Source organism: Sturnira hondurensis, unplaced genomic scaffold (genome assembly GCF_014824575.4).
Source record: "Sturnira hondurensis isolate 20B ecotype Veracruz unplaced genomic scaffold, ASM1482457v3 Scaffold0007487, whole genome shotgun sequence".
NCBI classification, from domain to species: Eukaryota; Metazoa; Chordata; class Mammalia; order Chiroptera; family Phyllostomidae; genus Sturnira; species Sturnira hondurensis.
Window position 1 is genome coordinate 1,841,652 of NW_028080118.1, and position 72,089 is coordinate 1,913,740.

Below are 72,089 nucleotides of genomic sequence, written 5' to 3' on the forward strand. Positions count from 1 at the left end.
CTAAAGATAAATAAATAAAATATTTTTAAAAAAACCAATCAAAATAATTTTTAAAAAAAGTTTTAAAATAGTTATGTCTAATAATATCTCTCCTAAAACTCTCCTTAAAAATACCAAGGGTGCAGATCCAAGACTTGTATATAAGGCTGCTTCATACAGTCTCATATTTCTAATAGTAACAAAGGAGGGCTTACTATGTCTGACAGGAGAGAAGTAATTTTGACATGCAATAGTAAATGTTATAATTGAATAATTATTAACAATCAGTATTAAAAGCACTTATTCACTAATAAAGTTGCAACTGACATTTTTGTTACCTTCCACTACTAATTAGATAGAATGGCAGAAAGGTAAATAGTTGAAAGAGTAAAGGCTTTGAAATCAAACAAATGGGAATAATCATAAAAATATTACATGCTTACTACAGAAATTCAGAGAAATAATGCATTTGAAGTGTATTTACAGGGACCAAAACAACACAGCACTCAAATGAAAGGCACTTTGTCATCATTATTAATCACTATGGTTACCAACAAAGCATACTATAAAAATATACTAAATGTATTTATTTTTATTGTGGAAAATTTAAAAAGCACGCTACAAATACAAAAATAGAAGTAATAAGAAAATGAACTATTATGCACACAATTCTGAATGTTAATATTTTCAACAAATGGACATTCTTATTCCATTTCTGTGCCCAACCCACTGGATTGTTCTGAAATAAATTCTATATAGCATTTTATTTATAAATGTCTCAGGGTGCATCTCTAAAATATGAACATTCTTTTATTTTTAACATGGCCATATCATTACATCTAAAACAATTATTTAAAGTCATTGCATGTTCAGTGTTCAAATTCCCTATTGGCTTATGTTTTGAGTTGTTTGTTTGAATCAGACTCCAAGGATGGTCCATAACATTGAAATTTTACCTCTTGTTTCATTTTATATACATATAAATGAAACAATATTTATATTCCCACTCACTTCCTTTATGTCTTTGACATTTATTTGCAGAAGAAAATGGATATTTGTTCAAAAGAGTTTTCTAGTCATTTTTTTTCTTACTGTAGCTACGTAGTGTCCAAAATATTGCTCAGTCTCCTTATTTCCTGTAATTTGGTAGTCAGATTTGTATTCAACTTTTTTATTCTTTGGCAATAGTAGTTCATAGATGGTGTGGGTTCTTCCACCAGCAGATATAATGTCTGACTTTACCTTATTTTATAAGTAGTCACTAATTGTTGCTTAAATCCATTCTTCCGTTTGAATGGCTATATATAAAGATAAATAAAAAATTTTTTTTAAAATTAAAAAAATTAATTTTCATTTTTCTTTACTTATTAGCTAAAATAATATTAAAAAGAAACAAACATCCCCATTTGCTTGTCCTTTGTTAGAATTCATATAGAAGAAGCAGGAGGAATGCTAGATTTTTTTTACATACATTCTAGTTTTATTTTTCATTAATCATTTTTTATTATTGTTCGAATACTGTTGTCTCCATTTTCCCACTGCCACTTTCCCTTGCCCCACCCTCAGTCCTTTCCTGCTTTGGATTTGTCCGTGGGTCCTTAATACATGTTCCTTGCTGACCCTTTCCCTTCTTTTCCTATTATTTCCCTCCCCCTTCCCTTCTGGTTACTGCTGGTTTTTTTAAAAAATATTTTATTGTTGTTCAAGTACAGTTGTCTGCATTTACTCCTCACCACTCCCTCCCCACCCCAGCCACCCCCACCTCCCTCCCCTGCTTCCACCCCCACTTGGTTTTGTCCATGTGTCCTTTATAGTTGTTCCTGAAAACCCTTCCCCCCTTTCCCCTTTTCCCACCCATTATCCCCTCCCACTTCCCCTCTGGTTACTGTCAGATTGTTCTTAATCTCAATGTTTCCATTTTTCTTGCTTGTTTGTTTTGTTGATTAGTTTTCACTTAAATGTGAGATCATATGACTCTTAAAAGCTAATCAGATTTTGCTTGTTCTTACAAGTCTTCAAAGGCTTTGCATTATCTACTACCTCTCCATTTTCATTTCTTGCCCTTATCCCTACATGTTCCCCAGAAGCCATAATCCTTCACAATTTATGTCTAGCCCAGTAAAACTTTCTCATTGCCTACCCTGCGCCATGTCAAGATCCCCTTCAGATTTTGATACATGAGCTTCTGTTTGCCTGAACTCCCCACTGAACCCAACACGTTCATGTCTTCTCACATGCACATACAGTCACGTAACTCCAGTGATCCTCCAGAAGTCATCCATGAATTCATTAGGTCCTCCTCATAGGGGTTTGCATAATCCCCTGCACTTTCACCTCAAAACACTTGCCAATACTTTATTGTTATGACAGTTTAGACATCTGTTTCCCCAAGTGGATTTTGAGAATCCTGAGAATAGGAACTCTGACAAGCATATCCTCAGGGCTTACCACAGTGTCTGGCAATGGTAACCAGTGTGTTAGTGTTTGTGAAGTTTCTAAGAATTGACTATATATTAAGTGATCAATCTTAACAAATAACCCTAAGAGGTATTATTATCCTCCAATTTACAGATGAATAGAGCAAGGCACAGCAATTAAGCAAATTGCCCAGGGTCACAAAGCAATAATTGCCTGAGTCAGAATTTGAACCTGGCCTGACTGCCCAGCTACAGGGCTTTTGCTTCAAACTTTCCTGTTAGATTGCCTCTGGAGCATGGTAAATACTAAGAGTGCAATACATTATTGACAAATGAATGCACAAAAGATAGGGAACTCATAGGGTCAACAGATGGCACTTACTGAAAACCACTTGTCCAGAAGAAAGAGTAGTAGGCAATGACTCCACATTCACTGAAAACAGCCTGCTGCACAAGAGTGACCCCAGTACCAGATTTTTGTCCATAATTGTCATGATAGCTGAGTATTTTTATGTTCTTCTTTCCTAGAACTGCTCACCACTGCTGGTGGAGTATTCTTAAGGAAACTTTCCTGTTACTCTTACAGAAGCCATATCTGAATGCAACAAGACCATTATTGTAAATAAGAAAAAAAGAGAAGTGTTCATGAACCTTAGAAATCATGAATGGATAAAAAAGGATTAGAAATTAAAAGTGTGTTTTTCTTTTCTGCAAAAGTAAAAATAAAACAATTACACTACTCTTAGCTGAATAAACAGTATGTAGATGGTGACATGAGTAGGCTGCTTACTAATTCTTAATACCTTATCAATCTCATCCTATTCATTGCATGTTTATACAGCTCATTTACTGAAAAGAACCTTGTCCAAATGAAGTAGAAAGTATTCTTGAAATATGTGGCAGACCACAAGTGCATACTGTTTGAAAGAAAATGTCATATTATGCCTACATGGGTATATTTTACATACCTTTGTCCCTTCTGAGCTGAGTGGTGTGGACTCACCCTGTCTTCAGTCACTGCTTGAAGAGACTGAAAGGGCTTTAGACACTACTAGATCTCTGTGCCATCAGACAACCTAGGGAATTGCCTGAGAAAGGCAAGCCTGAATATGTGCTGAAAGGTATTCACCAGAGAATAGATGGGAGCTTCAGAAAACACACTGATCTCGACAGCCATCCTTTCTCCTACAGAAATTATCCATTATGCATTACTTAAGGAAAGACAATACATTTGTATATAAGGAGGAATTTTATTTTAGGTCTTAGAGTAACTCGATGGGAGGCAGAACTCTCAAACCCTATGAATTCACTCATAGAAAGTGCTAATTTTCCATACAAGCAATTGATTTAGTGATGCAGCGGATGCCAGGATAGCCATACGGCTTAGCCGAAGGTCCCCCAAATGAAGCGAGCGCTGTTTTCACAGACAAGCATGCAGTTACTTTTCTGACTCAGGTTGTCCCAGTAGTTTTCTTTTCTTCTCTTTTATTTATTTTAATTTAATTTCTTTTCATGCCATTGAGAAAATTAATATAATTCATAAGGGCTTGATATTTTATTTGGAGTGGAGCTATGGAATAGTGGATTGCTTTGTTGACTCCATTAGGCAGGAATTAATGACTTACTGCGTTGTTGTTTTTTTTTAATTTGGGAGAAGTCATAGTTGGTATACATGTACACGACACATTTCTATGAAAATATCTTCTCAGTGCTGTAGTAATGTAGGGGTCAAACTGTGGTCCTGAACACAGGCTGACTGAAAATTGACTGTTTCCTGGACTGTGGTGGTCATTGTCTTGGTCTCCCCACATCCCCTTTCTGTCACACTCAATCCAGCCCCTGGAAAAGTGAAGTGATCAACCTATAACACATCTGATTGTCACACTCCATTGCTAAATCTCTTTCATGGATTCAATGTTATTCATTGATAGGTAAATCCAAATGCTTTATTATGGCATGAAATAACCATAATTATTGGCACCTGTCATAGCTTCCTCTACCTACAATGAAAACATAAACCACACTGGACTATTCCCAGAAAATAGCATACACTCTTTTTAATTTAGTGCCTTTGAACATTCTGCTATTAATGCCTGGGGTGCCCATGCCACATAATCCATGAAGTCTTGACACTAGTTTTAACTGGGGGCACCTGTGAGTCTCCTGTGAGTGACAGACAACCAAAATAGACAACTAGACTTTGACTGCAGCATAATGGTAGATAAAGAGGTTTCAAAATATTCTTGTAATGAATACCTACCTAGTAATACTGAGTTGGATTTAAAAAAATCTTTTGTGCATTTAGTTGAGATCATAGCTTCTGGTGTTAGAAATTGTGAAAACTAAGAGCCAGAGCAGGAAATACATGAATTAATGCTGTAACTATATCAGGGATAGAGATGGTAGGGGGTTGTGCATATCAGAACTCTAAGAGTTGAGTATTTTTATGTTCTTGTTTTCTAGAACTGCTCACCACTGCTGGTGGAGTATTCTTAAGGAAACCTTCCTGTTCCTCTTACAGAAGCCATATCTGAATGCAACAAGACCATTATTGTAAATAAGAAAAAAATAAAGGTTTAATTAAATGTTTTTAATTAAATGTTTTTTAATGTTAAAAAACATTTAATTAAAAATTAAATGTTTTTAACATCCGCCTGAAGGTAGGAGATCAGGACTTGGAATCAAACAAGGCAAACAATTTCAAGTAAGATATAGGGTTAAAGCTGGAACTGCCAAAGAGCTAAATAACAAATGATAGGAAAAGAAACAAATTAGTATGGTCAACAGTCTAGTAATATGACAAGATAATTTTTTTTGCTATATATAAATTCAAAACCCTAGGTCTGCACCACATGTGAATTTGGGTTAAAAGCTACGTGTCATTTGCCTGATTCAAGAAACTCTATGCTAAAAAATTAGCATGGGGCTCAGGGTGAGTGGCTGCTATCCCTGAACACTGGCAATTACAAACTCATCCTGAAGGGATGTGCCTCCGGTCCAGGTGATCCACAATTTCTTCATACAAAATGCAACAGATAAAGATTTACAATTCAAAATTTAAAAATACAAGAAGAAACAATCCATTATGAGCGAGAACCAGCACACACAGCAATAATGGAGGCTTCACTTCCTTCCCTCATTCCTCTATCCACTCAGGAGATTTTAAACTAATCTGAGAAACTATAAAATAAATTTTATGATGATTTAATATTTAATTAGAATTAAAGCCATAAGAAATAGCAAGACAATATGAAATAGAAAGGGAACAAGTACCGTATTTTTTGGACTATAAGATGCACCTTCCTCCCCTCCCAAAATTTGGGAGGAATAATGGTTGTTAATGCTGCTGTTGAGTTCTGTTTACATTTACATTGGTGAAATGTTATTGATGTTGTTAAATATTTTACCACATTTTTTGCTTTAAAAATTTTTTCTATTTTCCTCCTCTAAAACCTAGGTGCATCTTATGATTCAAAAAAGATGGTATATCTGAAAAAGAACCAAATAGCACTTCCATAAATAACTGACAGCTTTTAAGGTTAAAATCACAACATATTAGGCACAGCTGTGTATAATGTTTAGAACTTTTGAACTAGAAGACAGTATACTTAAAGATTATCCAGAGTTTATTTCAGAGATACAAAGAAATAGAAAATGTGAAAGGTATATCAGGAGACATGAAGGATAAAAGAAGACATTTCAATACACATGTAGTAGAAATTCCAGAAAGAGAAAATACAACAGAGATCAGGCAATAGTCAAGTATTTTTCTAATTTATTTATATGAATGCTAGGACTTTGGGAGGATAATAAGTCACAAGAGACTTGTTAAATAGATAGAACTGAGACTACTTGTGGACATACAACAATGAAACTGCAAATGAAAAAGGGAAAAATATTAAGAGCAGGCAGAGGAAGGAAGATTACCAGCAAAACAATGACAGACCATTAGACAGGAATACTCTTCTCAAAAGCAGTAAGACAAGCAAGGAGACAATGAAATCATTGCTTCAGATAATGAAAGAAAGTGATTGTTAATCTAGAAGTCTAACCAATTTGTAATGTAAAAATGAACAGACTTTTATTATTTTTATTGTTGTTCAAGTTCAGTTGTCTCCATTTTTATGACACCATGCCCCCTGCCCCACCCATCCCCGCCTCCTACCCTGGAACCTACCCCCATTTGGCTTTATCTGTGTGTCCTTTATACATGTTCTTTGACAGGCCTTCCCCTGTTATTCCTCTCCCTCCTCCTCTCTGGTAACTGTCCGTTTGTTCTGTATTTCAATGTCTATGGTTGTATTTTACTTGTTTTTTTTTTCATTATTATATGAAACTTTATTTTTTTTCCAATTTTTTATTTAATTATTTTTCAAGTACAGTTTTCTGTCTATTACTCCCATCCCTTCCCACCCCCCTTTACTTGTTTGTTTTGTTGATTAGGTTCCACTTATAGGTCAGATCATATGATATTTGTCTTTCACCACCTGGCTTGTTTCATTTATCATAATGCTCTCCAGTTCCATCCATGCTGTTGCAAAGGGTAGTAGCTCCTTTTTTCTTTCTGCTGCATAGAATTCCATTGTGTAAATGCACCATAGTTTTTTGATCCATTCATTTACTGATGAGTACTTAGATTGCTTCCAGCACTTGGCTATTGTAAATTATGCTTCTGTGAACATTGTGGGGCATAGATTCCTTTGAAAGTAGAATGAAAACTGTCATTCTACTCTCTGCTTCTATGAGTTTGGCTATTTTATATTCCATATACAAGTGAGATCATGCAGTATTTGTCTTTCTGTTTCTGGATTATTTCACTTAGCATAATGTCCTCCAACTTCATCCACATTAAAAAAAGTGGAAAGGGATAACTATTTGAGGTGGTGGATATGTTTATTGGCTTGATTGTTGTTCTTATTTCACAATGTATGCATATATTAAAACATCAATTAAATATACAGGGTTTGGCAGAAACAACACCCCTTTTATTACAAATTTTTTTATTAAAAGATCGTAAGTATGTAGCCCTGCCTGGTGTAGCTCAGTGGATTGAGCGCGGGCCTGTGAACCACAAGATCGTAAGCATGTAATTCTGTAACAACAATATCACACTCAAGCACACCATATGACATTTTAGGTGAAATGTTCAAATTAAAACTACAAATTATTACACTCATATTATTACCCTACTAACTACACTCAAGCAGGTGTTACTTCTACCAGACCCTGTATCTACTTTTTATTTCCAACATACCTCAGTAAATATGGAAAAATGGTATTATGTAAAAATAAATAAATGAGGTTCTTTCAAGAAAATGATATTGCCCATGTTTTAGCCCAGAAAGAAAATGTTAACGAATAGTAATTTCATATAGACAAGATAGTATTTGTTTTGTTTAACATGAAAGGAAAGAACAAAAATAGACAACTAAAAGATAATTCAATATATCCAGAAATATTAAATATATTTCTAAAAAATCATGGAACCATGACAAAGCTATAATAGAAATCAAATCACATTTAAAAATGAATGAAAATGAAAATACCTCATATCAAACATTGTGAGATGTAGCCAAAGCTATAATTAGAGTGAAGTTTGTAGACTCAAATGCATCTCAGAAAAGAGGAAAGTCTTAAAATTAATGAACAGAATGCAACACAAGAAATTAGAAAATAAACATGAGAATCAAATAAAAGGATGTAAAAATAACATAAATATCAAACAGAAACAAAAGGAAACAATGAAAAACAAAAGAAAAACAAAAAGCTGTTTTTTTAAAGAATTCTGATACAATGGGTAAAACTCTGGAGATAATGGATCCAAAAGAAAGACAAAGACAAAAGGGACAAATAAACAATATTAAGAGTGAAAATGTGAACATGAATGCAGATAGAGCAGACAAAAAAGGCATAAGGGAACACTAATGAACAACTTTATGCCAGTATGCATTTAAATATGTATGAAATGAATAATTTCCTAGAAAAACAACCTGAGTAAACCTGTAACCATGAAAGAAATTGAATCAGTAGATAAAACTAAAGTGCAATAGATAAAAATCTCCCTGTGAAAACTATACTAACACACACATATAAAGCCATATGCACACGTTCCAGGCAGTTTGGACATTAAGTTCTGTCAAACCTTTAAGGAAGAGATGATCTCTATATTATACAAACTGTTTTTGAGGGTCAGCCTCAGTGAGGCTGAAAGCATCTTAGCAGGTAACAATGCTTCCTTTTGCAGCTGAGGGAAGTGGGACTTCTCTAGGTATAGTGACTTGTTCAATTCACAGAGCTAGTTATATTTCCTGAATTCAGGTTGGTGTTTTTATTGGCACAGATTTGATGGACTCTCTCTTGGATATTTTTCTGTTTGGAACTGCAAATCCTACATTTTTCATCCTTTTTCTCCTTTGCAAATGGTTATTAGTAGGATAAAGTTGCAGTTTTGATGGGCCCATAATAGGAAACAATATGTGATTATTAAATGATATTTCATTTTGGAGCAGATTTGGAATTGAACTAGAATTTCTCAGAAGTGAAGGGAGCAGACAATAAACTCCTTACCTGAAAGACCTCAGCATCAGGTTTGCACAACATAGAAAAATGAGAGATGTACTTTCTGCTCAATTTTTCTGTCAACCTAAAACTGCCCTAGAATGCAATGTCTATTAATTTACAAAAGTGATGGGCAGTATCCTCTTTCCTCTTAGGTGGTTTACACAAGGGACCATGATTATCAAAGCCTAGACTGTTCTTGGCATTCAGTTCTCCACTCTTGCTCAATATTAGAAGATCATATAGAGGCTGGGTATCTAGCTTATGCTAACTGGTTCGGAGAGTCTTTAATCAGATGCAAATATTTTAATAAATATATCAGCCACAATTAAAAGCATAATGAACAGAAGTCAAAGTGAATTAGTAAGGACTATGATTCACTTTTGGAAAAGTTGATTTAGTTCCAGCTCAACTGAGTAATTCAAATCATATTCCTGGTGGGTAATAAGCATGCCATTTATACCATGAATACATCTGGAGTAGCTACAAATTGTAATGAACACAGAGAGTTGTAATTTCTGACTGAAGAGGACCTCCATTATGACAAAATTCAGATGAGAGGCCAACATCCCAAAATGATATTTAAAAACTTATATCAGGCCCCAAAGCACCAAACATTTCTGTGTCAAGAATGATCTACCCAAGAATCTATCATAATATGTTCATATAAAACACTTTATTTAACCCACATTCTGATAGTAATAATAACAATAAGTATCCATTGAATGACTTATCTATGTAGTACTTTAATGTATATTATCTTATTTAATATAATACATTTTCAAGTTTGGCAATATTATCTACATCTTTCCAAAGTGGAAGCTATAGTAAAGAGGTCAGGTGATGTGCCATTTTACTATGGCACATATGTCCATCTTCTCCTGGTCCCACGCCAAATCTGGTAGTGGAGAGTCACCTGAAGGGCTGTTTGCATGCTCAGTGTAAGAATCACCCTCTGTCGCTATCTTGGCCAATGGGTGGAGACTCCCGAGGCTCCAACCTATCATCCAGTGGTCACATTCATACTAGCTGTTAGCATCAATGTGGAGCAGCTGGAGCTCTCATAGACTACTGAAAACAATCTCGCTTTGGAGAACAGTTTGCAATAGCTTTAAAAAGTTGCAATACCTTTAAAAATATCTTATACAATATAACATTTTCCATTCCAATGTATTTATCCAAGAAATGAAAACACATTTATATAAGTATTTGTACACTAATATTCAGGACAGCTTTGTATGGATAACCCTAATAACATCAATAATAATATTAAATGTAAATGTTTCAAATGTTCCAATGAACGCAGAGGTTGTGAGACTCCATAAAAAAGCAAAGCCCAACCATATGCTGCTAAGAATCACGCTTTAATACAAAAACACAAAAGGGTTAAATGTAAAAGGATTACACATAAGTGTAATACACTAAACCTAGTCAAAAACGTTGAAGTGGCATTATTAATACAAGACAAAATACATTTCAGAGCAAACCATATTGTTAATATAAGCATGATTAAGAGAGTCATTCCAGAATTATAAAGGATCAATTCATCAATAAGACAAAAATCCTAAAGGTTTATGCACCATATAACAGGGCTTCAAAATAGATGAAGAAAATAACAAAATTGAAAGGATAAAAGAGACCAATTCACACATGGGCAAAGATTTCAATGCCCATTCCTCAATAATTGATTGGATGAACAGACAGAAAGGCATTAGAGTATAGAAGACTCATGACACTTCAGTCATGGCAACTTAGCTGACATCTATAGAACACTTGGTCTAACAACACAAGAATACACATTCTTACCACAGGTTTACAGAGACTATACCCTGGACCTTTTAATGTGTATGCTCTTTAAAGGTGGAGGAGCCGTCCTTCTACTCCTAATTTCCTGAGAATTTTGTCATGAGTGGACATTGTATTTTGTCAGATGTCTTTTCTGATTCTATTGTGATGATCATTTGATGTTTTTTAAAATCTGTTAATTTGATTAATTTCATTGATTGATCTAGAATATTAAACCAATCTTGAATTTTTGTAATAAATCACATTTGAATATGAAAAAAAAGAGGTCAGGTGATTTACCTAAAGTCACATGGCATAACCAGCTCTCTAACTTAAATTTATTATTGTTCCCAGTGTTCTTATCACTACACTACACTGTTGCTACCCTTTTACAGTTCATGAAGGTTGTAGCCAAGATATCTTTCACTCTAAGTTTGTACCTTCTCCTGGGCATTTCTCTTCCTACTGTTCTGATTATATCCCATGTCAAGAGGAAGATGCTATACTCACTTTCCTTCCAACCAAAAAATAAACAATTTTTAGAAACTGTCTTCCTTTTCTCCAAGGTATGACCAACTGGGATTTTCAAAATAAATAGTTTTTCTAATGCTAGAGAGAAATAAAAATGGAAACAAAGTAGAAGAAAGTGTAAAAAATATTCATATCTGAAGTACAGTTTTCTGACCTGAATAGATTAGGATATGGTAAGAAGGTCCACATGTCAAATAAGAATCTTGCCAATAAAAGTCCACATTTCCTTCTCAATGTCCTTTCACATAGATGTAGAGAAGACTGGAAGTGGTGTGATCCCAATGTCGATGGCCTAGACTCAAGTGCATAAGGCAACTGTCTACATTTATGGGTATATAGCAGAAATTATTGAAGCAATAAGCCATCCTCCAATCACCTTGACTTGCTCCTGAGGTTATTTCTTCACAAGTGCCTACAAATCTTTACTCTGATAGTCACTTTCTCCCTCTAGTTTTGTTAAAGGGACAATTCTACAAATTCTAGCCTTTGGACTTAGTAGTCAGCAAGGATCCTTCCAGATCTGAAATAATAGGCATCCAGTGTTTGTCTTTGTCTTATTTCACTGAACATAATGTCCTCCAGTTTCATCCATATTGTTGCAAATGGAAGGATTTCCTTCTTTTTCATGGCTGAGTAATATTCCACTACCTCTCTCTCTATCTCTATCATCTGTATTTCTCTATATAGATATAGATATCTTCTTTGTTCATTAATCCATGGATAAGAATTTAGGTTGTATATCACTTATAGTATGTGGAATGTAAATAAACCAAACTGATAAAAATAGGGAGTAGAATGATGGCTACTGGAAGCTGAGGGTTGTGGTAGGAGGAGAGATGTTGTTTAACTCTACAAATTTGCAACCAATAGACTAGTCCCGAAGAATCAATGCACCTTACAGTGAATAGAGATACAATATTATATTATAATCATCAAACTTGCTAAGGGACTAGATCTTAATTATTCCTACCACAAAAAAGAAGTTATTACATGATGTAAGTAGAACAAATTAATTCAATGGTTCGTTGGCCATTCTTTGTAAAATATTAATTTGTTAATTTTTTAAACATTTAAAAATTGTTGTCCAAGTACAGTGGTTTCCATTCCCCCCCACCACCACTCTCCCTCTTCCCCCACCATCCCTGCCTCCCACCCTCGATCCTATCCCTTTTGGCTTTGTCCATGTGCCCTTTATATCTGTTCCTTGAGGACCCTTCCCCTATTTTCCCCCATTGTCTCTCTTCCCCTGCCCTCTGGTTAGTGTCAGTTTGTTCTTTATTTCAATGTCTCTGGTTCTATTTTGCTTGCTTGTTTGTTTTGTTGATTAGGTTCCACTTATAGGTGAGATCAGATGGTATTTGTCTTTCACTGCCTGGCTTATTGTGCTTAGCATAATGTTCTCCAGATGGGCTTTTTAATACAGAAAAGCTGGATGCTTTGGGGTTTATTTTGGTCATTTCTTTCTCCAAACTATAATTTTCTATGGTCTTTGAGATCAAGCAAAGTAGCATTTCTTAAATTAATGGAAAATCATATCTCGCAGGAAATTAGCATAAACTCCATAGATTTATTCCCACTTTTTGTCACGTCTAAGGCTTCTGTAGATCACTCATAAGAGTGGCTACCAGCCTGCCAAAATAAATTAATCCAAAACTAGCAGAGAAATTACCAGGTTTTCACTGGTGCGAAATCAATGTGTGGACGCTAATATTCCCCCACCTCCACTCTGCCTTAGGATGTAGTCTAGTGTCTTTTAATGAAAAGAAATTGATGTAAAAAAATCTCATTTCATCTGCATAGTATTCCATTCTGTAAGTGCACCATAGTTTTTTGATCCATTTATTTGCTGATGGGCACTTAGGTTGCTTCCAGCACTTGGCTATTGTAAATTGTGCTGCTATGAACATTGGGGTGCATAAGCAGAAAGAAAGAAAGAAGGAACTGCTACCTTTTGTGACAGATGGATGGAAGTGGAGAGCATTATGCTAAATGAACTAAGCCAGGTGGTGAAAGACAAATATATGATCTCACTTGTAAGTGGAATGTACCAAGAAAACAAACAAGTGAGCAAAATAGAACCCGAGGCATAGAAGCATGAAACAGACTGAAAGTGAGCAGAGGGGAGGGGGGAGAGGGACAATGTTGGAAAGAAAGGAAAGGGACTAGACAAAGAACACATGTGAATGACCCACGGACATGGACAACAGTGTGGGGACTGACTGTGGGAGGGGGGTGGGCCGCGTGGAGGAGGAGAAAGAGGAAAAAACTGGGACAACTGTAATAGAATAACAGTAAACATGATTTAAAAACAAAGACAAAAATACACAAAAAATCTCATTTCAAATGAAAATGTTCATAGATTGGGAGAACTTATAAGACAGCACAGAACAATTGGACCACAAAAACGAATCCTGATAATATACATTTAAATTGATAAAATGATAAGTATTATTTTTTCATATTGTTCTCTTATGGAGGATGGTGGGAGTAGCGAAGTATGGTTTAAAGGAACAGCTAAGGTATAAACTGTTACTTTGAGAGAATATTGCCATAAGATACACAGTGGTAGAATTTACAACTGAGAGAACTGCCATGTAGTTTTTCAATGTGGGGAAGCACAGTGGGCAGCCATGTTGGTCAGGTGGATAGATATCAGAGATGATTCAGAGACACTAAGAAGCAGACCTGTAGAACAACTGCATCAGAACTATTGCAAATGACACAGAATAGAGCATTTGTATTAGGAATTATTTGAATGTGTGCTCTTTTGAGAACTGGTAAAGTGATCACTATATATCTGTTACTTCTTAGTCTTGTGTTTGCCCTGAAGATAACAGAGCAGGCAGTTTGGAAGGAAGGTTGCATGTAAAATGGAGCAGGGAAAGGACAAACTGGAATCTACAAGGATTAGCTGCCCCTTTGATAATGCAGATGAACGTCAAGAGAAGTCAAAGTCTGTCCTCAGGAACTAAACACATACCTGGTCCATAAGTCAGAGATGTTGAAGCTGAAAATCCAGCAGGAGTTAAAAGGCTACAAGCCTGACTCTAATACATATGTCAATAAGGTGAGGCAGCAGATCAGTGACAATGTTCATGGCCTGCCACACTGCATAACACTACACTAAACTTCTGAGTGTAACCACGAGTGCTTCTTTATATATATTATATGATATGAAGAAACATATATTGTGCAAGGTCTGTCCAGAAAAAGTCCAGCCATTGTTAATATTACAAGAACAATTTGTGCATCATTGATGTAACCTGGAAGCCAAGGACATTGGACTGGAATGCACATGGCTGAACAATGATAACTTCATTTTACTAGTCAGTGGGGGTGGTAGATGCTGCTGAGTGAGCATGTGTACTGTGTGGCCATCACATTCAAAATGACCAAGCAAGTAGAGCAACAAATTTGCGTCAAATTTTGCATAAAGCTTGAACATTCCTCTGCAGAAGCTATTCAGATGATTCAGAAGGCCACAGCTATGGGCAACTGGTGATTGGCAGCTGCATCATGAGAATGTGCCTACTCATGCATCACATCTCCTCCAGAGATTTTTGGCAAAACATCAAATCACCCAGATGACTCAGTCCCCCTACAGCCCAGATATGGTGCCCTGTGACTTCTGGCTTTTCCCAAAGCTAAAATCACCTTTGAAAGGGAAGAGATTTCAGACCATCAGTGAGATTCAGGAAAATATGACAGGGCAGCTGATGGGGATTGAGGAAATGTGTGAGGTCCCAAGGTGCCTATTTTGAAGGGGACTGAGGTGTCATTGTCCTACATACCGTGTTTCTTGTATCTTGTTCAATAAATGTCTCTGTTTTCCATAGTGCGTGGCTGGAAACTTTCTGGACAGACCTCATATATAATACAGGAAGAAGCACTCATTAATAGAAATACATATGGAGATTTTATTGAGATGATTTACCTACCATATAATTCACCTTTTCCCAAAGCAACTATACCATTTCATACTCTTCCCAGCAATGAATGAGAGTTCCGATTTCTTCATATCTCCAGCAATACTTATTATTATTATTATAACCATCATAGTTGGTGTGAGGTGGTATCTCACTGTGATTTTGATTTGTATTTTCTTAATGATTAATGATGTTGAGCATCTTTTCCTGTGCTTGTGGGCCAATTGTGTATCTGCTTTGGAGAAATATTTGTTTAAGGCCATTTTGCAATTAAGATTTTTCTTCTTTCATGATTGACTTGTAAGATTTCTTTATATATTCTGCTTATTAGGTACTTATCCAATATAACATAAATAGTTTATTGCATTCTGTGGGTTGTCTACTCATTTTATTGATAGAGTACTTTGAGTTATAAAGGTTTGTAATTTTTATGAAATCCAAATTGTCTTTTTTCCCCTTTGTCACTTGTGAGCTATATGTCACTTCTTAGAAACCATCCCCAAATACAAGGTCGTGAAGATCTGCACCTATATTTTCTCTTAAAAGTGTTAAGGTTTTAGCTCTTATATTAAGGATTTTGTTCATGTATGGTGTGAGGCAGGAGTCCAAATTTATTATTTTTCCTGTTCTTGTCTTGGAGACAATAATCATAGGTTAAGATGCAGCAAAGCAGCACATTGGGACTCTGAGAAACTGAAGTTTAGCTCTTTCCCTGCCACGGAGATGTCTGCTGCAACATTTAGCAATCAGGTTTACTTTACTTATTATGATACTGACAGTTTCTGTGTTTGATTTTGTTTTTTCAATCTATCATGAACTGAGAGAGAGAAGAATTCAAACCTTTACAACTCATATGTTTTTATCTTTCTCATTTTATTTCCTGCTATTTTTGTTTGATAAAACTGAGGCTATCTAATTTTGCACATAGATTTTCATAATTATTGCACCTTAGGAATTTTACCCTTTACCCTGATAAAGGATCCTACATTTCTTTGTATTTTACTGCTTTTTGCCCTAAATTCAACAGGTCTGATTTGAAAATTATGCAACCTGCTTTCTTTTTTGCTTGCATTTGCATGGTTTCACTCTTTCCACCATTCAATGTCAATGTTGCTGAGTCACATTATTTGGGGTACACTGAATTTTCTGATATGGTATTATCTGAAAGGTTTTGTCTTTTAACAAGTGAATTTACCTGATTTTATTTATTGAAATGGCAGGCACTTAGGGACTTACATTTGTCAAATTTTTGTATGCTGTGCTTTCTGTTTCTATTGTCTTTAATATATTTTCTTTGATTTTTTTGTGTATTTCTTCTGATTCTTTGGAAGTATCACATTTTTAAGCTAGTAGTTTTCCTTTAATTATAATGAACTCTTAAAAATCCTGTTATTTTAGATAGTATTCATTACCTATAATTAACAGTGAGGGAATTAGTGTATATCTACTTCCTCTTTCTCTTCCACCTCTCTACTAAAATTTTAGTTGATTTTTGTTTTTGGTCCAAGTGTTTATTATTATCTCTTAAAAATATCTGGATACATGTATTACTTTATCAAATTGGAATGATATGTTTTGACTTCAGTTATGAAAGATGAAGTCACTACTGTAAAGAACATTAGCCATTTTACTCCAGTTCTCTTCATTTCCACATTATCAGAGTTCATGGAATTTATGTCTTTATCTGTAACTACAGTCTCCACATCTGTTTTACTGTAAGCCCTACATTTCAGTGGATTCAGTACTTGCTGTTCGTCTTTTTGCTAGAGTTTTCACTCATCTCACTAGTTTTTCTGGATGTCTTTTGAATGCAGGACGACAACTGCATTAGTTTTCTACCACTGCCATAACAAATTTCCACAAACCAGTGGCTTGAACAATACAGATTTATTACCTACAGTTCTAGATGTCCAACGTATGAGAAGTTTCTCATTATACAACCATCAGTGAGTCAGCAGACCTTCATTCCTTTCTGGGGGCTCTAAATGAAAATCATTTCCTTGCACATTCAAGCTGTTACAATGGCAGGAATGAAGTCCCTGTTGTTTCCTTGGTGGTTGACATATTGTCCAGGCTACCTGTGTGCCTTGACTCCTGGCTCCCTTCCTCCATCTACACAACCAGCAATGGTACTTTGGAACCCCTCTCACATTTTGAATCTCCTCTGCATGTCTCTGATTTATTCCTCTCCTGTTTTCTTCCACTTTTAATATGGGCTCAGCCCTGGCTGGTGTAGCTCAGTGGATTGAGCACAAGCCTGCGAACCAGAGGATCGTGGTTTGATTCCCAGTCAGGGCACATGCCTGGGTTCCAGGCCGGTTCCCTGTAGGACAGTTCCCAGCAGGGGACGCACGAAAGGCAACCATACATTGATGTTTCTCTCCTTCTCTCCTTCCCCTCTAAAGAAAAATAAATAAATAAAATCTTTTAAAAAAATATGGGCTCAGATGATTCCACTGGGCCCATGTAGATAATCCAAGATAATTTCCCTATTTTAAGGTAACTTTAATTTCAGTTGTGAAGTCCCTTTTACATGTAAGGCAATATAATCCCAGATTCCAGGGACTGGACATCTTTAAGTGGTCATTCTTTGACCTAGCGCAGCCATCGAACTATTTAAAGGTTTTCTTTGTATCACAGAAGAGAAGTCTAACAGTTTCCCAGAACCCCCTTTCCTGAACATTTCTGAATTGAAGTTTGCCAATGCGAGGCACTTGCATGAGGTTTAGAAGGTATTTAGAACATGTCCGTTTATTTTACTCTACTGGAATTTGCAGCCAGATGCATAGACAGATGTGATTCACAGAAGCTTCCTAGTAAGCTCTTGAGAGACATCTACTTTGTAGAATTTCAACATATGAATGGGGCAGGGGTGGGCAGGTTGCAGAGTTCAGCCCACAATATAAGGAAACTTAAATTTGTGCATATACAAATTATACAAAAAGAGAATATCTTCTGTTTACCTGAATGGGCTCTGAGAGAGATATAGCTAAAATTAGGACTTCAGCAGTATCTTAAAAAATGACTCCTGGGAAAAATGTTCCATTTGTTTTTCCCATGTGCTGAAAACATTCTGTATCTTCATTATTTACATATCAGATTGTTTTGTTAGACTTATTGTGTCAGCTTTTTTTGGTTGTTTTTGAAGATAATACCCCACATTCTTCAGTCTTTTTAAAAAAAACTTAGGTATCTAAATTAGAAGGCAGAGATCTTTGGTGTTCAGTTGGATGAGTTTACACAGTTGTACAGAGCCATGCAACCCCCACCACGGTTGAGATATAGAACGCTTTCATCCTCCTCACATTCTTCCTTGGGAATCTGCGCAGTCAATCTCCCTTGCATATCAAGCCCTAGGCAACCTTTGTTCTGATTTCTATCATTGGGGAATAGTTGTGGCCTGTTTCGGGTTCTATACAGATTGAACCACACAGGTATGGCTGGCTTCTTTCACTCAACAAAATTGTTTTTGGATTCACCTTTGTGTCCTGAGTATTCATAGTCTGCTGAGTGGTATTGATTGCAGGGATGTACCACACTGTGTTTTATTCATTCTTCTGTTGATAGACATTTGGGTTGTTTCCAATGCTTTATAAGCATTCTAGTAGAAATCTTTTGTAAATATATATTTTCATTCTGGGAAGAGAATCACTGGTTTATAGTGTAGATATATGTTTAACTCTATAAGGAATTACCAAACAATTCTCTAGAGTAGCTGTATCATTTTACATGCCTACCAGCAGTATATAAGAATTCTAGTCATTTTACATATTCAACATTATTTGGGATTATCATTTTTTAAAATCTAATTTAATGAGTATAAAATATTATCTTATTGCATTCCTCTGACATTAATGATGTTAAGTACCTTTTCATATACCTATCAGTCATTCCTGTGTCTTCCTTTGCAAATTAGATTATTCAAGAGTTTTGCCCCTTTAAAAAATTAGTGGCCTGCCTTTTGTTTTTCATGAATAAAGTTTAAGTTTAGAGCAATTTTAGATTTACAAAAAACTGTGTGGAAAGCCCATATTTCATATCACCTCTCCTCAAAAAGTTTCTCCTATTAACAACATCTTGCATTTGTGTGGTATATATATTACAATTGATAAATCAATAGTGATACATTATTATTAACTAAAGACTATAGTGTACATTAGGTTCCACTTTTTATGTTGTATACTCTTTGCTCTTTGTCTTGTATATTCTGTAGGCATTAAGAAATGTACTCATCCATGTGTCCATCCTTATATTATCATACAGAAATATGATAATATTTCTCCCTAAAAATGCTTTAGAAAACCTCATTGCAGTAAAAACCCAGAAATTCAGTTGTTGGATAGTATGGTAAGAGTATATTTAGCTTTGTAAAGAACCACCAAGCTGGCTTCTAATGGTTGTTTGTCTTTTTCATTGTTAATTTTTTGGCATTATTTATATATGCATATATTCTTGATACATGTGTTCTATTTACATATTCTAAAATGTTCACCTGTTCTCTATATTAGTCATCAGTGTATATATGTGTCTGTATACATTCAGTGACTTTACTCATTTTCTTAACAATGTCTTTTGATAAGCAATATATTTTTCCAATTTTATGAACTTCAATTTATAATGTTTACCTTTTATGGGTGGAAGTTTCATAGCTTTAGTTTTTATTTTAGGTCTCTGATCTATCTCAGGTTCATGTTTGTATATGGAATGATGTAAGGTTTAAGGTTTATCTTTTTGCCCATATTGCTATATAGTCGTTCAAAAGTGAACAAACTATAATATCAATAGCAACTTGCATTCCTAACCCTGACATCTTTATTTCTGAAAACAATTCTCTGCTAAAAGTAATGAGGGTTCCTTGGAGAAGGCCTAATCCCAGAGTTAAGGCAGGAAAAATACATGATGATCCTGAAATCTCTCATTGACACAGAAAGAGAGAAAGGGCTCAAGGAATAAGGTAACCATGTCAATAGGACACAAAAACCAGCTTTAAATGGGCCCTGACTTCAAATAATAGAAACAGAACTTGAAAACAAATAAAGATAGTAATAGATTTAATCTTTTGAATAAAATAGGAATCCAAGGGTCCATGCTGATCAGAATAAACATATAAATAAAAAGGATGAAAAGCACTCCTTTTGAGTAGAATGCAAACTATTATTAAATATTTCTCAATAAGTGCAGAACAATTAACTTTGGAGTGGGGAAGCCTGGGAGAAGCCATCTTAACCACCTGATAAAAGTTATTATCGCCCTGGCTGGTGTAGCTTAGTGGATTGAGTGTAGGCTTGTGAACCAAAGGATCATGGTTTGATTTCCAGTCAGGGCACATGCCTGGGTTGCAGGCCAGTTCCCAGCAGGGGACCCACGAGAGGCAACCATACATTGATATTTCTCTCCCTCTCTCCTTCCCTTCCCCTCTAAAGATAAATAAATAAATAAACAAATAAATAAATAACTCTAAAAACAAACAAAGAAAACATTGGTTTAAAAAACAAGTTATTACCACCAAGGATAGGACATTCTGTGCTTTCCTCTATGATGCGCTGACAAAAATACAGTGACACTTTCAAAGTATTCCTGCCAAAAAGTGAATATGAATCTCCTGATGGAGGAATACCAAGAATTGTGTGACACTTTGCAAAGTTCCTAGAAAGGCTACACTCTTCCAAACTGTCAAGATCATGTGGAAGGAAGACTGAATATTGTTTCAAATTAAGGAACACTAGAGACATAACAACTAAATCTAACTCATGATCCAGAGTTGGGTCCTGGCTCTCAAAATTTTATTTTGGGGGACAGTTAGAGAAAATCTTAATGGGGTCAGTGGATTAAATAGTAACATCATATCAATGTTAATCACCTTCATTTTCATAGTTATGCTGTGGTTTTGTAGGACAGTGTGCCTGTTTATAGCAAATGCATGCTGAAGTAATAAGGGGAAATGAGCCTTCATGTTTGCAACCCCCAAATGGTTTAGAGAAAATAACACACACACACACACACACACACACACACACACACAAATGCTAACTGTGAGAGAAAAAGAAGTAAATATGGTAAAATGTTAACAAATAGTTCACCTGGGGGAAGGATATATGGAATTTGTTAAAATCTTACACGTTTTTGTATGTTTAAAATTATTTCAAAACAAGTTTAAAAAGAATGGAAATGAAGAATTAATGTGTGAAAAACACTTTACACTTTAAGATTTATTTTGTCTCTGAAAGAAATACATTCGTTGATGATGTCAGGTCACACACACACACACACACACATGCACACACACACAAAGAAGAGAAGCTTTGGGAGACATAGGGGAAAGGAAGAGAACTGCAAAAAATAAAACATTTAGAATGGAAGCGCAGATAGAGTGCTTCCCAGACAAGGTAAAGCTAAAGGAGTTCATCATCACCAAGACATTATTACATGAAATGTTAAGGGGACTTATGAAAAAGATCCAAACTATGAAAGTTAAAAAGGCAACAAATTCACAATTATCAACAACTAAATTAAAAAAAATAAGCAAACGACCAGAACGGGAACAGAATCATACGTATGGTGATCATTTGGGGGGTTACCAGCTGGGAGTGGGGGAAGAATGGGGGAAAAGGTGCAGGGAGTAAGAAGTACAAATTGGTAGGTACAGAATAGACAGGGGGATGTTAAGAACAGTATAGGTAATGGAGAAACCAAAGAACTTATGTGCATGAACCATGGACATGAACTAAGGGGGCAATTGCCAGATGGAATGGTGGGTACTGGGTGGAGGGTGGCAAAGGGAAAAAATGGAACAACTGTAATAGCGTAACCAATAAAATATATTTAAAAAAACTTACTTTCGAATTCATTTTCTCATTTGAGACTCACACCAACTCTGTAAGAGGGCATTTTATTTACTTTTTGCAAATAAGGATATTGGGTTTCAAAGGTGCCCAGGGGCTCATCTATGATACCACCTGGTCAGATTCAGAACCCGCCCCAGGTATTTGAAGCTCTAGTCTTGTCCCCTTTTCACAACTCCATGCTGCCTCTAAAGATAATGTCTTATCGTTTGCCTTGTGCAAGTGACTCATCGCCTCTGGACCTTTGCTACCTCATCTCATCTCTAATCTGTTTTCATTAGTGGGCCACTCTGCAGGCCTTTTTTTTTGGACCATGTGGGAGACCTTAGAATGAGCAACTGGCACTATTCCCTCCAGCTCTGGATTTCTGTGATTCCATCCCCATTTTGTACAAACATTGGAGTACTTGCAAGAGGATGTTCACTCCAAGGACCTATTTCTGTATTAAGAAAAATAGTCGCTGAGTGAATAGGAGGCACCAAGATAGCTGAAGGAGGCTAGCAGGCAAATCTAGGGAACCTGAGAGAAGAGGATTCTGGGACACAGCTGAGGGCCAACCAGAGATGCTTCGAGGGCTGGGAGAAATCCTGCTTTCTGTTTGTCAGAAAAACCTGGGGCTACTGGCCTCCCCCAGAAGGACCACCATGCTGGCACAGTGATGAAAGGTTTCTGGAAGTACAATGGCCTCTTTGCTCTGAGAGAGCATCGCATTATCTGCATCCCACCTGCAGTACGAATTCCCCCAAACTTGACAGAGAAAAATAGAAAGTGTTACAAGATGGCCTTCAGAATGTTGTAATGGATACTGGTTTTCCCTTTTTAAAAAGTTTGTCTCTGTATTATGACAGCAGCATGTTGTGAACTGACACAAAGCAAGACCAAGATGAAACCTTAGTTTGTCCTTCAAATTACTACTTTTTCAAGAATAAATATTGTTTTAAAAATGTAAACTTATCTATACTAGGATAAAATCAGAGGTAAAGTAACTACACATTAAATTTCAAAGGCAGGTCATACGGTCACTGCAAGACTAGTGAATCACAATCATCCAGTGAAACATAACATGCGATCTGTGTATAGCACTTTGTAGTTTGCCAAATACTTTTATACCTATCATTTGCTTTTCACTGCTGCCTTATGATTTAGATCCTACTATTATACACATTTATTGAAAAAGTGACCAAAGCTCAATGGAATTTCGTGACTTGGTCAAGCCACATAGTTTAGTCCTATCATCACTCACTTGCTTCCTTTGAACCAGACCGGTCTACCTCTGCACGTACCGCGTGTCTACCCCCTTAATCATTAAGCCTTCAGGACATCAGGCGCTGGTCAGGGTCAGGCAGTCTTAAGAATAAAGCCTCGGGTCTCTTGTGCAAGGGAACAGAGTTTCGGGAAAACTAAAGATAACATCTTGACCTCAGTTGTTTTTCAGCGCCAGGCCCATGAAAATGCAAGGACCCTACCGAACAGGGCCACACAAAACTAGACAGAACCACCCCATGGTGGACATGGGGGCCTGATACAATGATCAACTCCTCCCAACCCTGGTTCCAACTGAGCTGTAGAGCTCACGACTTGAACTACATTAATCCCCATAATTAATGATTTTTCCCATATATAACCCAGCCTCTAAGGGCCGTCAGGAGTTGGGTTTAGAACACTTGCTCACCTGTGTCTCCTGGCTTGGCACTATTTCTTTGAATAAACCTTTACTTTTTTGGTGCAAACTCCCGTTCATGTTTTATTGGGCTTTGATGTATGCAAGCAAACAACCCCCTTCAGTTTGGTGTCATTATTAAACTTCTCTTTGTTTTTCTCATGACGAAAATAAACAGTATGAGAATTTGAACCCAAATTTCAAAAATTCCCTCCTTTCCCCAATGCTTTCCTGAAATATACTCCATTCTATATTACAATGCTTTTACAGAGGCGTATATATTCTTTGAAGAGAACATGGTCCGTTTTGATTCGATCTTTGTGATACTATGAGACAGCCAGTTCTCACCCTATGTGGCATCAGTGGAGGTAGAGGGCAACAATGTGTGTGTGTCCACTTGGATATAGCCACTCACACAGTGACATAAATGTGCACATGCAGATTAGAGTTCCTCACAGGACACAATTACTGATACTACAGGCAATAAATTCTATATTATAGCAATCTAGGGTAGATGCATGAAAAATAAAATGAATAAGACATCAGTTCATGTAAATCATCATCCAGCCATAGAAATCTGATTTTCCAGTTACGTATCTTTGGGACTGCTAGTGTATTTTTGGCACCGTCCTTCTGCTTCATCTGAGAAACTGAACAGAGATGGGTCTCTTTAGCTCTCAGGAAGAGCTTGCCTGAGAAATTTATGTGCAGGATTATGTAATCATTAAGAAGACAGCTCTGTGTATCTATATATTTGTTTGCAGAACTATGGGTATTAGGATTCTGCAAAAGTGCATATAGAGAGACAAACAGAATTTTCAACAATCCTCATTTAGTTTGATTTCTAGGAAGAGGAGAGGTATTAGGAATATTTTCTTTTAATTTTACCACACTGGTATTATTTTTTTAAAGAGTTTATCTATTTTTCTTTAGAGGAGAAGGGAAGGAGAGAGGGAGAGAAATATCAATGTGTGGTTGCCCCTCGTGAGTCCCCTGCTGGGAACTGGCCTGCAACCCAGGCATGTGCCCTGATTGGGAATCGAACTGCGATTGTCTGGTTCGCAGGCCCGCGCTCAATCCACTGAGATACACCAGCCAGGGCCCGCACTGGTATTATTTAATTTCTTTTTAAAAACCTTTTTAATTCTCACCGGAGAATATGTTTTATTGATTTTTAGAGAGAGAGGAAGGGAGAGGGAGAGAGAAACTTTGATGTGAGAGCAACATCCACTGTTTGCCTCACAAACGTGCCCCAACCAGGATCAAACAGAAACCTACACATGTGCTCTGATGGGGATAAAACTTGCAACCTTTTGGCATATGGGACGAGACTCCAACCAACTGAACCATCCAGCCATGGCTAATTTCTTTTTTTTTCATGGTTTAGTTGTTCTATGCATTTATTAGCAAATATTAATGCAGCAAAGAGAAGCTCATTTGCAGGCACAGAAGCTCACATTCTGCAGAGTTTCACAAGACACGGCAGGAAAAAGTGACTAAGGACAAATAGTATCCTATGGTCTTGGTGGATGCATTCCTAGGGGAGGTAGAACTCTGATTCTTGGTGGTAGGGATCTCATTCCTGGAGGAGGGATACCTCTTGGTGCCCCTCAAGCAGAGGGGGACCATGGGTGCTCTCATACCAGGTGGAAGAGCCATAATGCCTGGAGGGGATTTGCCTACCCCACACGGATGGGGGAGGTACCCTGACCTGGTGGGTACTGAGTTGAGGCTCCAATTATGCTGGCAGTGGCTGCTATGGTGGCATCTGTGACATGGCCCTTTCCTTGTGCAGTCATTACCTGCTGGGAGGGCACCCCAACCCCTCCGACATGACCTAATTCCACAGGAGCCCATGGAATTGGAATGCCACTTGTACTCCTTTGCCAGTGGCCCTGCCAACTCCAAGGCCTACTGCAGCTCCTGCAAGTGGTACTCAAGCAATTCTAGTATCTTTGGGGGGAGGTCCCTCCACCCTCATGGAAATAAAGTTCTCCCCATGCAGCAATTCCAGACCCAAAACCTGCTTCTCTTCATGCTCTGGTTTCTTCACATTTTTGGCTTGACCTTCCTGAACTCATTGTAATTACAGAGGATGAAGTGCACATGCTTGTCCAAAGCTTGAAAGGTGCCGATGAAGATTCGGCCACCTTGCAGTATGCACCTCATTCTATAGTCCAGGGGTCCCCAACCCCTAGGCCAGGGACTGTTAGGAAGTGGGCAGCATAGGAGGAGGTGAGCAGCAGGTGAGCAAGTGAAGCTTCATCTGTATTTACAGCTGCTCCCATTGCTCACATTACCACCTGAGCTCCACTTCCTGTCAGATCAGCAGAGGCATTAGATTATCAGAGGAGCACAAAACCTGCTGTGAACTGCGCATGCGAGGGATCTAGGGTGCACACTCCTTATGAGAATCTAATGCATGATGATCTGAGGTAGAGCTGAGGCGGTGATGCTAGCGCTGGGGAATGGCTGCAAATACAGATTATCATTAGCAAAGAGGTTTGACTGCACAGAGACCATCATAAATCAACTGCTTGCAGATTCATCAAAACCCTATCAGTGAGTGGCCAGTGACAGACAGTTAAGCTGCATCTGATATCAGGCTATAAAGTCATGCCCCCTGCCACTGGTCCATGGAAAAATTGTCTTCCACCAAACCAGTCCCTGGTGCCAAAGAGGATGGGGACTGCTGCTATAGTTGATGTGCTGCAGCATCTTGCTGTTCTTTCCCACAGTCATGGTGGCTATAACACTAAGTCCAGCCCTGGACTTCCACCTCCTGCTGTTGCACAGTCCTTCTGAAGTGTAAGTGGCCCCTGGCCCATTTGGGCCACTGGCAGCTCCTTGTACCACAATGCCAGGCATCTCTGGCAGCCCCTCCACTCTGCGCTGGCCTCACAGCCACATTGCCAACTCCAGGGCTAATTTATTTTAACCATAAGAATACAGCCAGCACTTAAACATGTAAAAATGTTTCAGGTCATTTTGGTAAGCTGGAATGGGTGAAGACAGGAGGGAGAAAGCTGTACCTACTCATTCCTCTCTCTAGGCTAGAGGTCTCCACAGCCCTCTAGATGTGGTTATTATAAAAAGTAGATCCTGGTGCACCTGGTAAGCAGATGGAAGGGGAGGAGCTTGTGGGCAGAGGCCTGGATCTGAGTGGCATCCATTTGATCCTCTCACAAATATCCCCTCCAAAGTTACTTTCTGCTCCTGGCTGCATATTCAAGTATCAGATTGGTTTACCCTACTTATTCACATTGCTCAGGAAGCTAAAGAATTGAGAGACATTTTCATGCTTATTTTAAAGTAATTTTACAGTCTGGTTTCCAGGTGGATGCCAGGGCAGGGTTTGAGCATGGAAGGTGGTGGAAGTGATAAGGGAGGATTTACCTCGGCCTCGACCCTGTGTACCTTTCTTGCAAAATAGTGGAGTCCAAACCACCCTCAGGATGTTCTGAGCCAGAGCTGTCCCGATAAAGTTTCTGACCCTGAGATAAGTCGTATGGTCTGCTTTGCCTCTGCCCCCAGCATCTTTACCTCAGTGCAAAGGAACATTCAAAGGTCACTCCAGAGGAGAAAGGGGAATGACTAAAGCAATTTGTGGCTCTAAGCAGGGTGGATGGATAAATAAGGGCTGGCAGTCCTTAGCAATTGTGGGAGAGCATCGTGAGCACTGGAAAGCTGGTTAACTTGAACATTATATTTCTATACATTTTGTCTGTTTATATTACTCACTTATTCTCAACTGCTCCCCTGAGTGTCTATGAGGGACTGCCTGTCTCTTCTTCCTCCTTCCAAGTTGGGAAACACCTCCCAAAGTCACTGCTTAGCTCTGCGCACAGTTCTGGCCATGACATTCCTTGTTTTCCAGGAGCTCAGAGCCCTCTCTGAGGTGATACCAGTGGTTGCTTCCTGTGCAGGACTGCATGACTTCCTCTGTCATGGGGTTGTAGGAGGAAGGTTAGGGCAGGTTTGGCCTAATCATCTCTGGGTTTTCACCAGATTGGCCTCATTCACAGAAGTTCAGTGCATAATACTCGTTCACTGGAAAGGCCTGTGCATCAGAATCACATGAGCCATGACTGTGGTACTGCAGCACCAACTTACTGCTCTCCTCCTGGTTTTAGGCAAGTCTTTCACTTCTGGGTCTCAGGTTCCTAGACGGCCCATCTTTGTACAGGGTCTTTATTCAGAATCAAGAAGGCACCTCATGTCAGTCCCTAGACCCAGTGTCTGCCACAGGATGGGTGTCCCTGGGAATGGAACCCCGGGCATTTCTTCTTGTAGTAGGGTCTGGACATGCAAAGTGGAGCTGGACATGAACTGATACACCAGGCAGATCCACCCTCCACCCTGAGCTGTGAATGAGCTGGATGGCCAGAAATCTACCTCTGACATTTCCTGTCCCTTCATTCCATCCACTGAGCATTTATGCCGCACCTAGTAAACACTTTCATATGCTGAAGATAAAAGGGTAATTGAGAGAAAATCCCTGGTTAACCTCAAGGGTCTTCTCATCTAGTGGGGGAACTCATATCACAGGAGAATCCAAGGGCTAATAATTACCTCCTACCCTTTCTTTCCCCTGCCCACCCTCTCAGCAGTGTGATTCTCTCCTCCTGTCCCTACGTGGCCCTTGGTCCTGTTTCTCTCCTGTCCCTCAGTCTCTCACTTCCATGGATGCCTATTCAATTCTGTTGTAAAGGACTGAAGAGAATGTTTTTGGAAAAAATTATTTAGCCATTTTTATTACATCAGTCATCATTTTACAATGGGGACTAATGTATGATCAGAGATAGAACATTCTGGACAATTTGAAGAGTATTTCTGGACACTTTGTATAGCCACCATATCTAATTTTTATTTCAACATCTGCACCCAGAGATTCTTTCATCCACCAAAAATTTATGGAGCTTCTTACTCTAGGCCAGGCACTTTTCCAGGCATTAGGAATAGAGCAGCAAACAAAGCAAAATCTCTGTCCACATAGATTTACATTGTAAAGTGGAGGCAGACTGACAAAGTTCTATATGATATGATGTCTGCTTGTATGACAAATGCTATGTAAAGAAATGAAGCATCGTGAGGGGTTATAAATTACTGCAGAAAACAGAGCGCTCTGAAAGATGAGGTTGTCAGGCAAGTACTCTCCAAAAACAGTGGGAGATGGTGTCAGGCAGGTGACTGGGGAGAGTCCTTGCTAGGCAAAAACAACAGAAAGTGCAAAGAACCTGAGATCAGAGATACTTGTGTGTGAGAATCAACAAAGTGGACGTTGAGGTTCATTACAGCAGAGCAAGGAATGGGAAGAAGCTTAGAAAGTGAGGCAGGGCCTCTGGGCCATGACCAAAATTTTGCTTTTTACTGTGAGTGAGAAGGAAAAAATGTTGGGAGTGTTTGGCTCAAGATATCTATCTTTTGTTCTAAAGAATTCCTGTGCTTAATCTGTGGAGAATATACACACTATAGGGAGAGAAGTGGGAAAGCTAAGAGATTAGTTGTAGCAATCCGGGTATGAAAAGAAGGCTGAGATCTGGGTGGTTGGTAGCGGCAGAAGTGACAAAAAAGTGATTAAATTGGGGATAGAGTTTAAAAGCAGAGCCAACAGTTGGCTGTTAAGGGCTTGGACACAATTCGATTGTCAACAACTCTTTGAATAATGACATTCAAAGTAGAAAAACAAAACCGTTTAAAAACACAAGTCTTAATTGTTAAGCAAAAATGACACCCAGGGACCAAGGAACAATAATATTAGGACATGAAATAGTCAAAGATAGGAAGCGTGGCTGCAAGTGGTTATTGAATGACTTTGTAGAACTTTTTATACTTCACTATTCAGAAAAATAAAAGTTAAAAAAGGGTAGAGAGATACAATACTACTTCCCAACTAAAGAAAATCCCTGTTTAAATATTTTGTTTTGTCTGAAAGACAGGACTCCTGGGGGGTCTTTCATTACTCTGAAACAATGGATGTCTGCTGCTGTTGCGGCCAGCAGTGCTAATAGCTCCCTGGGTGAGATTTAAATAAGCAAGAAAATGTGTTAACAAAGAGCATATAAACGGAATCTGGGGGCCACTTGCCCACCAAGGAGCACAGCATTGTGTAAGTCGGCTGGGTAGTTAATCCTTTAAACTGGAGCAGGTTGGCCCTCTCTCTGAGAGATGGGTCTTAGCACTCACTGAGTCCTGGCAAATACCAGTCCCCTATCCTGGGCTCGGACTCAGTCCCCTGCCTCTTTATGCGGAGTCCTTAAGAATACCTGGTCCTGAAACCTGGAGACTGCTCACGCTCTGACCACGCCCTCCTCAGTCAAGTCTTCGCAGGCCAACCCGCCCCGTCTGGCCACGCCCTCACGCTGCGCCGGAGTCTTCCCGGGATACGCTGGCTCCCCGTCTCCGCCCACCCCGTTCCAGCGACGCGCCGGAGCGCCGGCCTCAAAAGCCGCTTTGTGGGCCGGAACTCTCATAACTGCCTGGACCTCTCTGTGTGTGGCCTGTTCTTCTCCTGGACGTCGGCGCCTCCGTGGACACGCACGTCCTGCGTGGCCTCTGTGCGCGCCTTAGCCGAGCCTAGCAGAACGGAGCCCAACCTGTCCAAGCTGTTCGCCATGGTGGACGAGCTGGTCCTGCTGCTGCACGCTCTCCTGGTGCGGCACCGCGCCCTGAGCATCGAGAACAGTCAGCTGATGGAACAGCTGCGGCTGCTGGTGTGCGAGAGGGCCACCCTGCTGCGCCAGGTACGTCCGCCGAGCTGCCCGGTGCCTTTCCCCGAGACGTTTAACGGCGAGAGCTCGCGTCTCCCCGAGTTTATCGTGCAGACGACGTCTTACATGCTCGTCAACGAGAACCGGTTCTGCAACGACGCCATGAAAGTGGCATTCCTAATCAGCCTGCTCACCGGGGAAGCTGAGGAGTGGGTGGTGCCGTACATCGAGATGGATAGCCCCATCCTGAGTGATTACCAGGCCTTCCTCGAAGAGCTGAAGCAGTGTTTTGGCTGGGATGATGAAGAAGAAGATGAAGAGGAGGAAGAATATGGTTACTAGGCCCGGAGACCCTCAGGCCTAGGGGGTTGGGCCCTGCACGCCGCCACCCCGAGCCACCCCCCCTCCTGCTCCTCCTCTCCCACAGCTCCGTGCTTCTCCTAGCCTCCTGACCGTCTCCCCTGCCTCGGTCCTCCGGTTCTTTCCCTTCACTTCCTGTAGTGCTTGTCTTTGTTCCAAGAATTGTGCTCCAGTTACCTGCTGCTGGGGCCCGGAGTTATCTCTGAAGATCGCTGCCATCCACTCTGGCCAGCACCAGGACGCATCCCTGCTACTTTGGACTGTGTACTGAGCCTCAGCTGGTCAGACAGTGTGCAGCCCTGCCAACTGCCAGGCCTACATCTGCCTAGAGACCTGCGCTGCTTCTACACCACCGTCCACTACATTCCAGCAACAGACCACCACCGCCTTTGGAGATGAGGACCAGCCTAGAAGATGCCTGCGTTGGCTGCACCTCCTTGGACATTGATATGGACATCTCACCAACCCCTGAAGGGGCCAGACTTTCAACCTGGTTAGTTTCATACCTATTCCCAGAGTCCCCCCTCCCCCACCGCATAGCTGCAGGGGCCTAGTGTTCCTGGCAGCCAAATTGTGGACATTCTTTTCTACTATGCACCAGTTTTACATAGCTGTCATTTTTTTTTTGTTTAACAATTGCAGAAGTCGCACAGATGTGTGCATTTGGACAAAAATACTAAAAACAAACAAAAACAGGCATTCAGCCCAGCTTCTCAATACTATCTGGAAAATGCATTTGAGTTCTTCTTTTCAATAAATACTGAGCACTATGGAAAAAAAGAAAGGAGTGTCTTTTAATGGTTAAGTGCTAGCATGGGCCTCTACTACTGTCACCTGACTTCCATTATTCCCATTGAGATCAGGGAAGCTAGTTGAATCCCAGTATTCCCCAGTGGCATCTCTAGGCTGCAGAGGAAAGGTACCACAGGGCTGTATAAGGATTCTGGTGCCCCCCTCACCAAGGCATTTCTTAAAGCTTTGGCGAAGGGAGTGTCTTCTGGGGCCTCCAGGGTGGCATAGGTAAAGGGTGGCTGAGCGGGTAGCACACCATCCTAAAGTGGGACACTTGAAAGTGAAAGAGGGCACCATTATTAATTATACTAGGGCAGTGGACATAAATCTGGACACCTACAATGTTCCTCCTTTCCTGAGCCTTTGACTTCCTTCCTGAACACTGCCAGGGAGATTCTGCCCCTTAATCCTTGTCGTGTGTGGGTGCTGTTGATGTCAGGGTTTGATTAACAATGGAGCACCTTATTTCAATCCCCCTTTCAGATGCTCGAGATAACCTTAGGTTCTGGATCCTGGGTAAGTGCACCCGTAATAAATAGAGCCCGATCTTAACGTTTCACCCTCCTTGGGCTGACATCATTAAAATGCTCACCCATACATGTGCCCCAGAGTCCTGCCTATGGAAGTTGGCACGGTGCCTGGGGGTCTCCCGAACTTGACTTTGCACTGCTGAACTCTGCTGAGATCATATGGGCTTGTGGGGGGCTCAGAGACATTGCTGAGTCCAAGTCCAGCAGGTGGGTGTTGAGGAGAATCTGCACACCTTTGCAAGGTCAATATCCTAGGTTATTGACCTTGCAAATCAGAGAAGCTTGGTTGAGGGATTGTTGGGGGGGGGGCCTCTGCCAACCAGGAAATTTCAGGAGGATTTGGAGTGTTCAGAATTCTCATTCTCACCTATGTATGTCCGAATACCATTGTACCATGCCTGGAGCCAGCCCTATGTTAGGACCTCTACATGAATTGAAAGAAGCCATTTCCTTATTTAAGACCTTTTGAGGCTGGGTATTCTTTTATTTGCACTGGTAAACCTCACTGTAGATTAAATGACATACTGCTCATTATACTGGCCACCACCTCACAGACATGGAATTGATGAGATCACACCTCTAAGGTATTTAGAACTGTCCCTGCTACATGGTGAGCACTCAGTAAATAGGCCTGGGAACTGAAGTTTCACTTGGAAGCAGGTCTCTTGCTACGAGCTTAGCTTTAGGTGCTATGAACAGGTGCAGAGCAGGCTCAGGGAGAGTGAAAATGAGAGCATGGCAACACCTTGTTTACTCTTTGGGATCAGATATGAAGTCATGGAGAAAGCCAGTCTATTTGGTGAGTGGGTAGAGTCCAGGGAGGTAGTCATTTCTCGGGCCTAGGAAAGTTGTTTCTGGAAGGTGGGAACAGGAGTGGGTATTACTTAGCAAAGGAGGTTGAGGCCCAAGTTGAGGGAAAGTGGGCAACAGATGAACACTAGGTAAAGGGTCCAATGACACCAAAAATTAGTCATTCAAATTATCAGTGGCCCAGGTGGACTGAGGAGTTAGAGAAACGGTAGTAAATGAAAGATGGTTTTGTCCTTATAGTGATTGTAGTTCCTTGTTTTTGTGCTGCCTTGCACCAGAACTGGAAAGGTATTTAGCTACAGGCAAGGCTCAGAAAGAGAATCTAGATTCTAGACCGTGATTAGATGTGGGAGTGAGCTTTCCTGGGACAGAAGTTGAAGATCAGTACATGAGATTTGTTCCTCATGATCGCACAAAGTGAGCACATTCTCTGTAGGGGAAGGAAGGGTTCTCTGGCGAGTGAGGATATCATACCAAGGTAGCATCTTAGTAGCATCCATGAGAGCTAGGCCAGGGAGCTTGCTCTGAATTGAGTGTGTGTGTGGTCTTTCACATATTATGGAAAAGCAGGTTGTGCTGTGAACTGCAGAGAACCATACTGTGAGAATCTGGCTACCTTGTGGGGCATATTCCACAGTAAAAACACAGAGACATGGGCAAAGTCTGTACCACTCAGGAAGTAATTCACGAAAGTGCCAGAAGGTAGAGTAAAAGAGAATGGAGAAGTAAATAACCATGTCTAAAGATAGAAGCACCACTCAGATGGAAACTATTAAGAGGGGATGAAAATGATGAAATAACAAATACCAACTACAGACTCCTGAATTCTCATCTTGGGCACACTAAACTGGAAATGGTCACTGAAATTATGCTATTAATGACATGACATTAATCATAATAAAGATCATAATCATTTAATGATATTAAATCTACTAAAGTATCTTTGGATTTCCTTAATCATTTGAATAGGTAAGCACTACCACTTATTAATTCTATAAGTGTTTTGCTGTGTTTTGCAAAATGACATAAACATAGAGGTACATTTTGCACATTGTGTTCAGCTATTTTCTGCTATTACAACATAATGAAAACCTCAGCAATTAGAAAGTAGGCAGTCTAGAGGGAGACTTCTTGATGGAATTGGTGGAATAGTTGTATTTTAATTATTTTAAAAAGATTTCATTGCTTGTGTTATTATAGTTGTCCCAGTTTTTCCAAAACAGCTATCATTAACACATCAACAAACAAGTGCTTGATATTTATTTTTTAGCAAATGAACCTTAAAAATGTTCTAGGTTCTCAAAGCAATTAAAACAAAGATAATAAAGAGTTATCAATACAAGGTCCTGAGAATGTTTTCCTCAATGGATGATTAGGTTGGGACAAATTGTATGAAGCGTATTTATTATTCGCTTTGAAATAGAAATTTGCTAAAGCACTGTTAAAAGTATCTGGTAGTTTGCACCACAGAGTATTATTCCTTATAGGCTTATGTTCACTTAGTTCTGTTCACAGGTAGGTACAGTGAACTGTCTGGTGTCGTTCCACAATGCTGGTAACCACCTACTTTTCTTAATGAAAATCTGGTTACCTCCCCCTTGCATTTTTATTTTCTTGTCTGAAATGCCTCTGTTAGCATTTTTTCCTTCATCTTCAAATGTTACATTGTGCAAAGACATATTTTTAAGCAATGCAATTAGCCTGGTATAGGTAATAGCTTGCTTGAAGTAGTAATTATTAGCAGCATAGCAAGATTTGTTAGTGGAGCAGAAGGCCTCCCCGGGATGAGTTGGCGGAATAGTGATGAAGCACTGCAAAGTGTGTTTCAGAATAGCAACGTTTATGCATCTCCCTTTCTCCCTTCAGGGCCTGCCATCTGATGTAATCAATAAGAAATGAATTTTTGTATCATAGTGTCTGCAAGGTTTGCATTCCTCCTCCTCCTTCCTAAATGACAAATAATTTAATCAGAAAATCGCCATAATATATTTCTTTCATTTTAGCCAAAGTCACTGTACAGTCAGTTTAACTGAATTTCCACTCAGTTCAGAGTCATCTACTCAACTCAAGATTAAAAAGCAAAAACAAAAAAATTGTTATAGGACTGGTTATATGCCTCACTTTAAATCTTTAGTTTTAGAACAAATACTACCAGTAAAAGAAATCAAAGGAAATTATATTCCAATAGTAACTGAAGTAATTGTGATAATTTCTATTTTTCTGTTCTCTAGACACAGATAATTGCATAGCAGTACAGGACTTTTGCAACTGCCCATTTGGATGTAGGCAAATTAAATTTGTAACATATACACAAGTAGAATAGTACAATGAGCCTGCATAGACCCATCCCTGGAATCAAAATTTACTGACATTTTTGCCTAATTTATCCCTTTTCTTTCTTATAATTGTTATGGAGTATTTTAAATCAACTCCATATGTATCAATTTACTTGAGTAATTCATTATGTCCCTTTACCAGGTAAGGCTTTTAAAACAATCCATGATATCATCATTGCACGAACTAAAATTAACAATGATGCCTTAATATTTAATACTCAATTATATTGAATACCCCCCAGTGTCTTAAAATGTCTTTTTTTTTTAGTAAAAAGATTTTTTTTATTTTGAGAGAGGGGAAGGGAAGGGGAAAGAGAGGGGAAACATCTGTCTGTGGTTGCCTCTCACACGCCCCCCCTATTGGGAACCTGGCCCACAAAACTGGCAACCTTTTGGTTCGCTGGTGAGCACTCAATCCACTGAGCCATACCAACTGAGGCAAAAATGTCTTTTTAGTTATTTGGTTGAATTATGTTCCAAAAGAGGTCAACACATTTGGGTTATGCATCTCTTAACTGTCTTTTAATTTGTTACAGTTCCCCTCTACCCTTAATTTACCCTGCAAGTTATTTGTGGAGGAAAGCAGGTCATTTGTCCTGTGGGATTTTCTATTTCCTGTATTTTCTTTATTCTTTTCATATCCTTGCCCGATTTTCTCTTGGATTGTTGATGTGTTTTTTTTTCAATTTTTCAGAAGTGCTTTATTTATTAGGCATATATAACAAATTAAATATTCATGTCCAGTTTGTCATTTGCCTTTTCACTTTACAATATTTTTAGACTGTTGTGAAAATGTTTAATATAGTTCTATTTTCCACTATTTCCTCCCACATCTGTGCTCTTCAACTTATTTGCTTGCATTTTGTGTTTATACCCTTAAATTGTTTTTTAAGAAATGATTTATCTTGACTCACCCATGAAAGATGAGGAACTCAACATACACAGGAATAGTTTTCCCTATCAACTTTGTAAGTTACATTGTTTCTGTGTTGTCAGTGTTTGTAACATTTATATGTTACAAACATTTCCTGTGAGCATAATCCCCACGTGTTTTAATCTTAATATATCAGATGAGTGAATGAAATTATTACAATCTTGTTCAGTTTTCTTTTAATATCTTTCTGTTAGCTAGTTCCCCCACCCCATTTTTAGTTTTTTTTTTTAAAATACTCCTGGAAACTCTATGATCTGAGTTTTTCAAGGTGAGTTCACGGGTCACATTTTCTTTTCTTTCATTGCTCCATTATGTTTTAGTGTTGAATGTTCCTTTGCTTTCTTTGAAGATTTTATTTATTTATTTTTAGAGGAAGGAAAAAGGGAGGAAGAGAAACATCAGTGTGTGGTTGCCTCTCATGCACCCCCTCCTGGGGACCTGGCCCACAACCCAGGCATGTGCCCTGACTGGGAATCAAATTGGTGAACCTTTGGTTCCCAGATGGGCACTCAATCCTCTGAGCCACCTCAGCCAGGGCTGGAATGCTACTTTGTAGAGAAGTCTGAGGCCATCCTAATATTTTTCACTTATAATTGATTTGACATTTTTAATGAGTTTCTGGATAGTTTGAAAATTTGAATAGGATATACATAAGCTTTATTCATTCTTTGTCACTTGTTTTGGAGGAACCTGGTGTGACCATTTATGCAAAGCTTTCATAATTACTTGTTTAAATATGTGTAATATGTATTTATGTTGAATGTTCTTTACTTGCCTTCTAGACTAAATTTTCTCCAACTTTTAAATGTTTTCTTCATTTCCAGTTTATTCTGCTCACTTTTATCAATCCTGTTCTCTACGTTCTTTATAGTGGTTTCAGGAGTATGTGTTTGTAAATCTTTGTGCTGCTTCCAGTTTGGCTGTATTTCTGTGACAGTGTTGTTTGTTTTTTCTTTCACTTCTTCCCCCAGTGCTGCCAGCTCATGTTTTCACTTCTATTGGCTCCTACATGTTCTTGAACCACTTATTTCTGATTTGTTCTCTTGCTGTATAGATAGGATTCCTTTGTATTTTTAAGTTGATAGTAATATAATATGTTATGATATGATATGATGGTGATATGTCACAACTGTTTCCTGGCAGTATGTTGCTAGGTAGTGTTGCCATTTTTTCCCCTGTTCTTTTACTCCAGTGGGAGTGTTCCTAGGAACCATTTGGTATCTTGGCTACTTCCTAGTAAAGTTACTCTTCCTCAGGAAGGGCAGCTCTAGGTCAGCTTTCTTTGTCTCTTTCAGCGCAGTCCCAACACCATTTCTCTGGCAGAAATAATTCAGTGTCGGTGGCTCACACATTGCGTACTTCCCATAGACCTGGCCCCTGCCCCCAATTTTATAACATTTCACAGGTCATTTCAATGTATTACTCTCATGCTTTCACAGTACCTGAATGTACCTAGATGATATCTATTATTTTCAGAGTCAGCATTATATACTTTCTATTCTCACCCCTGCTACCCAGTAGTTATATTGTCTACATTACTTGAAATAGTCTATGTCAGGGATGTCAAACTCATTTTCACTGGGGGCCACATCAACCTTGTAGTTGCCTTCCAAGGGCTGAATGTAATTTTAGAACTGTATAAATGTAACTATTCCTTAACTGTTAAGGAGTTGAAATTACATTTGACCCTTTGAAGGCAGCCATGAGGCTGATGTGGCCCCTAGTAAAAATGAGTTTGGCACCCCTGCTCTATGTTTGTAGAACTTGTCAAGCTAACTTATGAGAGGGATTGAATAAGACTCAGATTTGGGGGTAGGAGAAACTGAAAGGTAAATGACAGAGTATTAATGACTTAGAATACTCTGTCTCACTGTTTCTCTTTCTTTTTCTCTCTCTCGTGTTTCAAAAATAAGGCCAATTTACTACCAATTTTTGGAACAACTTTTTATCTGCCTGTGTAGCAAGGAGCAAAATGGAAGGGTTTTTAATAATCTGTGGATAAGAAGAGGTACATATTTTGGAAATCCAAGCAATATATGTATATGGAGAAAAAAAAGAAATCTCTTATTCGTTGGAATAAAAAGTGAGGAGACTGAAATGGACCTTACAGGAGATAGACAAATTATATGGAGAGATTTGTTTCCTGTGAGTTGACAATGGATTTGGATTGTTCTTTGCACAAAGTTTGAGTTCAGTGAGAATGTGTTGGTGACCCGAAGGACTCTGATTCCTGTTGTGGCTTTGCCATAGATATGCTTTGCCAACCCCAAACTGCTACTTGACTTCTCCAATTATAAAATTCCATATCTCTATCATGGGAATAATTATAGTTCAGGACTAATATAAGAAAAACTACCTAGTACCTTATATGGTAGCCAATAAATGTTAACTTCATTGTTCTCTTCCATAGATATTATTCAGTAAAATAAGTACACAAGATTGACTGTCATGGTAGACTTCTGTGTTCTGGTAGAAAGATACTGATATTGGGGAATTGGCAGTGTCAGGAGAGAAGGTGTGTGACACATTAAAATTAACATAGCAATACCAGAGGGAAATTCACAAGAGTACATAGTAAGAATTAACACATGAACAGCATTTGACACTTGAAAAGTCATTTTCATGTTCATTTTCTTACACATCACACCAACTCAGTGAAGAGATATTTTTATTTACATTTTAAAAATTGGGATATTGGGATTCAGAGAACCTCAAAGCACTTGCTTGTGATAGAACATGTTAGAATCTGGGGTAGGAATTCCCACCCCCAAGTCCAATGCTCTATTAACAATATTATGGTGCCTGTGAAAGGAATGCCTTGTTCAAATTGCTTGTCTCCTATGAACTGCTGCTTCTGTGTAATCTGAAGGATTTTCATTAGTGGGCCACTCCTCAGGTCTTTCTCTCATTGAACAACAAAATAGCCCTTATAGAGAACAGCAGGCCCTGTCCCCTACAACTCTGTACTTCTGTTATTTCATCTGCATTTTTGCACAAGCACTGCAGTGGGTGCATGGAACAGTTGATATATAAGAAAAATGCTGCAGCCCTGGCTGGCATAGCTCAGTGGATTGAGTGTGGGCTTGTGAACTAAAAGGCCACTGGTTCGATTCCCAGTTAGGGCACATGCCTGGGTTGCAGGCCAGGTCCCCAGTAGGGGGCACGTGAGAGGCAACCACACACTTATGTTTCTCTCCCTCTCTTTCTCCCTCCCTTCTCCTCTGTCTAAAAATAAATTTAAAAAATCTTAAAAAAAAGAAAACCACTGCAATTACTCTCTTTTTTCTTTAACAGCAAAGACAAAAACAAAACAAAAATAAACTAAGTGTCCTTTAAAGGAGATAGATAAATTAGGATAATTTACATTCCTACATAAGCTTCCACACCAGGGTAAATATAATATATCCTTTGTATTTATTGTGAGAAGTTCTGATAGGAATTATTAAGTATAAAAGTAATTCACAAATATATGTAGGGTATGATGACATTTAGACATTTTAAAAACCTGTATGTGTGTGTATATGTATATTATATACATTCACATACAAAAGAAAGAATAGAAAAATAAATGCCACACTTTAACAGTTTTCACTGTAGAAAGGGGAGTAGTACGAAAGCAAACTTTTTTCTCTTTTATTCTATGGAGCTCAGCTTTATTACAATAGGTACTCATGTAATTTAAAACAAATAGAATTAACACTTCTTCTGGAAAAGTTATGGTGAAATGAAAAAAAATAGTACCGTCATACAATAGTTATCTTTTGAAAACAAAGATTTCTTTTATAGAAACCATAACCTTATTCACAATGTGTTGTAAAACAAAGATAATTCATTTTATACATTGCCATAGTACTTTCATTCTACTAAACAAGTAATACAATTCAGTTTTATCAACGAAAACAACCTACGCTCAAACATTTACTTTAGTGGAATTCTGGTCAGTGCAGTTAGACGACAGAGGCACATTCCTTTAGTGCCTCTTCAAACACTCATTGCTTGCTTGCCAGGTTTATTTCAGTGAATTCCTTGATGACCTTGCTTCCTTTCCTTCATAACTGTTCTCACTGCTGTAAGTGATGTGTGTTTCAAACCTAAATCTTATTTACCACTTTTTTAAAAGATTGTATTTATTTATTTGTTTTTTTTTTGTTGTTGTTGAGAGAGGGGAAAGGAAGGAGAAAGACAGGGAGGGAAACATCAATGTGTGGTTGCCTCACACACACCCCCTACTGCGGACTTGGCCTGCAACCTGGGGGTGTGCCCTGACTGGGAATCTAATCAGCAACCCTTTGGTTTGCAGCCTGCACTCAATCCACTGAGCTACACCAGCCAGGGCTTATTTGCCACTTTTTAATCCACAATCCTTCAATGATCCCCACATCTTCAGAAACTATTTCAATTCCTTAACATTTATGTCCTGATTATTTTTTAAAACTTTATTTTTACTTACAATTGTTACAATAGAGTTACAATTGTAACTGTGTTTTGAGTGACAATTAATATCATATAGACCTATTTGTGTGTACAATTTTTTTTTATTTTAAAAAACATTTTATTTCTTTATTTATTTTTAGAGAGAGGAGAAGGGAAGAAGAGTGGGAGAGAAACATCAGTGTGGGGTTGCCTCTCATGTGTCTCCCACTGGGGACCTGGCCTGCAACCCAGGCATGTGCCCTGACTGGGCATGGAACCAGTGACCCCTTGCTTCACAGGCCCACGCTCAATCCACTGAGCCACACCAACCAGGGCTGTATGTGTACAGTTTAATATTTTTAGGATTTCATGAAATTGCACGACCATCTTCATTATCTAATTCCAGAACAATTTCATCATCTCAAAAAGAAACTGTACACAATAGCAGTTACTCCACTTTACTCTATTCCCCTTCTTTAATCCCCATACCTAGAAACCACTAATTTCTGTCTTTATGCATCACTAATTCTAGACATTTTATACAAATAGAGTCATATGTTATATACTGTTTTGTGATTGACTTCTTTTTTATTATTTTTACAGCTATCTGTTTTCTTTTTAATCATTTTTTATTAATGTTTGAATATGGTTGACTCCTTTTTCCCACCACCACTTTCCCCTGCCCCACCCTCAATTCTACCCGCCTTTGGCTTTGCCCACGGGTCCTTTATACATGCTCATTGATGACCCTTTCCCATCTTTCCCATGTTATTTCCTTCTCCCTCCTCTCTGGTTACTGTCAGTTTGTTCTTAATTTCAATGTCTCCGGTTCTATTTTGCTTGTTTGTTTGTTTTGTTGTTTAGGTTCCAGTTAAAGGTGAGATCATATGGTATTCGTCTTTCGCTGCCTGGCTTACTTCACTTAGTTAGCATAATGCTCTCTAGTTCCATGCATGCTGTTGCAAAGAGTAGGAGCTCCTTCTTTCTTTCTGTTGTGTAATATTCCATCTTGTAGATGTACTATGGTGGTGTTTTGATCCATTCATTTACTGATGGGCACATAGGTAAATAGCCAGCACTTGGCTATTGTAAATTGTACTGCTATGAACATTGGGGTGCATTGGTTCTTTTGGATTGGTGTTTCAGGGTTCTTGTAGTGCTAGTCCTATTGCTCTTCTTTCTCAAGGTATTTGCATGTTTACTTTTGTATACGAATTTCAGAGTTCACATGCCTAGCTTTATAAAAGATAACTCATTATATTTGGTGAGATAACAATGAGTTCCTATATTAAATTTGGAGACATCCTAATGAAATTGAATTATTCTGTCCAAGTACAAAGAATGCTTTTTCAATTATTTGTATTTACTTTCAAGCCTTTCAGGGATATTTAATTTTTTTAATAGAGGTTTAAACCCTGTATTCCTAAGTAGCTTCTGACTTCTCTCTGTGTGTGAGTATGTGTATATGAGTATGTGTATATGCTGTATTTCTGTGTTCTAATTTTATGCCATGCCAAAAAATCATTATTTTATTTAGTTTTTATATTTATCGTCTTTGTTTTTCCAAACAATAGACTATTATTTTGAATGCAAAACTTCTTATTCAATTCTTATGGCTCCAAATGTTTTCTCTTGTCTTGAAATTGTAGTGGAGGTAGTGGTAACTCTTCCCTTATTCTTCTCCTTAGTGACAATGCTCCTAATGTTTCCCTAAACACATAAACACATAAACACATACTTATACATTTGTGTATAGTGTAGGTATATGATATTATTTTACATCACAGTGTTAACTTTAGTGTAGCCTGTTTTGGGTATCTATGAAGAAAATGTTATGTTTTTTCCTTTAGATTTACTAAAATAGTGGATAAATTAATTTTCTCATACTAAACCATCCCTGCATTTCTGGAATAAATCCCATTTTTATAATATCTCTTTAGTTTTTGACATGTAACTGGAATCTGCTTGCTAGTATAATTCAAAAAATTTCATTGGTAGTTATGAAATTGGGCTGCAGTTTTTCTGTTTGTATTTTTGTCAGGTTTATGTATCATTATTATACTTTTTCCATTAATAAAATGAAAGTTTTTCTTTTACTATGCTCTGGAAAAATTTAAGTAGCAGTGAGATTAAGTCATATCCAGTTTCAATTTAAAAATCTATGTGAAAGAGATAATCACTATACGGTTAGTATATCAGAATTCTCCAGTGAAAAATAGTATGTGCTAATTGAAAGTACTTTCTTTAATAAATAGTTTACTAGAAGTTTAAAACATAATTATAGTCAATTGAATAGTTAATAGTTCAATGCAATGTTTAATAAATACTTTATGTTACATAGTTTGATTTTCAGTTGTATGAATACCTATTTTATGGATAAGAAAACTGAGGTTCAGAAAGATTAAGTGGCTTGTCCAAGCAACACACTATTAAGCAGCAGTAGAAGAAATGAAACCTAGATGTATTGTTTTCATAGACTCTGTTCATTCCTAACTGCTTTCATGAAGTAAGTTCACTGTCTTTGTCAGCAGTTGGCCAAACAGTGACAGTGGCGGTTCTCACTACAAGTAGTGTCCTTGGTGATGGAAGGCAGCAGTATGTGTATATTAATTCTCTTTCTCTCATGTGCACATGTGCACACACACATCCTTCAGAGGACATGATGGGACAAGATTGCCTTAAACCATCGATTCATAAAACAGAAATAACCTTTTGGCATATAGAGGTGATATGATTTGGGGAACATGTTTTCATTCATAGTATATCCTCAGTTTACTCATCTTCCCAATGAAGTAAATAGATTGGCTCTAAGTCACCAGCCATTCTGAAGACAGGTGTATTAAAAATAAAAACCAAAGCAAATAAAAGTTTCAAATATCTCTAAGAACAGATTTAATGTGATGCCAGATGCTTTCTACAATGTATTAGAATTCCAGAAACAAGCATGGTACATAATCTTTTGTATATTAACTTTATGACTTATATTAAAGTAACCAGGAATGGGAAAATATAAGTGTAAACTAATGTAATATGTTACAATCAATAAACTCAATATAGCAAGTACACATTTTGGTGATATCAGTAACTTTCATTTTGATGTGCATTTATCCTCAGATGTGTTTGTACAAAATGTTCTAGCAAATTAGCCTGATTGTCTTTATTTCAATTGGGGATGTCCAACCTTTTGGTACCTCTGGGCCACACTGGAACCAGAAGAGTTGTCTTGGGCCTCACATTAAATATAAAAACACTAATGAAAATTGATGAGTGAAAAAAAAGGTTTTAAGTAAATTTATGATTTTGTGTAGGGCCACATTCATAGCCATCCTGGGCTGCATGCAGCCTGCGGACGGTGGGTTGGACACCCCTGAAGGAGTGAGTACCTTGAGTACTTGCTCAAATCCAAACACTTTTCTGTGGGTGTGTACAATCCGCTTCCACTTCCCCTACCCCTTCTCTCTCTGAATTAATTTTTCCCTTCGCTTCTTCACTCTGTACTCCATCTTAACTGGCTTTCATTAATTTCAGGACTACCACATTTATTTTTTCCTTCCACATCATCATACTATTTCTCTTCCTGGAACAATTTCCCCCAGTTTTTAATTTTTTTTTTATCAAACTGATGCCAATATTCTTCTAATCTTATCTTAAATACAACTTTACCACAGTAGCCTTACCTGGTCAATCCACCAGTTCACCCTGTTATGAACTGTCAATATGCTGTACTATTCCCTTGGGACATTTGTTAAATGACCATTTATGTAATTTTTTTAGTGTGTCCTGTTAAAATGCAAGCTCCATGAGGTCAGAGTCCTTGCTTGTCTCATTCTTCACTACATCCTTAGTACATAAACAGTATCAAGTACCTAGTAGGCAGTAGTAAATATTTGTTGTGCAGGGTGAGGCACAAGTAGGTTTACATTTGTGAGTATGTAATACAGAGTTTATTTTTACATTATCATTTATTAATTGTTGTATTATTTTACATATGAACAACCATAAGCCTACTTTTGCCCCACCCTGTGTGGATGGATGAATGGATAGTTTTCAACAAGCATTGGGACAGTGGCCATTGCATGGGATAATCAGAGTCTGTGGGAAATCAGAAAATTCAGGCATCATTACCTTAACAAATACAATAGTAAAGGAGACTGGCATGAACATTTCTGGAGAAGAGAGACGACATAGTGCTCTTTTTTGGGTAGTATTTCAGCACTTGATGAGTCATGATCATTTCCTTATATAATTCACCCCCCCCCAAAAAAAAAGTAGTAAGCAAGGACATCTGGGAATGGCATCTTTCTAAGGTTTAGCAATGATGTGCACAGCTTTTGCTTTCCATATCACTTTATTGTTTATGACAACATTAAACTCTTTTATGCTCTGCTGGAGATATGTGTATTGGGGAAAAAATCATTATCATAGAAAACACTGGATTCACGCTGTCCTTCCACCCCACCACAAAAATAGGAAATGCCACTGATTTAAGTTTGAGGTCAAAGGGCACTTTTGGAGACAGAAAGATAATGGATTTTTTAAAATGCCAGGAGCAGCGAAGCAGGGTCAGGCAGGAAAGATCCCCTGACCCAGGTGTGTAGGCAGACGGAGTAGCAGTGGGTGGCAGCGTGGACCCAGTAAAGGTGCGGGGCAGGCTGGCCAAGGTCACACATTCATGTGCAGATAGGCCAGCAGAGGAGTGAGCAGTGGGCCGGACCTAGCAGGCCCCAGCAGGTGAACCCAGTGAGTGTGCAAAGCGGCGGGCTGACTGAGGTTGCTCTTTCACGAGCAGTGGGACAGACCTGAGGCCACGGTGGTGGGAGGGGGCGGACCAGACCACCATTGCTTTCCTTTGACCCTGCCCCCATGTACAGCATCACAACTCAGCGACTGAGTTGTCCTGCTCCGGTGAACACCTAGGGCTCTGCTCCTTATACTAACAGGCACAAACAGTCCAAAATATGCCTCAAGCAGAACTCAAAGCCCCAGAGCCGATAACTCTAAGCGACTGAGAAGTAGTGAACCTCTCAGATGCACAGTTCAAAACACTGGTGATCAGGATGCTCACAGAACTGGTTGATTATAGTCACGAATTAGAGGAACATATGAAGGCTAAACTAATTGAAATTAAGGGAAATGCACAGGAAACCAATAGTGATGGAAAGAAAACTGGGACTCAAATCAACCAAGTGGACCAGAAGGAAGGAAGAAATGACCAAACAGAAGAGAATGAAGAAACAAGAATTCAAAAAAATGAGGAGAGGCTTAGAAACCTCCAAGACATCTTTCAACGTTCCAACATCTGAATTATAGGGGTACCAGAAGGGGAAGAGGAACAGCCACGAGTGGAAAACTTATCTGAACAAATAATAAAGGAGAACTTCCCCAGTCTGGCGAAGGAAAGAGACTTCCAGGAAATCCAGGAAGCTCAGAGAGTCCCAAAGAATTTGGACCCAAGAAGGAACATACCAAGGCACATCATAATTACATTACTGAAGATTAAAATGAAGGAGAGAATCCTAGAAGCAGCAAGAGATAAGGGGACAGTCACCTACAAAGGAGTGCCCATCAGACTGTCAGTGGATTTCACAAAAGAGACCTTACAGGCAAGAAGGGGCTGGAAAGAAGTATTCCAAGTCATGAAATCCAAAGACCTACAGCCAAGATTGCTTTATCCAGCAAAGCTTTCATTTAGAATGAAGGGACAGATAAAGTGCTTCTTAGATAAGATCAAATTCAAGGAGTTCATCATCACCAAGCCCTTATTATATGAAATGTTAAAGGGACTTATCTAAGAAAAAGAAGATGAAAATATAAACAGTGAAAGGACAGCAAACTCACAGTTATTAACAACCACACCTAAAACAAAAGCAAACCAAGAGGACAGCTAGCTCAGGAGTGGAACCATAGAAATGAAGAACACATGGAGGGTTAGCAACAGGGGAGTGGGAGGAGGAGAAGGGGGAGAAGGTACAGAAAATAGCATAGACAGTAGGTAGAAAATAGATACGGGGGAGGGCAAGAATAGTAAGGGAAATATAGAATCTAAAGAACTTGAGACACGTGGCCATAAACTAATGGGGGGGAATGGTGGGGGAGGGGTGTGCAGGGTGGAGGGGAATGAAGGGGGGAATAGAACAACTGTAATGGTATAATCAATAAAATATATTTTTAAAAAAGATGAAGGGATTAAGAAGTACAAATTGGTTGTTAAAGAATGATCATAGTACAGCATAGGGTCAATAACATTCTAATCACTCTAGAGTGTCAGATGGATGTGAGATTTATTGATATGATTACTTAGTAAGCTATATAATGTCAATTCACTTGGGTGTATACCTGAAACTAATATCATAATGTATGTCAACTGTAATTGAACAATGTAAAAATAATTAAAAATAAATAAAATTTAAAATAAATAGCATGCTGGTAGCCTTGGAAAAATGGATGAGCATAGGGGGAGAGCAGAAACAGAAAGATGATTTAGGAAGCTCAAAATCAGAAATGATTGAGACTTAGCTAAACCTACAACAATAGAGATGGAGAGGTGTCAAGAGATTTGAGGCATAAGATTGGAGAAAACACAGATAGGGGTTTCTGGTGGTGGGTGCTGATGGTGAAGGAAGATGGAGAACAAAGACAGTGGCTTATCTAATTACTGCAGCAGCAGATGAGAAGAGATATTCAGGAGGAGGTTTCAAGTAGACAACTGCACATGTAGATCCGGAGCTCAGAGGAGAGGACTGGCCTAAAGACATAAAATATGACAGTTATCAACATGTAGCCAATGGTATTAATGGTATTTAAAATCATGGTAATACCAATGGTACTAATGGTATTTAAAATCACCAAAATGAATAAGATAACCCAGAGAAGAGTTTAAAGGAAGAATCCCAACACTTAGGGTAGAAAAAGAATTTAAATAAATAAATAAATAAATAAATAAATAAATAAAATAAAAATGCCAGCACAAGTCATATCTATATGCATGCAGTAGCTGACTGTTTTGAAATAATTGTTCTTGTATATTTTCTTATTTCCATGCCATTTACTTTTTCTATACTCTCCCTTCCCTTGATTGATCAGTCAGCCACAGAACAGTTAGTTTCTTTAAATACGCTCAGCCTATATATGTTTAGGTCTAAATTTTGTAAGGTGCATTCAAAAGAATTCTGCATGCAATATTCTACTGCACATTGAGTTTGATATATCTGCCTCCGGGATGGTAGCTACCATCATGCATATGAATGGGACAATGAAACTTGAGAAAATATTTTATTTAAATGTTCTCATATTTTAAGCATTGTATGTTTAATACTTTTTGATATTTCCGAAATTTCTGCTGTTAAAATTGCACATGAAAAACACAAACATCATTAATAGTAATTTCTAAGTTGTCAACTGGAAATTGTGAAAGAAATATTTTTTGATATCTAGTATTTGCTCTATGGCTGTTGCTGGTCTGGTTGAAATGTTTACTTTCTCAGTGGAATCTTTTCAGGTCTCAGCATTCTTCCCCTGAACACATATATACACATATAAAACTCCATCTTGTCCTTTCTTCATACTCCTTTAACACTTAAATTGGATTGTTCCAGAAAATCTGGGAGAAATGTTTTCATCAGTTGCATGGCAGTCAACACATTTTTAGGAGTTAAGAGACGGAACAGGAGAGTATCTATTTATTGAGCTTTACTTTGTCCTTTCTCTAATAATAATGAACACCACAGGTCTGCCGTCCAAGAGCTAGAGTTTCACAGGCATGCATCCCTGAGGCTAACATAACGCTGAAAAACTTCCTGTCTTTATGGTACTCATCTTGAGTGAATAATATTTCAATATCCTTATATTAAGACTGCTGGCTGGGATGGAAGGCAAAGGCAGAAAACTGTACTTGAACAATTAAAATTAAAAAATAAAAATTAAAAAATTAAGAAAAAAGACATTGCTAGATGGAATTTGTAAAGTGCCTATGGAGTGTAAATAACATCTTCAAAATCATTGAATGATAGGCCATTGCCAATTTTGAGTTCGTTGTTCAATGCTGTAAAAATACTTGCAGATATTTCTTACAAGTATTTCTTACAAGTATTTCTTATAATCTCTTACAAGTCCAGTAAGAGATTTGGACTTGAAAAGGACAAACAATATTCTGAAATCCATTTGCTATAATCTCTTGGGAAACTAAAACATCTAGCTACACACTATGGGAAAGATTCTCTTAAAGTGATGTTTCTGGAAGCAGACATATAAAATAAGGCCTTGGTTTTGCTGAAAAAATGCACTGACAGCTTCTGAAGTAGCTTTTAAACCTGGGATATATGATTTACGATTACAGTTGTCCCAATTTTTCCCCCGTTGCTTTCTCCTGCCTACCCACCCCATGCTCCCTCCGTCAGTTCTCACTCTGTTGTCTATTACCAAGGGTTCTTTATTCATGTTCTTTCACTATGCCCTTTCCCTTCTTCCCACCATTATCCCTCCCCCATCCGCTCCTCTGGGCACTCTCAGTTTGTTCCTTATTTCCATCCAAGTTTCTGGTTTTATTTTGTTTATTTGTTTTGTTCATTAGGTTCCACTTATATGGTATTTGTCTTTTGCCACCTGGCTTATTTTGCTTAGCATAATGCTCTCCTGTTCCATCTATGCTGTTGCAAAGGGTAGGAGCTCCTTTCTTTCTGCTGCATAGTATTGCATGCACTGCAGCTTAACTGCAGGTTGTTTTCTATCACTGTTTCAGGGCTCTTAGAGAACAATCTGAACAGTGGAATTGTTGGGTTAGTTCCATTAAAAGGCAGTTCCATTTCTAGTTTTCTGAGGAAATTCCATACTGTTTTCCATAGTGGCTGCACAGTCTGCATTCCCACCAACAGTGCACTGGGGTTCCCTTTTCTCCATACACTCACCAGCACTCGTTTGTTGATTTATTAGTGATGGCCATTCTGACAGGTGTGAAGTGGTATCTAATTGTGGTTTCATTATTTTTATTTTAAATTTTATTTATTAATTTTTTTAGAGAGAGAGGAAGGGAGGGAGAAAGAGAGGGAGAGAAACATCAATGTGTGGTTGCCTCTCATGTGGCCCCCACTGGGGGACTTGGCCTGCAACCCAGGCATGTGCCCTGACTGGGAATCGAACCTGTGACTCTTTGGTTCTCAGCTCACACTCAATCCACTGAGCTACACCAGCCAGGGCTCACTGTGGTTTTAATTTGCATCTCTCTGATGGCTAGTGATGCTGAGCAACTTTTCTTATGTATCTGGGCCCTCTGTATGTCCTTGGATAAGTGTTCAGGCCTTGCATCTGAATAGGATGTATGATTGATTCTCTTTTGCAAAAAGTAACCATTTGAATAGAGGTCCAGTGTTAATGCTGTTAATGAACCAATGATGATACAGTTCACATTAAGGATGAAAATGTTTATGGTCTTTTATTTGTTTATAGATAGTTATGTATCTCAGGAGGCATATTACAAGTCTTTGTAGATGCTGAAATTGAGCTAGATAAATACTGCTGGAAGTATTCAGGATGATCCTTACAAGGTTGCCTCAGAATTAAGATCAGCATTTAAAAACCCTGGGTTCTTGCCTTTGTTAAGAAATATTGATAAAGGGAAATGTAAATGGAGGCAATTTGCAAGAAAGGGCATTGCGTGCTGGTTCTTGCATGAGCTTACTATCTAGGTGTGGTTATCAATGACTTTCCTGCTTGTCTTGTAATTATCAATAACTGCAAACCCATCATCGTCACCTCAGTGTCAAGCACCCCATTTGACCATTCACTTGCTACCTCTGGTATCCTGGAACCGAAAATCACTTTACCACACTGGGACCTCCAATATAGTGACTCCTCTAATTTTTCTCTATTATCTCCCCTCCTCCTCGTACCTGCAAAGATATCCTTCATTTCCTCCACATTGGGCTTAGAGTTAATGATCCATTATTACCTTCAACTCTCTGGACTCCGTCTTGTTAATCATACTCATTTGATAAAATCCCAAGCCTCATTAAGTGAAATGTGTTTGGAGAAACTCATATAATCACATTAAGTAGTTTCACTTTAAAATCAAGATCACCATCCTCAAGTCGGTTCTCAATGCTGACTGGCTGTTACGCTATATTTGCCGATGCCATGAACACTCTTAATGATTATTTCATGCCTCCTCCCCTCTACAACTCAAACAGTGACTTCCTCCAGCTTGCCTCCAGTGTGAGAAAATAGCAATGATCAAAAGAAATCTTTCTCAACTAATATTACCATATCTTTCCGCCAATCAGCTTCTGTGCCCATATACTCAGTCTCCTTTTCTATTACTATAGATGAACTAACTGCCCATACTCCCACCTAAAGCTGTTGCACATAATCTCATCCATGCTTACCAAATTCAGGATATTCCTCTTGTAGTTCTTTTCTTCCTTTCCTGTCTCATGAAATTCCACCCCCCCCACTGGAAATTTTGCATAAACATAACTTGATAATATTTCTCCCATCTGAATAAAACAAAATAGTTCTCTTGATTTTATTTCTGTCTCTGGTTCTGCCCTATCCCTCTTTCCCTTTTACAGCGAGAGCCCTTAGAAGAGCAATCTATCTATAGTTGTCACCTTTGATTCTTCTCCAACTTGTTTTTACCACTGCATGCACAATTGATTTTATAACAGTTACTGTTAATTAAATAGAGTTCTTCCCAAATCCATATGTTGAAGTCCTAACCCTCATCACCTTAGAATGTGACCTTATTTGGAGAAAAGGTCCTTACAGAGGTAGTTAAATTAAAATGCAGTCACTGGGGTAGGCCCTAATCCAATAGGATTGGTATCCTCATGAGAAGTGGAAATTAGAACACATACAAGGGGAACCCCCCAAAACTGAAATTATTTTCTAGAGTGTGGGCCCCTTGTAATATCACCTTCTCCCACTTAGGTGAGTATTGTAGGAACCCATCTGTATCAGTGTACCAGCGGGTGTTGTTGTGAGAGGCTGCATTCGGTCTCTGAAATTTTTTGGAAGATTCTTTCAGTGCATTTGCCCATTTCGTGGTGTGTGATTTAGGAGCACATCTGTCCACACTATGCTGAGTGTTCTGCAGTTTTTGACTAAAAGCAACATGACCCCTGTGTCCCACCCTCTCTATTCACCCAATCTTCCCCTGAGCAATGTTTTTCATTTCTCCACATGAAAAAAGTTCTCAAAGGAAAAGTTTCTGCCCATGAGGAAGAGGTGAAACTCAAAATGGCAGAAGCACTAACAAGAATAAAAATTGATGAATTCAAAAATTGTTTTAAGCAGTGGAAAAAAGTCACCATAAGTGTATTGTATAAAATGGAGAGTACTTTGAAGGTGACTGAAGTTTAAACATGTAAGAATAGATACACAGAAAGGAGAGAAAAGTGGTGGCTGGATACATGAAAGCTGAGCCTACTTGCTCATGCCCCCAGCATTGTGTGTACAGATTTTCAACTCATCTTCCAACAAGTGACCTGAACAATCAATGGAATCTTAGTTCATATGGGATTTTGAAGCCAAGGAATGCAGAAGAGGCTTTGCAAAGTCCAGTAAGAGATTTTGCAAGTTGAAAGGGGAAATACTATGTATGAGGTGCCTGAAGCAAAGGAGAGAGCAGAGGAGAGAAAGTGCAGCTTGGTGGCTCCTGCTTCTTCCAGAGTTGGGGCCCCTGAACAGGTAACTCCTAACCCTAATCAGGGGAATCTTGGCAGGATATATAGAGTCTGGGAGACTTGGGCTGCACACACACAATGAGCAGCATGTCCATGGCTGCAGCACCAACTGGGAGAGTCCAGGAGAGAAATTCTGGCTCCTGTGACTGCTGGAGGCACCAGAAGGCTCTGGCCAGCTCTGACCAAGAAAGACTCTTTGCCTTTTATGGAAGTGGAGTGCGTGGAGAATCAGGCAGTGGCTTGGAGCTGCAGTGTGGGTGCCACACAGGGACTATTTTTTAAGAGGGGAGTGGAGGTGTGGCTGAGCAGGGAACCCAAGCACCTGCACTGCTGCCCTGCCAACAAAGAGGCCAGATTCAAAGCATGGTTTGTGCCCACTGAACCCAGCTTGGCCAGGTCATGAATGGATTCTGAAGCTTCACTCAGCACAGCTGGCAAGCATCAGGGTGGTGGCGGGTGGACTGTACAGAATGGAGGGTTTGGGTCTGAGCCTCCTGGGAGAGCAGTGAGCCAGGACCTGGAAGGACTAGAGCTGAACACCTGAGATTCCTTGCACCCAGGCAGAGCCACCTAAACTGCAGAATACAAACTTTTGGGAAGCAGAATATGTGCCCATCCCCCACCTGCAGGATAGCAATCTGCAGTACAGTGAGGCCAGGCTCAAGAACTCCCTGCAGGTACATTCCTAAGGAGAAAGAACCGGAATCTCAAGAGAAACCCTTCCTGAGCTTTTATCAGAGGCAATGCTGGCTCCTCCTCAGGCCTTAAACCACTGAAAGCCTCACAGCACAGAGATTAGAAATTGGCACAGCAAGAGGTAGTCATGGTCCTGCCCAGCCTTGGCTCTCCCACAGAGCTGCCATCAACACCAAGCGGGAAAGAGCTGACCCTGTTACACACATTGGCCCCCCCACCTGAAGCAGAGTTAATTCATCAGACACTGTACATTAACAGAAATAACCTGGGACAGACCAAGATATATGGTGCAGGGGTGGGGAACATCTTGCCTGAAGCTGAACAGCGCCTCCTGGGGTGATGACCCAGGGATCTCACCCTCCTGATTGCACTAAAGGCCCCCTCTGCAGGCAGGTGGAGGTGGTACATGCAGTGCTATGGGACATTAGATGAATCACCTCTGGGCCTTGTGCTGATAAAAAGCCAGCAGGGCGCAATAGTGAGGACAAGCCAAGCCTGAGGGAGGCAGACACAGACTGTGGATCGCTTGTAGCCTCGATCAGGCTGCCTAAAGCTAGACTGGAACGCCAGGTGACATCAGAGATGGATCCTAAAGAAGACAGTAGGCCAAAAACACTGGACTCTGTTCAGATGGATTCCACCTCGTTCTTTTTCATTATTTGTGCTATTTTTTCTCCTGCTCAGCTTTTTACATGGTTTCTTTGTCTTCAGTTTTGCTCCTATTATTTTACTATTTTTTATTTATTTAATTTTATTTTTACATATATTTTTTATTATTTAAAAATTTTTTTATTTTAGTTTTAATTCTAATCTCATCTTTTACTCCATTTTGCTTTCATCCTTTTATTTCTCATTTTTCTTTTAAATTTTATTTTTTTCTGTGCCTTGTTTCTATTCCTCACTCTTACCATTTCTCCTCCCTTCATCCTCTCAAAACCATCTTTCTTTTTATTAGTCATCTCACATTCATTTTCCCTTTCTTATCTTTATGGTCATTCCATATTTATTGATATTTGCTCAATTGTCATTGATATTGGGGTTTCGTTGCATTTCTTCAATTCTGTTCCTAGGTGTTCACTATATTTTTATTTTAAATCATATATTTTACTGTTCCCCTGTTCTACTCCATTTAGCCTTCCTCCTGCCCTGTCTGATTTTTGTTTTAAATTATATCTTCTCCTTTTCTTAGCTGGGTTTCTAATGCTTATGCTTATTATTTCTCCACTCTCTATCCTATCAAAATTAGTTTTCTTTCCTTTAGATGTCTCACAATGTTTTTTTTTTCATTTTCTTTCTTGTAATGTTAGTATTCTCTTTCCGCCTTTACTGATCTTTGCTCCTTTGTCATTGATATTGCTGATGTGGTTGTTTTACTTCAATTTGGTTCCTATTTTTCCACTATTTCTTTTTTTTCTTCAAACCTCATATCATACTATTCCCTCTTACTCCAGGTTGTACTGTACCCTACCTATTTTATTTATGTGGTAAATTACATTTTCTCCTTTGCTTTGCCTTTTTTCTATTCCCTCCTCTTATTATTTCTCCTCCCCTTACCCTCTCAAAATCATTTTTCTTTCTGTTAGTTACCTCATATTATTTTTTCCTTTCCTATAATATTTTTATTCTCTTTCCATGTTTATAAATCTTAGCTCATTTGTTGTTAATATCTCAGTAGTGGTTGGGGACATTTTTGCTGGTGTGGGTTTTATTTGCTGGGTTGTTCTGTTCTGGCAGCTCCTGTGTTGTCTGGAAACAGCACACAAGATGTGGTGGGGTTGTGACTTGCAGGCAGCCAGCCAGAGCGGAGAACCCACCAAGGAACAAGCTAAAAACAACCAAAATCCAATTACAACAAGAGAGCTCACAAAAACTTCCTCTCTCCACCAGGGTAAAAGCCTTACCATAAAGTCTTTGTAATCTTGCTCCTGCCTACCTCCCTGACTTCTCCTCTGACGCTCCTCTTTACTTGCTGTGCTGACTACATTGGTCTCTTTGCTTTTACTTGAGTATGCTAGACCTGCTCCTACCTGGATATATTGATATTGTCTTCATTTTGCCAGGAATGGACTTTGTCCAAACATCTGCAGTCTCTCTCCGTAACATTTTTCAGACTCTGCTCAAGTGTCACCTTCTCAGTTAAATCTTTCCCGACCATCCTGTTGAAAATTCGAATGGCACCAGCAGCTCATACTTCCTCTTTCCCCCATAGCACTATCACCATCTGACATAAATTGTGCTTCACTTACTATACCTACTTACCACACACACTCAAATGGAAGTTCTATGTGGACATGGATTTTGTCTTCTGTTTTATTGGCTATTGTATGCCTGGCTCCTAACACAGGGCCTGGCACTTGTTTTAGGTTGCATGAGTATTTATTGAGTGAATGAATGAATGACCGAATTATATTAATAGCTCAAAATTCCATCTTTAAAAAAATTTTTATTGTCGTTCAAGTGCAGTTGTCTCCATCACCCCCCCATGCCCTCTCCACCCCACCATCCCCCACCTCCCACCCTCAAACCTACCCCATTTTGGCTTTGTCCATGGTCCTTTATACAGGTTCCTTGATGGCCCTTCCCCTAAAATTCCATCATTTTTCTTCCAATAACACTGTACCAAAGAGTTAAGTTATGAGAAATAAAAACCCCTTAAACTTATTTTGAGTTTAGAGGAAAAAATTGTTGAGAACCGTAGGTTAAAGTCAAATCTTATAATTGGTTATTTCTGACTGTGATGCCTTAAAGGTTTTACATAAAAAATCCACTTGTTTTCATGGCTTCAATTTGGGAGTAAAATTTATAGTTTCTTAAGTTTCTCTTATCTAAAAAAGGATACTGAACACTGCATGTGTGAAAATTGTGCTCTCCAATGAGTGAGAAAATAAGAGGGGACATACTAAAGAATAAGACATTATAATAACACTCACTGAAACAGGACATTTTACAAACTTCTTTTTATCAACACGATTTTTCCACATCCTGTAGAGTTTGAAAGTATTTATTTTGAAGTACTCGTGATATTATAATTAGCCAAATTGTCCAGTGTCCAAATAAAGCCTCTAAAAACATAACTATACTTAGGAAAGTCCATGAAACCCGCTGTGAAATATAAATGTAAAAGTTCTTTTCTTTTTGACTAGACATTATGTTATCTGTAAAACCTTACTCTTAAAAAGCTTTTATGCCCTTCTGGGCTATTTACTTTATCCCATTGTCTTATGTACTTTATGTGATTTAAGGTATTTCCTTCTTTTGTATTAGTGAAGTTGCTTTCCTTCTCCAACCTTTGTGAGCAGTTACCAAACCATAAATCCTCATCTTTGGTTAAGTATCTAGCTTCATATCTGGCACATTGTAGGCCCTCAATATATTTTGAATGAATAGAGACATATTCATTTTTAAAAATGTAATCCCATTTGCCTGAGTTTCTCAAAGGATAATTTGCAAGGCACTTGCATTAGAATCTCTGGGATGCCTTGTTTTTTAAACGCACACTCCTGTAGTCCATCCATGACATGGTGAGTAGCATGGTGGCAACAAAATCTGAGAAACGTTATTGTAAGCTGCTGTTGTTTGCCACGCTATGTGTGATGGTTGTTATGATAGACACCTGAGATGTTTTCTGTCCTGGGAAAGATCTTAGCATTCAATTAAGAACAGGGAATGGATAACAAACAGTTACAGAAATAAATAATTATAGCACATGGTAAGTGCTATGAAGGACTGGACATGGAGCTTTGATAAACAACAAGGTGACCTGCTTTATATTGGGTAGTCAGAAAAGTCCTCTCTGGAAGGCAACGTTTTAGCTGAGACATGAATGTATTAAAAGCCATTAGACACTCCTACATTTAGAAATTGAAAAGAGGAGAATGGCGAGTATCCAAACCAGGATACATTGCAGGGTGAAAGGAGGCAGGACAAGTGTGTGAGGGAGCAGCTCCATTTTGGCACCCTGTCAACATTGCCTGTCTCCCGATAGGCTGTGTAGCAAGGCTTAGGGATCATGTATAAATGCAGATAAAAATAGTGCCTATTTCTTAGGTGAATGTGAGGACTAAATAAGCAATTGCTGCCTAGCAGATAAAACATTCTCGATAAATGTTAAATATATTGTTTATTATTTTAAATTGGATTTCTTGGATACCAATGAGTTTGTAGAACTTTTTGTATGTTTATTTTCCATTATTATACCTTTTTGGAGGAATTTCTTATTCATGTTTTTTTTTGCAATATTATAATGCGTTCATCTTTTCCTTATTGGTTTTCAAAATCTTGACCTTAAGTATCTCTATCTGCAAAATGAAGAGTTTGTATCAGCTGGTCTTTGAAGTCTTCTCCAGCTTGTACCCTTCATATTTCTAAGTGGATTGAAGGCAAAGCCATTTTAGTGAGAAAGACCTGGATCCCTAAGTGTTTTAGAAAACAGTTTGGCATTGTAGTTTAGTAGTCGTTAGTAACAGTAACATACATGAGTGAGATGATGAATGTGAGATCAAGATTAGAAAAATCTTGCTTTGACTTCAGGCCATAAAACATCTTTGGGACTTCTGGCCAAGACAGAGGTGTAGATGGAAACACTGTGCCTCAAGTTTAAAGACAACAAAGTTTTTTTTAAAACTTTCATTTATTTATTTATCTTTAGAGGGGAAGGGAAGGAGAAAGGGAGAGAAATATCAATGTGTGGTTGCCTCTCATGCGTCCCCTCCTGGGAGCTGGTCTGCAACCCAGGCATGTGCCCTGACTGGGAATCGAACCACGATTGTGTGGTTCACAGACCCACGCTCAACCCACTGAGCTACACCAGCCAGGGCGATAACAAAGTTTTAGTAACAAAAACACAACCAAAACATAGAAAATTGAACTGTACGGAAGTCCGACAACAACAAACCACTCAGCCAGACTGGTAAGAGGGTCGGAGTCAGCAGCTGGTGGAGCTGGGTCACACTGGAAAAAGTGGCCAGACTGACCCAAGTGTGCAGGCAGCAGTTGGCAGATCCCAGGTGTGGGGTGGCAACAGGCAGACCCAGTGGGGGTACTGACCATGGTCACACATTCACACTCAGATAAACCCGGCAAAGGAGCAAGCAGCGAGACAGGCTAGGGCCCCAGTGATGGGAATTAAAGCCTAAAAGCACCAACTAAAAAAACTTTCAGGGTTGAGGTGCTGGGAGAAGCTCCTAGGTTCACAGAGAGTTTGTTGGAGAGACCCACGGGGTCCTGGAGGGTGCACAGGCACACACACCCAGGAGCTGGCACCAAGGGGGGCCCAGTTTGCTTGTGGGAAACGGCAGAGGGGACCGAAATATGAGAGAGAGCTGAGCAAACGCCATTGCCCCTCTCTGACCCCGCCCCCATATACAGCAATACAATCCAGCAACTGGGTCGCCCTGCCCTGGTGAACACATAAGGCTCTGCCCCTCATACATAACAGGCACAAACAGACTGACATATTATTGCTCAAGAAGAACAGCTCAAAGCCCCAGAGCCAATACTTCTAAGCGACCAAGAGATAGCCAACCTATCAGATGCACAGTTCAAAATACTGGTGATCAGGGTGCTCACAGAACTGGTTGACTTTAGTCACAAAGTAGAGGAGCAAATGAAGGCTAGACTAATTGAAATGAAGGGAAATGCACAGGAAACCAATAGTGATGAAAAAGGAAACTGGGACTCAAATCAAGGGAGTGGACCAGAAGGAAGAAAAAGTGACCAAACAGAAAAGAATGAAGAAACAGAAAAGAATTAAAAAAAAATGAGGAGAGGCTTAGAAACCTCCAGGACATCTTTAAACATTCCAACATCTGTATTATAGGGGTACCAGAGGGGAAGAGGAACAGCCACGAGTGGAAAACTTATTTGAATAAATAATAAAGGAGAACTAACTTCCCCAGTCTGGCAAAGGCAATAGACTTCCAGGAAATCCAGGAAGCACAGAGAGTCCCAGAGAAGTTGGACCCAAGAAGGAACACACCAAGGCACATCATAATTACATTAGCCAAGACTAAAATGAAGGAGAGAATTCTAGAAGCAGCAAGAGATAAAGGGACAGTCACCTACAAAGGAGTACCCATCAGACTGTCAGCGGATTTCTCAAAAGAGACCTTACAGGCCAGAAGGGGCCGGAAAGAAGTATTCCAAGTCATGAAACCCAAAGACCTACATCCAAGATTGCTCTATCCAGCAAAGTTTTCATTTAGAATGGAAGGACAGATAAAGTGCTTCTCAGATAAGATCAAATTCAAGGAGTTCATCATCACCAAGCCCCTATATGAAATGTGAAAGGTACTTATCTAAGAAAAAGAAGATAAAAAATATGAACAGTGAAAGGACAGCAAACTCACAGTTATTAACAACCACACGTAAAACAAAAGCAAAGTAAGAGGACAGCTAGATGAGGAGCAGAACCATAGAAATGAAGAACATATGGAGGGTTAGCAACAGGGGAGTGGGAGGAGGAGAAGAGGGGAAAGGTACAGAGAATAAGTAGCATAGACGGTAGGTAAAAAATAGATAGGGGGAGGGCAAGAATAGTATGGGACATATAGAATCTAAAGAACTTGTGACACATGGACATAAACTAAAGGGGGGAATAATGGGGGAGGGGTGTGCAGGGTGTAGGGGAGTGAAGGGGGGGAAATGGGACAACTGTAATGGCATAATCAATAAAATATATTTAAAAAAACCTCTTTGGGCCAGTAACAGAAGCTACATGTTTATCGTTTCTTTTCCCTTCAGATTCACTATGGGATGCATCTTGGCTATATGAAACCTTCCTGAAATTTTAATTAAGACTTCAGTCACCTACTGTCATTAACTGAGCTCACTTACAGACTTGGAGGAGAAACATGGATTTAGATATTTGGTCATCTTGAAGAAAATATGAGCTGTACTCACGAGGAAATCAGGACATGCTATTTACTGAGAGATAGATCTTTGTATCTGAAATCAGTGCCACAGTACTAGGGTCATAGTAAATTAACAGTTGTGAGTTCCAGTTCTCATTTGAAATATGCAAATCATATTTTGACATGCTTATTTTCATATTTACATAGCTGAACCTATCAGTTTTTTCCCTTTATGACCTTGCCTTTGTTCCAGACAATGCCTCATTAGATAAATATTTACCCAAGCTGTCTTTCGTAGTTCTTTTATCATTTTACTTTTTACATCTCTCTGATCGTCTTGAAATTTATTTTGATATTTTGTTTGCCCTAGTCTCTCTTCTCAAACATGCAGCCAATTGTTTCAACACCATTTATCTAAGGAATTCATCACTCTGCTACTTCTGTTGTGCCAATTTCATCATGTGCTCCTGCGTGTAAATATGGAAACATATGTCTGTTTCTTGATTTCTTCATTCTGTTCCAATTACCAATCTACCTAATCCTTTATCAGCATTAAACTTTAATTAGGGTGTCTTTATGCTGCATATTAATATTTTAGTCCTTTTTTGCTTTGCTTTTCTAATCTTGTATAGATATTCTTGTATGGAAACTTCAGAATAGTTTTGGTTAAGTTCTAGAAAAAGCACTTTAACAAATAAATTAGAGGTGGGCTTTTATTCCTTCATGCATTCTCCCCACACATAAAGAAGTCTATCTATGTGTGTAGCATTTTGTATGCCACTACCCTCTTTAGGCATGTAAATTAGCCATACGATTTAATGCCCAAACCAGGACAGTTTAAACAGGGAAAAAGATAGTAGAGCAAATGTGTATGGTGGCAGCTCCATGCTGACACTTACAACCTTGCGTGTCTTCACATATGTCACACAGACAAGGCTCAAACACGGGCGGGCCTATGTCTTGGTGGAATTTTATGTGATCCTCCTAGGGACATGGCAAGATTGAAGGTCTTAAAACAATGTGTAACTTTGTATGGCGGTGGATGGTAACTAGACTTACTGCAGTGATCATTTCTCAGTGAATACAAATATCAAATTTTTATGTTTTACACCTGAAACTAATATAATGTTCAATATCAATTATATCTCAATTAAAAAAAAAGATTGACAGTCTTCTTAGGAGCTACCACAAGGTATTTCTCACTTGATTCCCTATCTTGTGAGAGGCATCCAGGAGTCATTTCTCACCTGCCACCCTGGTTCTGATGAGGCATGAGTCTTTTTTCTCATTTTGCTTGCCTTAGAGCACAGCTGCAGACTATAAAAGTATTTCATGGAAATCTCACCCTGGCCGGTGTGGCTCAGTTGGTTGGAGCATCCTCCTCTACACCAAAAGGGTGCTGGCTGGATTCCTCATCAAGGAACATGTCTGGGTTGTGGATTTGAGCCCTGGTCTGGGCAACTGATTGAAGTTTCTCACATAGATCTCTCTCTCTCTCTCTCTCAAAATCAATGAACATGTCCTTGAATGAGAATTTTTAAAAAAAACTGCTTAGCAGCAGACTAGATGGGCTCCTTAGCAAACGAGCAACCTACTTTTATTTGGCTCCTTTGTTTTCATGTCATGCTGTACGTCAACTGGTGCATCAAGCTGATACCATGTGGATGTCATTTTCGCTGTCTTGGTAAGTAATAAACTCTAACTGGGTCCAGTAGCATCTGTTAGTGTTCTTGAAAAAAAATGCTAAAACCATCGAGATTCAGGAAGAATAAGAATAAAGTGCAACTGAACAACCAAACCAGCATTGTTGTCACTGTTATTCCCATGAGACAAAAGGGGTTCAGTGGTTGTTTGTACATAAAAGTTGTTTTTAATCCTTAACCAAGGATGTTTATTGCTTTGAGAGACAGAGAGATCAATGTGAGAGAAAAACATGACTTGGTTGCTTCCTGTGTGTCCGCTGACCTGGGATTAAACCTACAACCTAGGTATGTGCCCTGACTGGGAATGGAACCCTCAACCTTTTGGTTTACTGGATGATGTGCCAACCAACTGAACCACATGGCCAAGGCTGTCCATAAAAGTTTTATGCAGTCAGCAATATCACAAAAGCACTTTCTCAGTTTTCTGGTAAGCTCTTGGGCTCTATTATTGTGGTGTTGGCCCTAGAGGAAGGCAGGCAGTCACCCTATTTAAACTTCAGCCGTAATAACATGCTGACTCTGTAGAACATTTTGAGAAGTACAAAAACTAAAAAGACAATTCTTGTAAATATTGTTGGTGTATGTCCTTCCAGTTTTTATTATGTGTAATTTTTACATAATTATAATGATGTGTTATATGTAATTTTACATCTGCCTTTTAAAATTTAATGCTCTTAAATTTTTATAAACATTTTAATGACTGCATATGTTTCCAAAGAGTGGATTTTTATCAGCTTTTGCATATACTCTCCTATTAAGGGAATTGAAGTTATTTCTTTTGTTTTTAAATAGTAGCCAGTAATTCTGTGATAAACATATCAAGGCCTTAGAATAGATTCCCAGCAGAGAAAGCCATTTTTATAAAATGCTTGATGCATAATGCCAAATTGCTTTTTAAAGAGTTTGTCTATTTATTGTACATTCCCACTAGCATCTTTAATATCCACACCATAGCTCCGAAAGTACAAAACAAATCCCTGAACTTCATAATCATTCATATTAACTTTGTAGGAAGTTCAGGACCATTGCGTCTGTAAGAATCAAGCAATTCAATAAAACACTAAATGAATGTTCTTTTCACAATCAATGACTGTATTCCATTTTTAGTGAACATTTTTTGAGATAATTTTTTGGTTGATATATTTCTTATTTCTGTTGTATGCATAGTAAATATCTGTAATGGGAGATGTATGCTGGTGTGGCTTTGACGGACACAGACATTATGGAGGACTTCCACAAAGGTAGAATGCACATAAAAGGAGTATGCATCCCATTGTTGACCAGAGAAGGGTTTCTAGATCTTCCAGTGTCATGATTGTGCTACTAAGGACACACGATAGACCAGCGGTTTCCTCAAAGGGAAATGTACCAATGTGGAAAAAGTGAAACAAAAACAGCAGAAGCACTAAAAGACACCATCAAAATCAATGAGTTCAAAAACTGTTCTGAGCATTGGGAAAAATGTCTAGATAGTTGTATTACATCAAATGGAGAGTACTTTGAAGGTGGCTGAAGTTTAAACACATAAGGATAAATACATAATTTTTATCAATGAATTTCCAGTTTTGGAGGTCACTCCATAGATGAAGTATGGCCAGAAAGTATCCAGCCACATAATATGTAAAACAGAGACATTTATGGAAGAAGATACAAGAAACATTGTACATAGGACAACAATGCCTCAGTCTCCTTCAAAATAGGCACATATTGCCCTCATATAATTTTTCCAGCATCTCTTTCACTGTTCAAAATACTGTTCAAAATGCTTTGTCAGAATTGCCATCAGCTGCTCCATTGTATTTTCCTGAATCTCATCTGTGGTCTGAAATCTCTTCCCTTTCAAAGGTGATTTTGGTTATGGGAAAAGCCAGATGTTGCAGGGTGCCAAATCTGGGCTGTAGGGGGACTAAAAACTGATGTTTTACAAAAAAACTCTAAATGAGATATGATGCATGAGCAGGCACATTGTCATGATCAAGCTGCCAATCACTAGTTGCCCATAGTTGTGGCCTTCTGAATCATCCAAATAGTTTCCGTGGAGAGGTGTTCACACTTAACACAAAATTTGATGCAGATTCATTGTTCTACTTGTTCCATCATTATTTTATTTTATTTTTTTCCCAATTTTTTTATTTAACTATTTTTCAAATACAGTTTTCTCTCCATTACTCTCATCCCATCCCACCCCCCGTGATCCCCCCTCCCTCCCATTTCCACCCTTTTCACTTGTTGTCCATGTATCCTTTATATATGTTCCTATAAATCCCTCCCCTATTTCCCCTGAAATTCCCTCCCCTATCTCCTCTGTTCACTGTCAGCCTGTTCTCTGTTTCAGTGTCTTTGGTTATATTTTGCTTGCTTGTTTGTTTTGTTGTTTAGCTTCCTGTTAAAGGTGAGATCATATAGTATTTGTCCTTCAACACCTGGCTTATTTCACTCAGCATAATGCTTTCCAGTTCCATCCATGTTGTTGCAAAAGGTAGGAGCTCCTTCTTTCTTTCTGCAGCATAAAATTCCATTGTGTATATGTACCATAGTTTTTTGATCCATTCATTTACTGACGGGCACCTAGGTTGCTTCCAACTCTTGGCTATTGTAAATTGTGCTGCTATGAACATTGGGGTGCATAGGTTCTTTGGGATTGGTGTTTTAGGGTTCTTAGGATACAATCCCAGCAGTGGAATTGCTGGGTCAAAAGGCAAGTCCAATTTTAGTTTTCTGAGAAAATTCCATACTGTTTTCCATAATGGTTGTACCAGTCTGCAATCCCACCAACAGTGGACCAGAGTCCCCTTTTCCCCACACCCTCTCCAACATTTGTTGTTTATTGCTTTGTTTATGATAGCCATTCTCACCGGTGTAAAGTGGTATCTCATTGTAGTTTTAATTTGCATCTCTCTGATAGCTAGTGATATTGAGCATCTTTTCATGTGTCTCTGGATCCTCTGTATGTCCTCCTTGCAGAAGTGTCTGTTCAAGTCCTTTCCCCATTTTTTAATTGGGTTAGTTGTCTTCTTAGAGTGAAGTCGTGTGAGTTCTTTGTATATTTTGGAGATTAAACCTTTGTCTGAGGTATCATTGGCAAATATGTTTTCCCATACAGTTGGTTGTCTTTTTATTTTAATGCTGTTTTCTTTAGCTGCGCAGAAGCTTTTTATTTTGATGAGATCCCATTTGTTTATTCTTTCCTTTATAGTCCTTGCTCTAGGGGACATATCAGTAAAAATGTTGCTGCGTGAAATATCTGAGATTTTCCTGCCAATGTTCTCCTCTAGGACTTTAATGGTGTCATGGCTTATATTTAAGTCTTTTATCCACCTTGAATTTATTTTGGTGTATGATGTAAGTTGGTGCTCGAGTTTCATTTTTTTGCATGTAGCTGTCCAGTTCTCCCAACACCATTTGTTGAAGAGGCTATCTTTACCCCATTTTATGATACTGCCCCCTTTGTCGAATATTAATTGACTGTAGAGAGTTGGGTTTATTTCTGGGCTCTCTATTCTGTTCCATTGGTCTATGTGCCTGTTTTTATGCCAGTACCAGGCTGTTTTGATTACAGTGGCCTTGTAATACAGTTTGATATCAGGTATTGTGATCCCTCCTACTTTGTTCTTCTTTCTTAACATTGCAGCTGCTATTCGGGGTCTTTTATGGTTCCATATAAATTTTTGAAGTGTTTGTTCTATGTCTGTGAAATATGCCATTGGTACTTTAATAGGTATTGCATTGAATCTGTAAATTGCTTTGGGTAGTATGGACATTTTGATGATGTTAATTCTTCCAATCCATGAACACGGTATATGTTTCCATTTATTTGTGTCTTCCTTGATTTCTTTCTTCAGTGTTGTGTAGTTTTCTGCATACAGGTCTTTTACCTCCTTGGTTAGGTTTATTCCCAGATATTTTATTTTTGTTTTTGCTATATCGAATGGGATTTTTTTCTTGATTTCTGCTTCTGCTGCTTCATTGTTGGTATACAAAAATGCCTTTGATTTCTGGATATTGACTTTGTATCCTGCTGTTTTGCCAAATTCATTTATTAGTTCGAGTAGTTTTTTTGGTAGAGGCTATAGGGTTTTCCATGTACAGTATCATGTCCTGTGCAAACAATGACAGTTTTATTTCCTCCTTTCCAATTTCAATGCCTTTTATTTCCTTTTCTTGTCTAATCACTGTGGCTAGAACTTCTAATACTATATTGAATAGAAGTGGTGAAAGTGGGCAACCTTGTCTTGTTCCTGATCTTAGTGGAAAAGCTTTAATTTTTGCCCATTGAGTATGATGTTGGCTGTAGGTTTTTCATATATGGCCTTTATTATGTTGAAGAATGCTCCCTCTATTCCCATTTTTCTGAGTACCTTTATCGTAAATGGGTGTTGAATCTTATCAAAAGCTTTTTCCGCATCTATTGATATGACCAGGTGGTTTTTGTGTTTGCTTTTGTTTATGTGGTGTATTACACTTATTGATTTGCATATATTGAACCATCCTTGCATCCCTGGGATGAATCCCACTTGGTCATGGTGTATGATCTTTTTGAGGTATTGTTGGATGCGAATTGCTAATATTTTATTGAGGATTTTTGCGTCTATGTTCATCAGCAATATTGGCCTGTAATTTTCTTTCTTTGTTGTGTCTCTATCTGGCTTTGGAATTAGGGTGATGCTGGCTTCATAAAAAGAGCTGGAGAGTTTTCCCTCCTTTTGGGTTGTTTGGAATAGTCTGTGAAGAATAGGGGTTAGCTCTTCCTTAAAAGCTTTGTAGAAGTCTCCTGTGAAATCATCTGGTCCAGGGCTTTTGTGTGATGGGAGTTTTTTGATCACTTCTTCAATTTCATTTGCTGTTATTGGCCTGTTCAGGTTTTCTGCTTCTTCTTCATTGAGTTTTGGAAAATTATATTTTTCTAGAAATTTGTCCATTTCACCTAGGTTTTCAAATTTCTTGGCATATAGTTCCGCATAGTAATTTCTTACAATCCTTTCTATTTCTGTGGTATCAGTTGTAATCTCTCCTCTTTCATTTCTGATTGTGTTTATTTGAGTCCTCTCTCTTCTTTTCTTGATGAGCCTACTTAAAAGTTTGTCTATTTTGTTTATCTTTTCAAAAAACCAACTCCTGGATTCATTGATCCTTAGAATTGCGCTTTTAGTCTCTATGTCATTTAAGTCTGCTCTGATCTTGGTTATTTCCTTCCTTCTACTTGCTCTGGGCTTTGTTGTTGTTCCTCGGGTTCTTGCAGGCGTCGGGTTAGGTTGTTTGTTTGAAATGTTTCTATCTTCTTTAGGTAGGCCTGTATTGCTATGAACTTCCCTTTCAGGACTGCCTTCACTATGTCCCATAGGTTTTGGGTTGTTGTGAGTTCATTTTCATTTGTTTCCAGAAGCCCTCCGATTTCTTCCCTAATTTCAATCTTGACCCATTTGTTGTTTAATAGCATACCATTCAGTCTCCATGCTTTTGGGTGTTTTGGTTTTTTTCCTGTGGGGTTGGTTTCCAATTTCAGTCCTTTGTGATCAGAGAAAATGCTTGGTATGATTTCTATTTTCCTGAATTTATTGAGACTCGTTTTTTGTCCTACCATGTGATCTATCTTTGAAAATGTTCCATGTGCATTTGAAAAGAATGTGTATTTAGCTTCTTTGGGATGGAGGGCTCTATATATATCAATTAGTTCCATTTTGTCTAGGGTGTCATTTAATGCTGCAATATCTTTGTTGATATTTTGTTTGGAAGATTTGTCCATTTTTGACAGTGGGGTGTTAAAATCCCCAACTATAATTGTGTTGCTGTCAATATCTTTCTTGAGGTTTTCCAGAATTTTCTTTATATATGTGGGTGCTCCTATGTTGGGTGCATATATATTTATGATGTTAATGTGTTCTTGGTGGATTCTTCCCTTGAGTATTATGAAGTGACCTTCTGGGTCTCTCTTTATGGCCCTGTTTTTGAAGTCTATTTTGTCTGATATGAGAATTGCTACCCTGGCTTTTTTTTTCTTGTCCATTTGCTTTGAAAATTTGTTTCCATCCTTTCACTTTTAGTCTGTGGTGGTCTTTTGACCTGAGGTGGGTCTCTTGTAGCCAGCATATGTGTGGGTCATGCTTTCTTATCTATTCAGCTATTCTGTGTCTTTTAATTGGTGCATTTAATCCATTTACATTTAAGGTTATTATTGAAAGGTACTTATTCATTGCCATTTGTGTACCTGTGTTCCTCTCCATCTCTCTCTTTTCCTTCTTTTCCTAACTCAGCATTTTTAGTAATTCTTGTAGAGCTGGTTTGGTGGAGGCGTATTCTTTTAGACTTCTTTTGTCTTGGAAGCTCTTTATTTGGCCTTCTATCTTGATTGAGAGCCCTGCTGAGTAAAGTAACCTTGGTTGCAGGCCTCTGGTTTTCAGTACTTGGAATATTTCATGCCATTCTTTCCTGGCTTGGAGCATTTCCTTTGAGAAGTCAGCAGCTCATCTTGTTGCAGCTCTCTTGTATGTTATTTCCTTTGTGTCCCCTGCTGCCTTTAAGATTCTGTCTTTTTCTTAGAATTTTGCCATTTTAATGCTGATGTGTCTTGAATTGGGCCTCTTTGGGTTCCTCTTGAATGGGACTCTCTGTGATTCCTGGATTCGTGTAACTTTTTCTCTCATCAAATTAGGAAAATTTTCCATCATTACTCTTTCTTATAGGTTTTCTATCCCTTGTTCTTCTTCTTCTCCTTCTGGTATTCCTATTATTCAGATATTATTACCTTTCATATTATCTTGCATTTCTCTTAGTCCCTCTTCATTCTTTTTGAGCCTCTTTTCCCTTTCTTGCTCTTTCTGGGAGATTCCTTCTAATGTGTCCTCCAACCCACTGATCCAATCTTCTGCCTCATCGATCCTGCTTTTCATTCCTTCTACTATGTTCTTCAGTTTCGAAATTGTATTCTTCATTTCCTCTTGTCCTTTGGTGATAGTTTCTATTTCCTTTTTCATGTTGATATAGTTTGCTGAGAGCTCATTGTAGCTCCCCTCTAGTTTCTGGTAGCTCATTGTGAGCTCTTTGAATTTCCTGATAACTGGTGCTTTGAATTCAATATCTGATAGCTGACTTGCCTCTCTTTCATCTGACATTATTTCTAAGACTTCCACCTTTTCTTTCATTTGGGCATTGTTTCTTTGTCTTCCCATTGCTCATGAGACTCTTCTTGTTAGCTTCAGCTTCCTAAATTGATCTGTTCTGACTCCCTGGGTTTATGGTGTGAACTTCTGTGGTAGAATACCTGTGAAATTCAGTAGTGCAGTCTCCTGCAGGTATCTTGATGTTCTCCTCTTCCACCTACTCCTTTCTTTGTGTGTGTGTGATCCGCTGGCGGGGGAAGCAAAATGGTTTATGACAGCAGGAGAGTACTTGATGATATTTACTTTCACAGCCAGTAGAGAAGAGATAGAAGATCTTTAGGCTCTATACCGTGTTAACTGTAATCTTCAACCCAATTTGCCACTTTTAAGAAAAGATAGACCAAAGATAAGTCTCTTGTTGGGGAGGGAAGGCTTGTGAGTTGTATCTAGAAAGCAGTGAGGTTGCAGGTGGTCAGATTTTGAGGTAAGGTGAGAGTAAAGAATAGTAAATAGACGTAGCTTGTGAGCAAGTAGTGTTATTCACTATAGTAATAGAATTCAGGAACCTGTACAGTGGGCTAAGACCCAGAGATGTGTTGTGAAGCATTTACAGTGGTATAGAAAGCAACAAACAAACGAACTATCACACAACTAAAGGGCAAGAGCAGTGAGGAAAAAGCAATAAGTTTGGGGTGAAAGGAAGAAGGACTAAAACAGGAAAAAAGAAAGGAGAGGAACAGAGTACTAAAAGATACAGCAACAGTAAAATTAAAAAATATATACGATTACTGAAAAAAGTTTTAAAAAAGTTTAAAATAAAAACACCTCCTTCCTTGTTGGTTTCAAACTGTCCAATCCGTTTTCTTCTGGTTTCGGCAGGACCCCTCTGTGGGCTGGGTTGTAGGCCCAGGCGCACACCGGCCTGCCAGCCAGGCTACCAGACTGGGGTGCGGGCGCCCGCCCACCCTACAGGCTGCCTGGGTCCCTCGGGATCTGGTACTGGTCCTTCCCAGTCCTGTGGCTGGGCGAGAAGCAAGTCAAGCTGCCTTCACAGGAGAACACCTCAGTCCACTTTCCAGTAAAAACTTCTCCAGAAAGCGTGCCTCTCAGCCCAGCTCAATCCCTAGCCTGACTGGTTAAGACAATGCTCCTCTCAAATTTCCTTGGCTGGCAGGCTGATTGGCTGGTGACCACAGAGATCACAACTGAACATGGCCCGTGTTCTTGCCACCCTCCTTGCATACCTAGGCAGACAGGTCTCTGCCACCCAGCCCTGCCTAGATGGGGAGGGAGGGAGCCAGCTCTTCCAAGGACCCCGTAGCCGGCCCAATGCTTCACTGGGTGCTGGGCTCCCTATGAGTCCTCCATGGCACTGGCCACAGACGGAAGCCTCTACACCCCTAACACAGTGGCAGCGGCAGCTCTGAGGCGTTACAGGCTGGCTGAGGGCAGCTGGCCCTGTCGCTGCCGCTTTTGTCTTTACTCACAGGTGCTGGGCTCCCTATGAGTCCTCTGTGGCAGACGCCCCTGTCGCTGGGCACAGGTGGAAGCCTCTGGGCCCCGACTGCTGCGGCAGCCTTGCCTCCAAGGTCTTTACACGCCGGTCAAGGGCTGCCACCGGCCTGGCAGCTTCCATCCTTACTCGTGTCCCTGAGACCCCACCGACCTGTAGCTGTCTGGTTTGTCACTATCTCTGGCCTCTTATTTTCATAAATGCTGGGGAATTGTTTGTTGGGGAATTGATTGCACTCTTCTTCAGTAAATCTGCCAGGATTTTCTCCCAGGGGTACGAGAACTGGAGTCGCTCCATCCTACTCCGCCGCCATTTTTCTACACTTGCTTTTAAATAAATTATTCTTAGCTTCTCATTGGGTGTCATAGATAGCTCACTTTTTTTCATATCATGAACATCTTTATGAAGTAAAATACACTTAAAAGCCATTTTAAAGCAACATTTTGCTTCATTTTAAACTGGCATTTGCCCTTTCTCACTAATCAGTGGTAATTGATTTGGCTTGTTTATGACATGCTTCTCAGTGTTAGAAGACTTTATCTCATTTCTCTTTCAGATTTTATTTCCCCTACATTTTACTAAAGCTCTTAATTTTCTACAGGTGCTTTATGATGCACCTCTTCTGAAGGACAGATATGGTCAGGTAGGATTTGACAATGGATAGACAAATCTTCTCTTTGTCTGCTTTCATGGGAGGAAAGAGATGGATTACTGGAGCAGTGAAAGAAAAAAACTGAATTATTGTTATAGATTGCTCAGTAAAAGCAAGATTTGTTTAGCAGTTACATTTAATGTTAAATAATATTTATGCCCTGGCTGGTGTGGCTCAGTAGATTGAGTACTGGCCTTTCAACCAAAGGGTCACTCATTCAATTTCCTGTCAGGGTTGCATGCAAGATCCCCAGCAGGGGACACACAAGAGGCAACACACATTGATATTTCTCTTCCTCTCTTTCTCCCTCCCTTCTCCTCTCTAAAAGTAAATAAATAAAATATTTATTTTATATTTATGTATCTATTTTGTATGTACCAATTATGCTTCTTATTCCCTGTACCTTTCCCCCATTTCCCCCCTCCTTCCTCGCACTGATAACCCTCCACGTTATCTCCATTTCTGTGATTTTGTTCCTGTTCTAGTTGTTAGCATAGTTTGTTTTTGTTTTTGTGTTTGTTTTTGTTCCTGTTCCAAATCCTCAAGATCCCAGTTTGGAATCTTCTGCTACATGTCACTATATCAAATGTACTGAAACACAAAATGTTGATAATTGTGAGTTTGTTGTCATTTTCCTATTCATATTTTTGATCATCTTCTTTATCTTAGATAAGTACCATTAACATTTCATATAATAAAGACTTAGTGATGATGAGCTCCTTTAACTTGACCTTATCTGGGAAACACTTTATCTGTGCTTCCATTGTAAATGAAAGCTTTGCTGGATAGAGTCATCTTGGATGTAGGTCCTCGCCTTCCATGACTTTGAATACTTCTTTCCAACCTCTTCTTGCCTGCAAGGTTTCTTTTGAGAAATCAGCTGTAAGTCTTATGGGAACTCCTTTATAGGCAGCTCTCTCCTTTCCTCTTGCTGATTTTAATATTCTCTCCTTATCTTTAATTTTGGGTAACGTAATTATGATGTGCCTTGGTGTGTTCCTCTTTAGGTTCAATATCTTCAGGACTCTCTGGGTTTCCTGAACTTCCTGAAAGTCCATTTCCTTTGCCAGATTGGAGAAGTTCTCCTTCATTATTTGTTTAGATATGTTTTCAAATTTTTGCTCTTGTTCTTCTCCTTCTGGCATCCCTATGATTCAGAAGTTAGAGTGCCTAACGCTGTTCCACAGGTTCCTAAGCTTCCCCTCATTTTTTAATTATTTCTTCATTCTGTTCTTGTTGGATGTTTATTTCTTCCTTTTGTTCCAAATAATTGATTTGCATCCTGGTTTCCTTTCCTTCAGTGTTGGTTTTCTGTATAT

General features: G+C 38.9%; 1 protein-coding gene and 1 pseudogene across 1 annotated transcript; one reads left to right on the forward strand and one right to left on the reverse strand.

The window, feature by feature from the left end:
- Window positions 1-25,212: 25,212 nt before the first annotated feature.
- Window positions 25,213-26,446, reverse strand: LOC118991413 (small nuclear ribonucleoprotein-associated protein N-like; annotated as a pseudogene).
- A 3,674-nt stretch (window positions 26,447-30,120) lies between these two features.
- LDOC1 (LDOC1 regulator of NFKB signaling) lies at window positions 30,121-31,548 on the forward strand. The gene has a single exon (XM_037052632.1). The coding sequence runs from the start codon at window positions 30,313-30,315 to the stop codon at window positions 30,748-30,750; it is 438 nt and encodes a 145-aa protein (XP_036908527.1). The 5' UTR covers window positions 30,121-30,312; the 3' UTR covers window positions 30,751-31,548.
- Window positions 31,549-72,089: the final 40,541 nt, after the last annotated feature.

Excerpts from the sequence above, each read along its gene's own strand:
- LDOC1 (XM_037052632.1), top strand. The coding sequence starts at position 30,313 with ATGGTGGACGAGCTGGTCCTGCTGCTGCACGCTCTCCTGGTGCGGCAC.